This window comes from Populus trichocarpa, chromosome 7 (assembly GCF_000002775.5).
Source record: "Populus trichocarpa isolate Nisqually-1 chromosome 7, P.trichocarpa_v4.1, whole genome shotgun sequence".
NCBI lineage: Eukaryota > Viridiplantae > Streptophyta > Magnoliopsida > Malpighiales > Salicaceae > Populus > Populus trichocarpa.
In genome coordinates, this window is record NC_037291.2 from 3322942 (window position 1) to 3393896 (window position 70955).

The 70955-nt window shown below is 31.6% G+C and overlaps 5 protein-coding genes and 1 long non-coding RNA gene across 9 annotated transcripts; 4 read left to right on the plus strand and 2 right to left on the minus strand.

Annotated features, from left to right (window-relative positions):
* Nucleotides 1-1321: 1321 nt before the first annotated feature.
* LOC18101188 (patatin-like protein 2) lies at nt 1322-3826 on the minus strand. The gene is made up of 6 exons (XM_052454626.1): nt 3619-3826; nt 3362-3543; nt 3014-3191; nt 2752-2916; nt 2364-2663; nt 1322-2216 (listed from the first exon to the last, which is right to left on the minus strand). Exons 1-6 carry the CDS (start codon nt 3730-3732, stop codon nt 1992-1994), a joined length of 1164 nt encoding a protein of 387 aa, XP_052310586.1. The 5' UTR covers nt 3733-3826; the 3' UTR covers nt 1322-1991.
* Nucleotides 3827-18668: 14842 nt separating this feature from the next.
* Nucleotides 18669-20665, minus strand: LOC7477960 (patatin-like protein 2). Its single transcript, XM_002310121.4, has 6 exons — nt 20443-20665; nt 20186-20367; nt 19831-20008; nt 19570-19734; nt 19179-19481; nt 18669-19034 (listed from the first exon to the last, which is right to left on the minus strand). The coding sequence occupies exons 1-6, from the start codon at nt 20554-20556 to the stop codon at nt 18810-18812; spliced, it is 1167 nt and encodes a 388-aa protein (XP_002310157.1). The 5' UTR covers nt 20557-20665; the 3' UTR covers nt 18669-18809.
* Nucleotides 20666-26710: 6045 nt separating this feature from the next.
* On the plus strand, nt 26711-29731 carry LOC7477959 (phosphoglycerate mutase-like protein 4). The gene is made up of 7 exons (XM_002310701.4): nt 26711-26944; nt 27050-27134; nt 27392-27442; nt 27534-27644; nt 27905-28036; nt 28751-28826; nt 28981-29731. Exons 1-7 carry the CDS (start codon nt 26730-26732, stop codon nt 29202-29204), a joined length of 894 nt encoding a protein of 297 aa, XP_002310737.2. The 5' UTR covers nt 26711-26729; the 3' UTR covers nt 29205-29731.
* Nucleotides 29732-44777: 15046 nt separating this feature from the next.
* On the plus strand, nt 44778-50006 carry LOC7477958 (CDPK-related kinase 5). The gene is made up of 11 exons (XM_002310700.4): nt 44778-45592; nt 46105-46235; nt 46391-46432; nt 46560-46668; nt 47329-47407; nt 47507-47803; nt 47884-47996; nt 48571-48678; nt 48764-48826; nt 48932-49099; nt 49412-50006. Exons 1-11 carry the CDS (start codon nt 45023-45025, stop codon nt 49550-49552), a joined length of 1821 nt encoding a protein of 606 aa, XP_002310736.3. The 5' UTR covers nt 44778-45022; the 3' UTR covers nt 49553-50006.
* A 913-nt stretch (nt 50007-50919) lies between these two features.
* LOC127905559 (uncharacterized) lies at nt 50920-53263 on the plus strand. Of its 4 annotated transcripts, XR_008059707.1 has the most exons (6): nt 50923-51139; nt 51469-51592; nt 51715-51859; nt 52089-52186; nt 52280-52397; nt 52532-53263. It is a non-coding gene; the product is annotated as an uncharacterized LOC127905559 (long non-coding RNA). The 4 variants fall into 4 exon arrangements; XR_008059709.1 differs by having other exon boundaries at nt 50920-51592; nt 52089-52190; XR_008059708.1 differs by having other exon boundaries at nt 50921-51592; nt 52488-53263.
* Nucleotides 53264-63901: 10638 nt separating this feature from the next.
* Nucleotides 63902-66715, plus strand: LOC7477956 (uncharacterized). The gene is made up of 5 exons (XM_024605242.2): nt 63902-64345; nt 64817-65079; nt 65211-65304; nt 65426-65543; nt 66079-66715. The coding sequence occupies exons 1-5, from the start codon at nt 64210-64212 to the stop codon at nt 66272-66274; spliced, it is 807 nt and encodes a 268-aa protein (XP_024461010.1). The 5' UTR covers nt 63902-64209; the 3' UTR covers nt 66275-66715.
* Nucleotides 66716-70955: the final 4240 nt, after the last annotated feature.

A 70955-nucleotide genomic window follows, 5' to 3' on the forward strand; every position in this document is an offset into this window, starting at 1 on the left:
AGAATCTTCAACATTTTAGGGTTTTTTAAATAATTATTATTTAACATTGTTAATAATTTTAATGACCAAGTATTGATGGGATTTTCTCAATAACTTTAATGGGGTGAACATACTTAATTTTTTAAGTGTTTAGGAGTTTAGTAATTTATGTTTTTAGGCAAGTTTCATTTGAAATGCTTTCCAACATGGCTGAGTTGTGTTTTTATAAAAAATTGATTTTTTTAATTTTAAATTAATTTTTTCTAGTATTTTTGAATCGTTTTAATATATTAATTATAAAAATAAATTTTAAATGATATGAAAAAAATATAATTTTTTCAGTTTTTTATATTGATTTTAATGTGCTAAAATAAAAATTAAAAAATTATTTTAATATATTCTTAAATAAATAAATAAATAACTTTTAAGAATGAGGTGCACGGCGGTATCGAACACATTAAACACATGTAAATAGCTTCCTTTAAACGTTTGACGTGGCCTCAACAGCTGTGATCCCAAAGTCGATGGTTTTTTTAGATTGACTACAAAAGTCAATATCTACCGTGTCTTGGTTGTACACTATTCATGTATTCCTTTCGACGTGGTTGGTAATTATTATTATTTTTTTTTTATGATAAACTTATTCTCGGAATAATCTTTACATTAACTAAAATTAATTTTTTTGAATAATTTAAAAAGCACACCTTTCTCACATCTATCTAACACTTTTAAATAAATTTAATAAATATTCTCTTAAATGACTTTAAAATTTAAACAAGAAAAAAAATTAATCTTTAGGTAAATTTTTTTTTTATTAAAGTGTGTGTTCGGTCCAGTTTATACGTACCTTGACTAATCTCACAAGCCCTGAAATTTAGATTTGTGAAACTCGAATTGATAACCTTTAGAAAACAAACTTGATTAATTAAACTAAATTTTTTAATCTAATAATACATGTGATGTAACAATAATGAGCTAATGGCATGTCCATCTTTCACGATTGTTAGTCCCATGAAAAATGATTTTTTTTAATTGTTTTTGTTTTTAAGTATTATTCCATGATTAAATTTTTGGGAGTATATTCCAACTTACCCAGGAACTTTAAATTCTTATAACCTATTTTTTTGTATTTAAAAAATATTTTAAAAAAATATTGATTTTATTTTCATTTTTTTATTTTAAATTATTATTTTTATTTTTAAATCTTTTTAATATACTAATAAATTTTAAAAAATAAAAAAATATATAATTTTAATATAATTTCAAATAAAAATCATTTTAAAAAATAAAACTAACGTGCTATTAATTTGCTATCAGTTTAGGTAAACCTTTTCTCTAGTCATAAGAAGAAAACTTGTACCTTTATTGACACGGGACGAGTCGCTGTGATTCACTATGAAAATAGAAGCAGATGCACTAATGAATTCGAGCTAATTTACTCATCCCACCTCGAACTCTCATTTAGCGCATCGACTTTAGCACTACTTATATTATTCTAATCCAATTACAGAAAAGAAATCTACACCAGCGTATCCAGCATCAAAGGGCAATAGCTCGTGTTGATAGGACTATCTTCAAGTGTTTGACCAAGGTTGGAGTATCCAAGGTGAGCTGAAGGCGAACTGTTAGAGTAGATAAGCAGGTCTACCTCAGAGAAGATCATGGAATCATAACAGCACAGAAAGAGACGCTCCGAACTACGTACTTCCGCTTGAGGTTGGTCGTATCACTGTCGGTATTACAGAATAAAGAAGAGGAGCAATTCGCCATGGGGATGGGATCAATTGATCTACATGCAGAAATTTTGGCAGTTTAATTAGCTTATACAAGGGATCAAACCTTTGCATTACACATATTTTACACGTCCATAGGTTTCTCTTGCCATAAAGCAAGAGATATTTTGTTCCTTTATATATATATATATATATATATATATGAAAGCAAATTAAAACTCCCTTCTCTTATCACTTATAGATAATGCTTCTTGTACATTGCCATAGAAAAAAACACCATTAATTGGTTTGCCGGTGCTTTTTTTCATCTGAGAGAAACTGAGCAAACTTGGCAAGAGCCGCTTCGTTCGTACGTCCTCCTTCAATTTCTTCATACTTGCCAGTATCCAAATTCACTCTAGACTCTGTCTTCTTTAGGAGTGCAGCTCCAATCTCTTTAAGCCTTTGCAAGTTCTGGGGAGTTGCAATGTCAACAGATGCTGCATCCCCGCTCAATTTGTCATCCTGTTAATCCCACACCAGCAAACTCCATTTTAGTTACGATTGACTTGTCATATAATCATGTCACCCTGTCTTGTTGGAATTGTTTTGGACTAATTAATTCAAAAAAATATTATGGTCGCAAAAAAATAATCCCTTTTATATATATACCTGAATACGTAGGTACCATTCCTTTGAGTCCAGAGACTGGAAGAGGGTGGAGATATGATAGTCAACCATATCAGAGCTTGCACTACTAAACATGTCTATAATTGGTGTTTTGCCACTGTAAGAAACCCAATTGATCATGCTCCAATTAGCGGCTGTGGGTGCATCATATGTCACTCCAGACTTGGCTTCTCCAGTTCCTAGCGACAAGACTAGACCCTTTCTCTCAGTGGGTTTTACGCCAGCAAATTCACCGGTATTCATCCTGATCTGGTTGCGGATCTCAGATACGGCTAATAATGCCTGTGGATAATTGGATTGAATTGGTTTCTCTTAGCCATGCTATTGTAAACTGCAAGTACTTTTTCATGTAACCTAGCTAGATACTTACAGGATTATTTGCGGCAATCGCACCATCAATCAGGTCGAAATTGCGAGTGGACGTTCCATTGGGATCCTTGGTCGTGAAGAAGTGTGCTGGCAAGTACGTAGGAGCTGCAGAGGTGGCCACACAAATGTCTGCTAGCCTAGCATTTTTCAAAGCATTAGTCTTTCCCTGTAAAACAAAAGAAAAATTAAAGATCAGTTAACTTGTGACTTTCGAAGTACAGAAAGATTTTTTCTAACTGGCTTAATAGTTACTAGCATCATACTTCAGTGGTGGAGAAGATCACTGGTTGAAGGAGCTTCATGTCAAAAGTAGGCAAAATAACATTTGTGAGGGTCTGTGTGATAGTCAAGTCTCCTAGCAAGTTGTTCGTCAATGACCTCAGATACTTCCCATCATACTTTGGCCCCCCAAAGAAAATTGACAGCGGACCTAACAGGTTACTATTCAACGGATCGAAGTGAATATCCACGAAAAAAAAAACCAAATTAGTAACAGTCAAAATACTTCGAAACAATGCTTCATCATGCTAATATGGAACTTTTCTCTTACAAGTCCTGTACTGGCAGCTAAACCATGTGGAGAAAAGAATGGATCCAGTACTGGAATTCACCTTTTCTGAGGGAAAATCTTGGGGCTGTGCTCTAAATAGAAGTCAATGATGTCCTTTGCTGCATACATGGGTCTGTTTTCCTTATTAGGAGCTGCAAGCATGGTGGCTACCAGTCCACCAGTGCTCGTCCCAGCAATGATGTCAAAATAATCTGCAATCCTTGCCTGTGACCCGTCCAGCTCCTAACAAATAACCAAGCATAAGCATAAACGAAAAGATGAGATGGAAGGACATGGTTTGGTTAGTAAATTAACTACCTGAAGTTTGGATTCAAGAAAGGCAAGAAGGGAACCCGGAATTATGCCTCTAATGCCACCTCCATCAATGCTTAGCACTGTTGCCACCCTTCTCTTAACAAAACCAGTAGCCATATCGGTTTCAACTTTCAAGAGAGATGGGTGCTCAATTTAACAAAACAGTACTAGTTATGTTCCAGTACTGGTTGCTGGGTATGAATATGCATCTAAGCGATCGATTAGTCTTTATAAAGGAAAGACTCCAACGACCTCGCCATAAAGAGTCTACGGGCATGTTTATTTTTATATTTAAAAATTATTTAAAAACAAATTAATTTTTTTTATTTTTTTCCTTTAAATTATTTTTTTATTTTAAATCATGTAATAATGTTAAAAACCGTTCTTTAAAAAAAATTATTATTTTAATATATTTTCAAGTAAAAAAAACTTTGAGTAACTACTTTTTAAACATAAATTATTTAAATTATATTAATATAATATTTTTTAAATTTAGTTTTAGTATTAGTATAAGTATATTAAAATAATTTAAAATTTTAAAAATAATTAATTTAAAACATAAAAAAAATTAATTTTAATTTTTTTAAAAAAAAACTCTAAATTACTTTAAATTTCGATAAACAGCGGCCTTGGACAATGTATGTGTTGACCCGCCTATGGTAATTATTGAACTTCTTCTTCTTCTTTTTAGTTTAACGTGGGTGTCCGGGCCAGCTTGCGCGCACCTCGACTAATCCCACAGGCCCTGAAGTTAACGACCATGTAAGCCTCCAGTAGTCATTATATGAGTAACCACAGGGTTTGAACCTGAGACTATAGAGGAAGCAAACCTCTTGATTCCAAACTCTTACCACTAGGCCACCACCTAGATGGTTTTATTGAACTTCTTTATTTTCATGGCTGGAGTACCTTCCTTGATTGGACAAAGCTACGAATCATGCCAATATGCAAAACATATTGTCATCTTATTAGAATGAATGAAATCAATGAACAAATCATCTTACATAATCAAGTTCTTAAAATAAATTTTAATAGATGCACAGTTCTCTATCATAGACTGATTCATGAATTAATTTTTCTTGGATGTATATGAGATAAAGTAATCTATGTATGTGTGCTAGTGTGTCATGCGCTTTTATAAAAGTAGATTGAAATTCACTTTCAAATATTTTTTTAATATTGACAGTTGTCGTTCAACCAAATAATTTATTGTGGACTTATTATATATTTATGTATTGTGTACTAAGAAACAATTAACTATGAACTTGTACAATTGCTCTGCTATGTATTAAAACATATGAGGATTTTTTTATTGTACATGTATTGTGGATCAAGATACAATTCACTGTAAACGACATTGTAGCACCCCCGCATTTCTTTCCTATGATTTTAGTCAAGAATTGTGGCTGAGGGCGTGGCATCTCTGTTAAAAGCCGTTGGGTCTGGCTTTGGTAGTCGGACCCCACGCTGTTGGGTCTGGTTGACAAGTCAGACCCAAAACACTTCCCAAACACTATAGCGCCTATGGGGGGCGGAATGACAATCAATTAACGCATAAGGATTTCGACTATACATGAATGCACTGTGGACTAAGAGACAATTCACTGTGGACTTACTGTACATATATGAACTGTAGACCAAGAGACAATTATATGTGGACTTACACAGTTGCTTTGTTATGTATTAAAATGTATAGGGATTTTTTTACTGTGGATCAAGATACAATTCATTGTAGACGATATTGTAGCACCCTGAAAGGCGTTTCTTTCCTGTGATTTTAGTCAAGAATTGTGGTTGGGGGCATCTTTGCCAAAATCCGTTGGGTCTGGTTGACAAGCCAGACCCGAAACACTTCACAGACACTGTAGCGCTTGTGGGGGGGATTGCAATTGGTTAACGCACAACTAGGTAAGGGAATCTCATTTCTTTTTCGCGTGCAGCATGCTCCGGAGGAGATCACCCCTTCCTCGAGCCAGTCTAGTCAATAAAAGGGAAGGCCTGCTGATTGCATTTTAGGAGTTTGAACATCATCTCATTTCAACCAAAAATACAACCCCGTTAAAGGTATCAAATGGGTCCTGCACACGTCAGGACCCAACACCCAATTGGGTTTTGCACATGTCAGGACCCAAAGCAAATTGCATGTATTTAATAAACGTGATACTATTTCTCAAGCAAACCATAACAGCTCTCCCAATGTTATAGAGAGACCCAATGTGAGAGCAAATAGGTGTCATTATTGATGCTACAACCCCGCTTAGTTAATGTACAAATTGACAGCAAACAGCTCTCCCTATATTGTAGCTAACCTAAGAAAACAAATGAACAAAGACTAGCCAAGCCAAACCTTACGCAGGTTAATAAAAACAACAGAGAACCAAACAAATCCCCAACAAACTCAGCCAAAGTCTGCAATAGCCAACCCAATCGTGAGCCTAAACGAAAGCGAAAAAAAACTCAAGGGAATGTTACAATCCACAGTCCCATGAGTCTTAATGAACAATATTTTTACAACATAATTTAGATTCTGAGACAATTCACTGTGGACTTACTGTAAATATATGCACCGTGGACCAAGAGACAATTAACTATGGACTTACACAATTGCTTTGCTATGTATTAAAATGTATGGGGATTTTTTACTCTACATGCACTGTGGACCAAGATACAATTAACTGTAGACGACACTGTAACACCCTGGGGGGCGTTCCTTTCCTGTGTTTTTAGTCAAAAAAAAAATTTTTCCTTTACTTCAAATTAAGATTTTTATTACTTTTAATTTTGTTCTCTAATATTGTCATATTAAAGTTGATGTAGCTCTCAAAAAAAATTTGATTCGCATCATATACTTTATAAAATTTTGGTATTGTATAAGAGAATTTTTGAACACCACAATCCATTCAAAAATAATTTATAAATATTACAATATAATTTTATTTTGGGTAATAGAAGATATGTTAATTTTATAACATTAGTGTATGAGATTCAAAGTTTTATCAATGTTTTATTGTCTTTAGATTTTTTATGCAGTGGTTTTGAATTATATATATTATTAAATACATGTAATATTGGGTAAAATTGCTTTCGGTCCTTACATGTGCAGGATCCAATTGGGTGTTGGGTCCAGCGGGTGCAGGACCCCAAACAACTTTGGGTCTTGCTGGATTCAGGACCCAAATAGCTTTGGGTCCTGCGGGGTAATTTTAGGTCCTGCACCCATTGGACCCAAAGCTATTTTGGGTCCTACACCCGTTGGACCCAACACCCAAACGAGTCTTACATCCTGCAGGACACAACACCAAATTAGGTACTGCACATATTAGGATCCAATTTATCATTGTCCATTATACTAATTAGAATTAAATTTCACTTAAAACGCTCGTAGCATCGCGCGGGCATCATTAATATATTTGAAGGGTAAACTTCAAAAATTATTATTATATTTGAAAAAAAATATTATTACCATGGAAGAAAAACCATAATTGTTTTTTTGGTCCTACTGCCACCAAGACCAAATGGCTTTGGGTCCTGCTGCACGTATTAAAGTTGGGTTCTGTCCCCAGCAGGACCTAAGACTTTAATTTGTTTTTCATATGGTAAATAGAAAATAAATAGATTTGAATTCTTACACCTGATTTAAATTTATTTTCCAAAATAAATTGATGAGAGTTTTTTTTATATTGTATAAAAGTTGGGTGATGATAATTTTTTTTTTCGTTTCAAGTTGGGTTGAATTTTCCAATTAAATCATGATATTTTTTAATGTTTTTAAATTATTTTTTTTAAAAAAAAGATGTTGAGATTGTGTCCGACTGTGAAACTAAACCCAAGAAATTTTTAAATTTTAATTTTTTCCTTTACTTCAAATAATATTTTTTTTTTCATATCTATTAATTCTGATTAATAAAAGAGATACAATCTATTCATTTGATTCGCTATCACAACCCAATAGCAGATCTGTGGGCATTGGGACTGCTTTGCTCCTTCTCTATGCATATTTGTTGGGTCTGGCTTGGGTTTGCCAGGGCAGCTGGAACCAATATCCTATTTTTATATTCTAAAAAAATGAGGTGATGATAATGTTTTTTTTTGTTTTTCGACAATGCTTTGAAAAAAAATTGATAATTTTTTATTTCTTTCTTTACTTCAAATTATTATTTCATCCTTAGTTCATATTAAAATGTTTTTGTATTATTTTGATGTGATTATATAAAAAATAAATATTTTAATATATTTTTTAAAAATTATTTTAAGATATTTCCAATTTTTTTTCCTCTTGATATGTTTTTTTTCTTTTATTGATGATATTTGTTTTTTATTTCAGGTTGGGTTAAATTTCCTTATTAAAGCATGTTTGTTTTTGCATTTCAAAAATGCTTTGAAAAAATTTTGAAATTTTTTTATTGTTTTCTTTACTTCAAATTAATATTTTTGATGTTTTTGTATTTTTTTTAATATTGAGATTGGGTATGACTAGGCTGTCAGACCCAAGGAGAACATATTCAGTTGGGTCCTGCTAAGTAGAGCCAAGTCGAGCTGGGTCCTACCCCAGAAAGACCCAAAATCGCTTTGGGTGCTCCTGCGGCTGGACCCATCAGCCTTAACTCTTGGTATAAGTAGGACCCATCTGTGTGGGTCATGTCCGTAGTAGGACCCAATGCTTTCAAAGCAGTGGTGGGCTGTCCTCCAGGACCCATCGGTGTGGGTCATGTCCGTAGCAGGACCAAATGCTTTCAAAGCAGCTGTAACACCCCACCCCACTAGTAAGATATTGTCTGCTTTCGCCCACGGACCTCACGGATTTGTTCTTGACAGCCACGCATAGCCCCAAAATGTGTCTTACTAGTCAAGGTGAGCATGCTCATATAAGGCCTTCTCTCAAGTCCTCACCCGCCGATGTGGGATATTACAATCCACCCCCTTAAGGAGCCCGACGACCCCGTCGGCACCATCGAACAGCCAGTAAGTCGGGCTCTGATACCAAATGTCATAGTCCGGCCCAACCTGCCAGATATTGTCTGCTTTGGGCCTTAACACCCTCATGAAAATGTCATAACCCGGCCCAACCTGCAAGATATTGTCCGTTTTGGGCCTTACCGCGCTCACGGATTTGTTCTTGGCAGCCACGCATGGCCGCAAAACGCGTCTGACAAGTTAGCAATCAGCACTACTAATAAGGGCAGCAACCAACTCCTCACCCGCCGATGTGGGATATTACAATCCACTTCCCTTAAGGAGCCCGATAACCCCGTCGGCACCATCGGGCAGCTAGTGAGGTCGGCTCTGATACCAAATGTCACAGCCCGCCCCACTAGCAAGATATTGTTCGCTTTGGCCCATGGACCTCACGGATTTGTTCTTAGCAACCACACATGATCTCATAACGTGTCTTACTAGTCAAGGTGAGCATGCTCATATAAGACCTTCCCTCAAGTCTTCACCCGCCGATGTGAGATATTACAGTAATGGTGGGCTGTCCTTCAGGTCAGTGTGGGTCCTGTCCGTAGCAAAACCCAATGCTTTTAAAGCAGCGATGGGCCATCCTTCAGGACCCATCAGTGTTGGCTCCTGCGACAAGCAAGACCCATCAAAAAGCGTTGGGTCCTGCCCTAAGAAGAACCCAATACTGTAATGTGTTTTTTTTTTTTTTCACATGGTAAAGAGAAAATATTATTATATTATTGTTATTGTTATTGTTATCATTAATAAATTCAAAGAAAAAAAGGGAACCACCAAAAAGGGAATTTGTTTGAAGAGGAAAGGGCTGCAAAAAATTTAGGATTAAGAAACACTGCACCAGGCTGGTATATAAAAATTCATTGTAAGAAATTAAGCTACACAGCAGTAAAGCCATTTAAAGATAACAGGACAGACAGGAAATAAAGGAAATGTGAATTAGCATGAAATCCTATAACAGGAACAAGAGAATGCTCTGTTCTCTCTCCTCTTTCTCTAATTTAATTTAATCAAGGAATCTCTTTCAAAGAATGGGAAAACTGTCCCTGTTGTGACTGATTTTATCTTCTGTGCATTATTGATCAACCTTCATAAAGTGGCTCAGAGGATTGAACAGTTTGATGCACCTGAAGATGTTTTTCAAGCCATTGTCGGAAATGCAGTAAGGTTGAATGGCAATGGAAGCAATGCTGAAGATATTCTGCATGAGTTTAACACAATGAGGATTTAGCCAGTGTAAGTTTTATGAGACCTATCAGCTTTAGGTCCTGCGGCAAGCATGACCCATCAAAAAACATTGGTCCTATTTCAACAGGACCCAATATTGTAATGTGTGTTTTTTTTTCTAATTTTTTTTACAGGTAAAGAGGAAATATTATTATTATTATTATTATTATTATTATTATTATTATTATTTTATTGTTGTTGTTATTATTTTTATCATTAATAAATTCAAAGAGAAAAAATTATTACGATCGAAGAAAAACCATAAATTTTATTTCAAGAGATTAAAAAATATAAAAATTTGGGGCAGACAAATTTAATATTATTATTAATATTAAAAATATTATGAAGAAAAGAAAAAGGAGAAGCCGCTCTACGAGCGGTTATTAAGCAAAGCATCATCAAAAAAAATTTGATTTGCATCATATATTTTATAAATTTTTGGTATTATATAAGGGAATTTTTGAACACTACAATCAATTAAAAAATAATTTAAAAATTTTATAATATAATTTTATTTTGGATAATAGAAGATATGTTAATTTTATAACATTGATGTATGAGATTCAAAGTTTTATCAATATTTTATTGTCTTTAGGTTTTCTATTCAATGGTTTTGAATTATATATATTATTAAATACATGTAATATTGGATAAAATTGCTTTGGGTCCTAACGTATGCAAGATTCAATTGGGTATTTTTCTTTGCTATTTTGTTTTTGTCAGAACCCAATGCTTGCAAATTTTTTTCTTTGCTCTCATGAAAAAAAATTAAATGTTTTAACAACGTACGATCAAGTATCTCTAAAATTCAAAAATCATGTTTTTGCTTAAAAAATATAAAAATACTTGATGTGTTTTAGCATTTTTAAAAAATATATATTTGTATATATTTTATATTTAATAATTAGGAGGCGACTTCCTAACCCCTGACATCACGCATCCATGTGGTTACTGTTCTTTTCATGGAGGGAGCCAAAAAAACAGAGAAGTGAGACCATACAAGCGTGTGGAGGGACATGGTCTGAGACAGGCTACCGAATATGGAACATGCCTTGGCAGGAAAATATAGCAGAGGAAATGAAAGTAAAATTTAGATTCGGCTGTATGCAGGGTTGTTGGGTCCAGTGAGTGCAAGACCCAAAATAGCTTTGGATCTACTAGCTGCAGGATCTAATTGGGTGTTGGCATGTATAATAAAAAATCCCCACACGTTTGAATGTATAGGATGGCATCTTATTTCATCTTGTTGATTTTTTTTCGTACACTAGATTATCCAGAAAATCAATTAGACGCAAATTAATAAATTTGAATAAAGATTTCATGCACACACATGGTATCCTAGATTGCATTGTTTTGTTTTTTACAGTTACAACACATGTATAAAATGTAATAAAGATGCCATGCATTCATAGAATGTTGTTAAACTTTCAAACACACACACACACACACACACACACACACATATATATATATATATATATATTTAGTTTAACGTGGATGTCCGGGCCAGCTTGCGCACACCTCGACTAATTCTACAGGCCCTGAAGTTAACGACCATGTAAGTCTCCAGTGACCATCATATGAGCAACCACAGGGCTCGAACCTGAGACCACAGAGGGAGCAAACCTCTTGGTCCCAAGCTCTTACCACTAGGCCACTACCTAGATGGTTACTTTCAAACATATATTTGTTTGTCATGCATCCTGACCCAACACTCAATTACGTCCTACACATGTCAGGATCCAAAGTAATTTTACCCAATATTACATATATTTAATAATATATATAATTCAAAACTATTGCATGAAAAATCTAAAGATAATAAAACATTGATAAAACTTTGAATCTCATACACTATCATCTATTATCCAAAAAACAATTATATTATAAAATTATAAATTATTTTCTAATTGATTATAGTGTTAAAAAATTCTCTTATATAATACCAAAAATTTATAAAGTATATGATGCAAATCAAAAATATTTGGAGAGCTTCATCAACTTTAATATGACAATATTAGAAAATGAAATTAAAAATAATAAATATCTTAATTTGAAGTAAAAGATAAAAAATTATTTTTTAAAGCATTTTTTAAAGGTAAACACAAACATATTTAAATAAGAAAATCCAACCGAATCTCAAATGGGAAAAATTCTCATCTACCATTTTTATGCAAAAAAAGACAAAACAGGATTCGATTTCCACACATAAGGAAGGAAGGTTATATGCCTTTGACATGTATTTAAGCATTTTTTAAACGCCTTTTAATTTTATCAGCTTGGGATTCGATACTAAGCTGATGTTTTGCGTAATAACCGCTCGTCGAGCAACTTCTCCTTTTCCTTTTCTTCCACCAGACATTCATTGTAGCAGCTTGCTTGGGTCCTGCTGGGCACATGACCCAACTCTAATGGGTCCAACAGGATCTAACGCCATTGGGTCTTAGTGGAAGCTGGACCCAGAGCTGCCCCCAGCAAGACCTAAAATACCTTTGGGTCCGGCTGAGAGCAGGACCTATTTGAGTTGCGTGTTGTTGGAAGTGGACCCATCCATTTTGGGTCCTGCTGCAACAAGGACCCTTCAACGTTGGGTCTTGCCCACAACAGGATCTGTAAGCGTTGGATCTACTTAGGGCAGCACCATCAGCGATGGCAGGACCCATCAGCATTGGGTCCTGCCCCCCAACAGGACCCAATAGCGTTGGGTCCTACTAGGCAGCCGGAATTAGGACCCAACAGCTATGGGTCTTGCCTCCCACCTCACCATGACCCAACGCTCAATTGGGCCCTGTTGCCACTGGACCCAACAGCTTTGGGCCCTGCCTACCATCGTGACCCAACACCCAATTAGGCTTTTCTAGCACTAGGACCCAACAGGCAACATCTTTGGACCCTTTGTTAACCAGGACCCAACAGCTTGAGTCATGCCCAGAACAGAACCCAACGCTTTGGGTCCTGCTAAAAGGCCAGGCCTAACAGCATTGGGTGAGTTTCTTTTATTCAAAATTTGAGCCTATAATTGACCCGGAGTAAACCAGTCGACCTGTCGGGTCAACCCAAAACTCAAGTGATCTGGCAAAAACCTGGAAGGAACCCTTTTTTTTCAAATGTATTTTTTCTCCTACCCTAGACCTTTATTCTTTTATATTTTCTAGATGGTTTAAATACAAAATAAATTGACATGACGGGTTAAAAAACCAAAAACTAAAAAAAATAGACAAAACATCCTCCTTTTTTTTTAGGAGCTTTTTTAAATTTTTTTAATTATTTGACAACCACACATTGTCTAACCAAATCCAATTCTTTCTCAATCTGTTCCTCAAAAAATCTGATTCATGCAGATTATTCCCCCAACTAACGAAGAGGTCTTGGTGGAATTGCCACGTATGAAATTAAGCAACAATTTTGCAAAGAAATAGCCCATTTCTTCTCGAGAAGAGATGGGAAACATGCTCAATATCATTTAATTGAATAGAAATTAAAAATAATAATAATTATTATTATTATTAAAATTATCACCATTAATAAATTTGAAAAATAATATTATTACTATCAAAGAAAAATAATAAATTTTATTTGAAGGGGTTAAACACTTGGGCCAAAAAAATTTAATATTATTATTAATATTATAAATATTATTAAATTCATTAATATATTCAATTTTAAATATATTTTATTACTATTGAAAAAAAACATAGATTTGATTTGAAGGATAAAATCAATTATTATTATTATTATTAACTTGGGTTTGGCATCCCTACTATTTAGTAAATTTAAAATTGTTATGAATATGAAAAATATTATTATTTCTATTATAAATATTGTTATTTTTATTATAATTAATATTAAAAGTATTATTATTTGTACTATAAATATTCTTATTGTTATTATAATTAATATTATTAATATAGTAATTAACAAATTTGATAAACAAATTTGGTATTGAAAAACAACTATAGATTTAATTTAGAGGCTAAACTTAAAAATTATTATTATTATTATCATTAATAAAAGAATTTTTTTTCCATTTGAGATTTAGTTGGATTTCCTTATTTAACCATGTTTGTTTTTGCCTTTCAAAAATGTTTTTAAAAATAAATAAAAAATTCCTACACTTCAAATTAAGATTTTTATTATTTTTAATTTCTTTCTCTAATATTGTCATATTAAAGTTGATGGAGCTCTCAAAAACTTTTTGATTCGCATCATATACTTTATAAATTTTTGGTATTATATAAGAGAATTTTTGAACACTACAATCCATTAAAAAATAATTTATAAATATTATAATATAATTTTATTTTGGGTAATAGAAAATATGTTAATTTTATAACATTAGTATATGAGATTCAAAGTCTTATCAATGTTTTATTGTCTTTAGATTTTTAATGCAATGGTTTTAAATTATATATATTATTAAATACATACAATATTAGGTAAAATTACTTTAGGTCTTGACGTGTGCTGTACCAAAATAGCTTTGTGTCCTGCCGGATGCAAAACCCAACGCCCCTGGGTTTGGACCCAACATTCTTAGATCTGGTTGACATTTCAAGACCCAGAACACTTTTCAAAGGTGTCAATAGCATTGGGCCCTACCTACCAGCCAGACACAACAGAGTATTCTCAACACCTAATTGGGTCCTGCACCGGCTGGACCCAACACCCACATGGGTCCTACACCAACGAACTCAAAGTAATTGTAGGTCTTGCACATGACAGGCTCTAGAGGTAATAGCTTTGGCTCAAATCTATTCCTCATGAGTTATGCCACTCAACTTCTCTGCTGCGTCTAAATATTAACAGCTCTCCTAAACTACAATCAAGTGAACTCCCGTCTCTTTCTGAGAATAACGCATCTTTGCCCATGGCTTGGCTACGCAGCCTAACATCTTTACAAGAATGGAAATTGGGTCCTGCTAATCAGCAGGGCTGTTTCTGGACCTTATATCAGACCCAAAGCTATTAGGTTTGGCTTGCACCAAATTCAATACCTTTAAAAAATTCTATACTATTTGTTATTGATCCATTGCGAAGCGCGGGCCAATATGCTAGTCTTCTTTGAAATGGAGTGGAACTAATGTTGATACCATGTACCTTGTAGCTTCTAGTTCTATGAGTTTATGAATGCTTGTAATTTGTAAGCGTGGAGTAATTATTAATGGTAAATTACTTTGAGCATTTTATAGTTTGATTATTTTTTTTACTAACTCAATCTAAGTAAATTTTAAAAATATCACGGCCTTTATTTAAATTTAAGTTTATTGGATTATTATTATTTATTAGGTTTATCTATATCCATTAAAAATATCTTATTAGACTTAAGATTCTTTCTAGTATAAATATTTTTTGTAAAGATTTTTTTAGGTTAGACTATTTAAAAAAAAAATGGTATTCTTGCTATCTTCTATAGTTGATTGATTCTCCTACTAAGTTCTTGATTGAATTTGCAAAACTCTTTGAATGATTGATCAATTTTATTATGTTTTTATATTTACTCGTTCATGTTTTTTTATAGGCATAAAATGAAGGTGATCATTAAATATAATTTTGGTTATTTACGATAAGTTCTTGTTGAATCAAGTTGTAAATTATTTAAATCTAATTTTAACCTGTCTTGCAGGTGACTCATAAAATATTACAGAAGTCTAAGAAGAAAATAAATTATCACGAAAACAATATAATTAAAGTAAAAAAAAATATAAAAAAGAGAGAGAGAGAAAAAAGCACCTGGTAACTTTGTTTTCACCAATCATAGGACTAGCAGCCAGAGAAATTCCCAAGAGCAGCACCATGCATCCTTTCATCCAATAAAAACTAGAAAATCAATTACAAGAAACAAAATGAATTTAATTTAATAATTATTAAACGAATACCAAGCAGATGATACTGTTCGATGTTGTACAGTATCCAAATTCTTAACTCTCCGTACGTAGAACTGCAAAATCTTAAATAAATATTAAGTTTATTTTAAGAAAAAATCAGTGAAAATGGTAGTTACACGGTGAAAAGTAAAGGCTAAAAAATTAGAAGGATGGACAGAGGCGCGATGGCCTCTAAAGAGTCCAAGACAGCTACTGGATCTGGAGGTGGCCCTTTCGTCGCTCGTTCTTCGATTATTATCATTACAATGTGGATTCGCAATATACAATCCAATTATTATTTTTTGTTCGTGAAGCTTTTTCTATTTTAAATATCATTTTTTTAAATCCATCCATATAAATTATATTAATGAGATTTAGATATAATAATTAATCTCAATTAGCTTTATATATATATATATATATATATAGAAGTTCTTGATATAAAAAAAATCTTAATATTAAGTTAAATACTTAATTGGCAAAATAAAACTTAATTTTATTGCTTAAAACAAATTAAAACTATAAGGGTTCAAATCTGACACTAAAATAAAAAATTATATATATATATATTTATTGTTCATGAGGCATGGATCTTTAAATTTTGGCCCTGTATTTTTTATTTTTTTTATTAAAGTTTGATATTTCATTCCTACACTTTATTTATTTTGCGTTTCAGATCTTCAATTTAATGAGGAGAATATAAGTCTCTTGAAAATAGTTAAGTGGAAATAATGGTTAGTTGGCCAAATTTCAAAAAATAAAATTGAATTTGAAATTAATATGTTTCTTTTTATGAGAAAAGTGCAACCGATATGTTTTTAAGTTTTTATATCATTAAAAAGTAGATTAAGTTGAAAAATAATTTTTTCAGTTTAAGTTTGTGATTTTTGATTGATTTAGGAGTATTTTGAGTTAAAAATTAATTTATTGAGATTTAAAAAATTTTATTAGATATTTTTATATGAAAATAAATTAAAAGTTTTTTGAACCAAAAAGGGAATCGAATTTCCAACCACCTCTTATGTGGGCGCAAATTAGACCAGTAAACAACAAATAGTATGTTTTGTTATTTTGTTTTTTAAAAAAAAAAACAATGGTAGTCCACCAACTTAAAAAGTATAGGTGGCAAGGTGTCCCACTTGTCCTTCTTTGTTAAGCACCAGTCCACTTCTTTTTGTTGAAACCTTTAAGGTTATTTTTCTTTAATTTTTATTAAAATTAATTAATTAAAATTATATTAAGGATATTATTTTATTAAATATCATTCTATTTTTATTTAGTTTTCAAATAAAATTATAAAGTTCTTTTTATATATTAGTTATTGGTGTTATTGTACAACCATTTCATTAAATTTTATTTATTGGTTTATTTTAGCATGTATTTTTTTATTATCATATAATTAAATAAAAATAAACTCTAAAAAGTTCTCCACGACAACACATACGACAACACATGAGAAATTTATTATTTTTATATTTTTTAATACATCTACATCAAAACCATCAAAAACATCTTTTTAATAAAACTTGTTTTTATGATTTTGATAAGCTTTTCTTTATAAAAAAATAAATAATCTAGTGCAAACAATTCCAAGAAAAAAGAGAAACATATTAATAAGATAAAGATATTTTAACTAATAAAATACCTTTTTATCCTTATTTATGATCGTTCAATTTTTATATATATTTATTCTAATTTATTTTTATTTTATCAAATAAAGCACATAGTACAGAAAAAACTATATTTTTTTGTAAAAGAAAAAAATTAATAAGAAAAGAAAAAAATTAAACGATCATATTACTTTGTTTGCAATCAAATGATACAATTAAAACTCTTTATAATAAAATAATTAAAATTATATTTGAGATATTATTTCATTAGATACCGTTTATGATTATGAATATTTTATAAAAATAAAGTTCAAATCATTATAGATTTTGCAAATTCTTTCTTTAAAATGGATGCACATGTTTTTAATGTTTTATATGGGAAATTTGAATTTACTTTTTTTTACTCTTTAAGAATCTTCGAGATTTTAGGGTTTTATTAAAAAAATAATTATTATTTAACATTATTAATAAATCTAATGACCACTTAATGAGATTTTCTCAATAACTTTAATGGGTGAACATGCTTAATTTTTAAGTGTTTAGGAGTTTAATAGTTATGTTTTCATGTGAATTTCATTTGAAAAGGCATTATGTTTGGCAATGCAGTTGGGTTTTGTTTTTGTCAAAATTTAAATTTTTTTTATTTAAAATTAATTTTTTATGATATTTATGGATCAATTTGATGTACTAATATTAAAATTAAATTTTAAAAGATAAAAAAATATTTTTTCAGTTCTTTATATTAATTTTAATGTGCTAAAATAAAAAATAAAAAAATATTTTAATATATTTTTAAATTAAAAAACACTATTAAAAATGAGTTTCACGGCGGTATCTAACGCATTCAACACATGTAAATAGCTTCCTTTTCGCGTTTGACGTGGCCTCAACAGCTGTGATCCAATAGTCGATGGTTTTTTGAGATTGACTACAAAAGTCAATATCTACCGTGTCTAGGTTGTATACTCAATGATTCATGTATTCCTTTCGACGTGGTTGGTAATTTTTTTTTTCTTATGATAAACTTATTCTTGGAATAGTCTTTACATTATCTAAAATTAAGTTTTTTTTTGAATAATTTTAAAAACACACCTTTCTCACATCTATCCAACAATTTTAAATAAATTTAATAAATATTCTCTTAAATGACTTTAAAATTTAAACAAGAAAAAAAAATTAATCATTAGGTAAATTTCTTGAAGTTAACTGAGGTGGCTGCTATCAATAGTACATACGATATGACAATAATGAGTTAATGGCATGTCCATCTTTCATGGTCGTTGGCCCCATGAAAAATGATTTTTTTTATTAATTTATTTTTGTTTTTATGAATTATTCTATGATATATATATATATATATATATATATATATATATATATATATATATATGAAAGCAAATTAAAACTCCCTTCTCTTATTACTTATAGATAATGCTTCTTGTACATTGCCATAAAAAAAGAAAAAAAAAAACCCTGCGGTTTTTATTATTCCAAATACACAAATCCTGTATTCCAACTATGTAGGAAGTGAACACCATTAATTGGTTTGCCGGTGCTTTTTTTCATCTGAGAGAAGCTGAGCAAACTTGGCAAGAGCTGCTTCGTTCGTGCGTCCTCCTTCAATTTCTTCATACTTGCCAGTGTCCAAATTCACTCTTGACTCTGTCTTCTTTAGGAGTTCAGCTCCAATCTCTTTAAGCCTTTGCAAGTTCTGGGGAGTTGCAATGTCAACAGATGCTGCATCCCCGCTCAATTTGTCATCCTGTTAATCCCACACCAGCAAACTCCATTTTAGTTACGATTGCTTTTCATATAATCATGTCACCCTGTGTTGTTGGAATTGTTTTGGACTAATTAATTCAAAAAAATATTATGGTCGCAAAAAAATAATCCCTTTTATATATACCTGAATACGTAGGTAACATTCCTTTGAGTCCAGAGACTGGAAGAGGGTGGAGATATGATAGTCAACCATATCAGAGCTTGCACTACTAAACATGTCTATAATTGGTGTTTTGCCACCGTTATAAACCCAATTGATCATGCTCCAATTAGCGGCTGTGGATGCATTATATTTCTCTTCAAACTTGGCTTCTCCAGTTCCTAGCGATAAGACTAGCATACCCTTTTTCTCTGTGGGTTCCACGCCAGGAAATTCACCGGTATGCATCCTGATCTGGTTGCGGATCTCAGATATGGCCAATAATGCCTGTGGATGATTGGATTGAATTGGTTACTCTTAGCCATGCTATTGTAAACTGTATGTACTTTTTCATGTAACCTAGCTAGATACTTACAGGGTTATTTGCCGCAACCGCACCATCAACCAGGTCGAAATTGCGAGCGGACGTTCCATTGGGATCCTTGGTCGTGAAGAAGTGTGCTGGCAAGTACGTTGGAGCTGCAGAGGTGGCCACACAAATGTCTGCTAGCCTAGCATTTTTCAAAGCATTAGTCTTTCCCTGTAAAACAAAAGAAAAATTAAAGATCACTTAATTTGTGACTTTCGAAGTACAGAAAGATTTTTCTAACTGGCTTAATAGATACTAGCATCATACTTCAGTGGTGGAGAAGATCACTGGTTGAAGGAGCTTCATGTCAAAAGTAGGCAAAATAACATTTGCGAGGGTCTGTGCGATAGTCATGTCTCCTAGCAAGTTGTTCGTCAATGACCTCAGATACTTCCCATCATACTTTGGCCCACCAAAGAAAACTGACAGCGGACCTAACAGGTTACTATTCAACGGATCGAAGTGAACATCCACCACACAAAAAAAAAAAAAAACAAATTATTAACAGTCTGAATACTTCGAAACAATGCTTCATCATGCTAATATGGAACTTTTCTCTTAAAGTCCTGTAATGGCAGCTAAAGCATGTGGAGAAAAGAATCGATCCAGTACTGGAATTCACCTTTTCTGAGGGAAAATCTTGGGGGTGTGCTCTAAATAGAAGCCATTGATGTCCTTTGCTGCATACAGAGGTCTGTTTTCCTTATTAGGAGCTGCAAGCATGGTGGCTACCAGTCCACCAGTGCTCGTCCCAGCAATGATGTCAAAATAATCTGCAATCCTTGCCTGTGACCCGTCCAGCTCCTAACAAATAACAAAGCATAAGCATAAACGAAAAGATGAAAGGGAAGGACATGGTTTGGTTAGTAAATTAACTACCTGAAGTTTGGATTCAAGAAAGGCAAGAAGGGAACCCGGAATTATGCCTCTAATGCCACCTCCATCAATGCTTAGCACTGTTGCCACCCTTCTCTTATCAAAACCAGTAGCCATATCGGTTTCAACTTTCAAGAGAGATGGGCGCTCAATTAAAAAGAAACAGTACTAGTTATGTTCCACTACTGGTTGCTGGGTATGAATATGCATCTAAGCGATCGATTAGTCTTTATAAGGGAAAGACACCGACGACCTCGCCATAAAGAGTCCACGGCCATCTTTATTTTTATATTTTTTAAAAAAAATTAAATTTTGTTTTACTTTAAATAATATTTTTTTTATGTTTTAGGATTATTTTAAAATTTAATGTCAAAAATATTTTTTAAAAATAAAAAATATTATTTTAATATATTTTTAAATAAAATATATTTTAAAAAACAATTATTCTCACCTCAAACACTGTTATTACACGTGACTACTTTTAAAATAAAAAATAAACAAACTCTAAATTACTTTAAATTTCGTAAACGGAGGCCTTGGATCCGCCTTTGGTAATTATTGAACTCTTCTTCTTTATTTTCATGGCTGTAGTACAGACACCTTTGTTGAATTGCCAAACTTTCTAGCTATGTATCCTTCCTTCCTTCCTTGATCGGACACTGCCATTGGTCAATGCTGTTTAATGCAGATAATTAACTAGGCTAACTCTTAGCATGCAAATTCATGTTGTTATGATTATTATTAGAATAAATTAAATCAATGAACAAATCATCTTATATAATCAAGTTCTTAAAAGAAATTTTAACAGATGCACAGCTCTCTCTCTCTCTCTCTCTCTCTCTCTCTCTCTCTCTCTCTAGAATAGACAGATTAATCAAATATATATGGGACTACTTTTGAATTATTTTTTCTTGGAAGTATATGAGATAAAGTAATCCATGGCGGCTTTCTTAACTCTTAATAATTAATTTCTGTATGTATGTGTGCTAGCGTGGCAGGCGCGTTTATAAAATATCATTTCTTATAGATATGCTGTCCCTGTTGTTCTTGTTGTTGTTGAGGAAGATGAGATGGCTAGGATTTAACTTGTTATGCAGGGAAAAAATGTTACTGATATTTTTATTATTTTTATGATTTGGGTGTTTTCTAGTTATCATTTTAAATATGATGACAATCTTATAAAAATATCTTTTTATTGATTTTTTTGCACCAACTCGTGAGATATTAAAAAACTTGATTATAAAATATATATATATATATATATATATATATAAAAAACCAAATTATACTATACTCATACTAATTTACCCAGTTATTAATACTTAGGTTTCTAGTTATCTAGAATCTTTTAACTAAATTAGAAAGTATGGTTCCCCTGTCACGCATTGAAAAGGGATCATTCTATCTCTATGGCTGAACTAAATTAGAAGTATGGTTCTCCTAAAATGTATTTTGGAATTTTGGGCAGTATTCTTACAAGATTGAGGATAATAAATCTCATTCTGATAATTGATTTGTGTAATTTTTATTTTAGTCCCTCCATTTTGGAGATTTACAATTTAGTTCCTGAATTTTGAAAAAATTACAATTTGATCCCTAGAAAGTAAATTGGGATTCTGGATAGAAATGATGATGGGTTATGGGTGAAATTTTAGTATGGTTATGTATTTCTAACATTTACAATTTCGTCATTCAATTTTAGTAAAATCATGTTTTGGTCCCTAATTTTAAAAAATTATCGTTTCAGTCCCTAAACTTAGAAGACTAAACCTTGTTTTCTTTTATGCATTGGAGTTTTTTATTTGTGCTGTTTTAAGTTGTTTTTTAGTATATTTTTCATTGTAAGTACTTTTAATGATCCTCAATAGGATTTCCGGGTCTTTCATCTGATATTCTTTTTACTTCTACATTTTTCGGGTGAGAGATAATCTTTAATATATATATATATGTTAATTATATGATTAGTACAACTAGTTAATTTCTTGAATTTTATATATGTTGCTTTATTTTCCAAGTACTCATCTATTCTTGAATTTGCACTCGCATTTTGTTGAACTAAATTATATTCGATATGATATACATTACTTTGATAATTATGCGAATATCTATTATACCTTGATATGTGCACATAGTGTTTTGTATATATAGCTGGTGAGAGAAACACCAGTCTGTGGCAACTAATCCTCCCATGGTGGTCACTTTCGAGTATCATCTGGTCACCTTTGAATGTCATTTAGTCACCTTCGGGTGTTACATGGTCACTTTCATGTGTCATCTGGTCTCTGACATGTATTACACTACTTTATGATAATATGCTTAGTATGTATATGTATATCAAGATAAATCGACTTGCAAACTATTAATACCTAAAATGTATATTAAATGTTATTTCCTCTTTGAGTTGGTTGAAGTCACCCCTTATTTTTAATATTATTTCAGATTCTTAGTTTCTAGTAGGTGGACTTTGCTGAGTGTTCCTACTTCTTCAATTTTGATCGGTATGTCTTGTTTGTTTCGCGAGGCTTTTCTTTTAGTTTTGATTTGATCTCTTAGATGCTCCACTATTACTCTGTTTTAATTAAGTTTGAATTTTGACAATATAATGAGTATTATGGATTATTGTTTTTATTTTAATTACTGATGAGAAGTTTTGAACTATTATTTGTTTTCATTAGTTTTGAATAATATAATATTTTGAAAGATTATAAAATGCTGCATATTTTTAAATAACTTGTTCTTTTGATATGTCCTTTCTGAGGCTTAGCATATGTAAGGTGTCCTTATGACACCGATCTTGCATTACCGGTCATATACCTGAGATTCGGGTCATGACAACATCAACTCATAGGTAGGGGAAGTTTCTCTCCCTTGCAACACCACTCTCTCGTTCTCTCTCTCTCCCCTGGCATAACCCATACCCCCTTACCCTGCCACCATCATGAAAAAGAAAGGCGAGCCATGCCCCGGCCACCATACCCTGCGCTTGGGCAGGGCAGGGTGGCCATTTCCCCCAACCTCCTATAAATATAGGGGGAGAACCAGAAAACAAAGAGGGGGGAAGAAAGGAGAAGACAATGAGGATTTTTGGGGAAAAAACAAAAACAGAGAAGGGGAATTCTGAGAGCTGAAAAACAGGAGGGGACGAGACTGAAACAGGAAGAGAAAGATGAGGTGAAAAACAGAGACAAACAGATATGGAAAGAAGGAGAGGGAAAGGAGAAATATTGGAAAAAAGAAAGGAAAACAGAGAGGAAAAAACAGAAAATAGAAGAAGAAAACAGAGGGGAGAGAACAAAACAGAAATAAAGAGGAGGAGGGCATGAAAATGCAGAAGAGGAGGAACATAAGCAAAAAACAAAAGGAAAGAAAGGAAAAGAACAAATTTGTGCCTCTACACAGAAAGGAAAAACTATAGTGGCCATCGTTTTTCTTCTCACCACCGCGAACCACTGCCATTCTTCCTCTTCACTGCCACTAGCAGCATCATGAGTCACCGCCAGGTCTGCTCTCCCCGGCCTTTCTCCTCTTTCTCTACTTTTGCTGCCTCGCCATCTCCACTGTTCTGCAAAGTGAACAGTGGAGAGTGAATTACTTGAGTCCCTAGACTTGCAAATTCTTTTAATTAAGCTCATAATTTCATTAATTAAACTAATTTTAAGTTTAATTAAGCCCCTAAACTTATCTATTCTTCAATTAAACTCTCAATATCATTAATTAAACCGAATTAAAGCTTAATTGAAACCCTAAACTTGTTAATTCTTTCAATTTCTTTCAAAATTAACTTCCAAAGTCATAAATCCAACATGATTAAACCCTCAAAGCTTCCAATTTGTGTTGTCTTAACTCAAATTTCAATTTTCTTCATTTTTTTGGTGAATTTATGTTGTCAAAAATTGGGTTATGACAAAGAATATTATACCATGCATTTTTGTAATCTTGATATGAAAATGTTTGAGAAAATAGTTTTGAGAAAAATGTTTTTCTGTAAAAATTTTCTGATTTGACTCATAAAGAGTGAGAACTTCTAAAATCCTGCACTTTGAATAGACAATTATGTTTGGATCATTACGGTTTGGGGTATGAGTTACTTCAATAAAATCAATGTCTCTAGTAATAAACTCATAAAACTATCTGGTTTTATCAAGTTTTTTGGTAAGTAATGAAAGTTTACTGGGAATATTGTTTTGTATGTTTCTTTAGAAGTTTGTTTTAAGGATTCAAGTTCTAGTATTGTAATGGAAAGAGTTTGGTCTTTGGTCTGGTATTTTTATTTCCTATTATTAATATCAGGAAGATTGTATATGATCTGGTCTTAGGTTGGGTGGTAAGGTTGAATTAGTAGGGACTAGTGAAGTATTGACAACCAGAGAAAATGAATAAAGTCTTGGTGATGAAAGGACATATGGTTTTGGTATTTGGCCAAGAGATTGCTATATGATCTAGTTTGTCTTGATGGTGCTAAAAGATTTCTTGAACTTCCTTGATGAAAGTTCATTGCATAGGAAGATTTTGTTTCTTTGGAGAAGGTGTTGGTGGCCTTATAAGAGTGTCCATTATTGGCTTTTATTGTTGATAGTAGTCTCGATCAATTTTTTTTTCCATGTAAGAATTCTCTTGTCAAAAAAATTAGGAAGATAATTTAATTCTCCTTTGATATGTTCTATTTGAAAATCATAACAAGAAAGTATTGCTTGCCATCTAGAAAAAAAATATTTTAAGACAATATTTTTGACATCTTTTTGAAGAATTGTTTTTAAAGATTTACAATCAACTTGTATTAAAATATTGACAAGATTATTTTGGAATTTTGGAACACATAAAATAATAGATAGTTTTTTTTAATAGTAGAATAATTCTTTTGAGATCCAAGTCAAATACCTCAATGATATCTGCTCAATTGTTCTTTGTCTTTTATCTTTTGTTTTAATATTATTTTATATTTTGTTATTTGTCTTTTGTCTTTGTTAATATTACTTCATATCTTGTACAGAGACATTTGTCTCGATTATGTGAAATGTTTTAGGGTTTAATATTCCTAAATATGGAAGAGTTCGGACATGTATTTTAACTTGTTGGACTATTAAGGTGTGTTGAGACCTCATTGAAGGATTCTTTTCTAATCTTTGGTACAAGGATGCATAGATTTTTCTAAGGTTTTTGAAGAAATCCGTTATATAATTTAGACATAAAAAAACAACATTTGTAATTGATTCTTGTCCTTAATATGTTTAATGGTTCGTAACAATATTTTTGCATTATATAATATGTTTAAAAGGTCTTTTTATTGGGTATTAGATATCTAATTCATTTTAAAATTTTATTTAATGGTTCGTAATTAATTACTAATATTGGTATTCCTGGTTATATTTCTACTTGTTTATTGACATAAAAAAATCTAGTAATTCTTCTATTTCCTTTTTGCAATAGTCATGGAATTCATTATTTATTTGAATAGGTCTTGTGTTTCATCGAAATTGTTTAACAAGTTAATGTCATTGTATGCTTCTTCCTTTCCCAAAAAACAATACGTAAATTTAAAAAGATTTTCTTTTCAATTAATTCTTCTTGTTGTTTAAATTTCTCTTGGACTTCTTTTGTTTCTAATTGCTCTTTTATCCTCTTATAATTAATATCTTTTTAAAAGGTATTTGATATGATTTCTTGCGTTGTTGATTATATTGATTTTGCTTATGATGTTTTCTTTAATATAATTAATTTTCTTTTTTAATAGAAAATAAACAAATTCAAATATTACCTTTTGTCCTAATATTATTGGTTAATGGTTTTTTCTTCTTCTAAAACTATATTTTTGAGTTTTTGGTATAAATATTTCTTTAATTCTGGTTCCTCTATTTTTTTCTTTTAATTCTATTAAAAATTCTTTGTCTTTGGTACAAATGCTTCCACAAACTTTGTTGACTCTTCTTGGATTTCGTGTATTTGTTCTTGTGTGTGCGTGTGTATTATAGAAAAATATATATCTTTTTTTTTAATGTCTAGACATTGTTTTTTATGCCAAGAAAAATATGGATCCGTGCCCGTGGAGTAGCGCCGGCACATATCTATTGTCTTGGGGTTTTAAAAATTTAGACAGTCATTCTTTCCTAAATTAAAAAAAATTAAAAAAATTAAACAGCCAATTTTCTTTGGGACTTTCAATTTATGAAGGTTGGAGTCACCGTGAGCCATATAGGCTACTCGTAAAATGGGCCCAAGCCTAGAGACGAATTGTCCACAGCACAGGAATAAAAAGGCTGATTTAAATCGAAGCTTCAAAACTAGGTATTTTTATGAGTGCATTGTCCAGGGCAAGTGATACCACCACCTGCCTCAGCCTCCGCCTCCCTTCTTCACCTTTACATTCAAATTTAACTAACACCGTTCCTCTCTGCAGCTTCAAATTCCATATCAATCATAGGTGTAGGCATAGGCATAGCTTAATCTCACCTCACCTACTCAAAACACCCAACCCATTCCCATCCATGGCCCACTCTAATAATCCCAGGCAGGCGCATTCACCCATCCTCCCCCCTCCCCCTCTTTTCCTTTTTAATTTGAATTGTTTTTTAATTTGTAAATATTAAAAATTAAGATTTCTCTTATGGTACAGTTCTGATACTGTGGATCCTACTTGTGCTGAGATTATTGTAGTGCGTCACGGCGAGACGGTGTGGAATGTTGACGGAAGACTTCAGGTTTTTATTCCTCAAGTTTTGAATTTCTTTGCTTAAACCAGCTTAATTAGGTTTTATTGGTTAGTGATTCTGTTGTAGAAATCAAGTTGTGGTTGATTAATTCCAGTGAGACTGGATTGTGTGGAATCCAGCAATTATAGTTTAAACAAAAATAACAATAACTTTAATCTGTTATTAAATCATTTTTTTATGATATGATATGATTGCATTAGAATTCAGTGTTATGAGATTGCATGTTGGTTGCTATGTTTTGGCAGGGACATATTGATGTGGAATTGAATGAAGTTGGGAGAGAACAGGCAGCTGTGGTACGATACCAATTTGTATTTCATGTGGGGTTTATTAGCATTAGCGTTTCTTGTTCTCATGTAGGAAAATTTCTTTTTTAACTTCTTGCAGGTGGCTGATAGACTATCCAGGGAATTTAAAGTCTCTGCTGTATATTCTTCTGATTTGAAGAGAGCTTTTGAGACAGCAGAGAAAATCGCTGCTACTTGTGGTATTGCTGAGGTATATTACTGACGTGATGAGACTATGGTTTTGAGTTTTGGGTTTGATTTATATATAATTTTTGGTTAGTTATGTATTCATTAATATAACTTGTTTACCGGCCTGGTTTTTACCTACATGGCCAAGTTCAATTATGTTGTTTATGGTAGTTCTACCCTGGCAATCTTGAGCCATGATTTGGAAAGTATTAAACTTTGTGGAATGCATTTTAATTTTTAATTTTATTTTTTTCTACTTATTCAATTGAAATTCAATTACAGGTTATTAAGGATCCTGACCTACGGGAAAGACATTTAGGGGATCTTCAAGGCCTTGTCCTTCAAGAAGCTGCCAAAGTTAGTGCTGTGGCTTACCGGGCCTTTAAATCCCACAGAACCAATCAAGATATCCCAGTATGTCAGACTGATCTCTTCTTTCAAACATCCTGATTATTTGGTGCAGTATCTCTTTATTGGAAAGTCCTATTGGGTCCATTACCACATTTCAACCTTGGCTCTTTGTAGGCATCACATTGCTATGTTTAAAACCCTAAATTTTGTGAAACTTATTAGTTCAATGAGTTCCCGTAATTGTTTGTACTAATTGTCAGTCTATCTTGTCAATTCTCACAGCACAGCTGTTATGAATATTCCGCCATATGTGCAATCTTCTCGTCTTTCTTACCTATCATGCATATTTTTCATCCTAGCAAGATCGTCTCCTCTCGTCAAGTCTCTTCTTAACTCACCCGACCCTCTACTCAGACATTACTTGTGCATAACACTACCTCTTCATGCTCTATTACCTCACCATGCATACTTTCTCAAAAAATCTATGCAAGGCATGTGTCATGCTTGAGGAAAGCGACCAGCCAAAAAGCAAAGAAGTTTATAAATTAACATTAGGAAAATGAGCAAATGCAGAAACAAAATGCGTTGAAAAAATTTGAGCTCTTTTGAATCTCTTCGAGTCTTTATGATGAAACTCCTCTAAAAGCCCTGGAAAGTGTACTAAAAGAAGCCTCAAAGCTAGTTTATCCCAAAGCAGTTGCTTTGATGTAGGTTGATTATTTAAAATTCTTGAATTTGATTCCGAACTAGTAGTTACTCTGATTTACTACATGTCAGGGTGGTGGAGAAAGTCTTGATAAACTTTACGATCGCTGTACATCTTCATTGGAGAGAATTGCTGAGAAGCATACAGGTATAGTATCAGTAAAGAGTAACAACATCTCGTTTTTAGTTTTGGTGGAAATCATTTGATAGTATGACTTTCTTATTTTCTATTTCAAGTGTTTGGAAAACTTTGCATTTTAGGTGCAAGTTAAATATATAATGTTTCCTGTTTCGAATTGCAGGAGAGCGAGTTGTTGTGGTCACTCATGGGGGTGTCATCAGAGAACTGTACCAACGAGCTTGCCCAAATGGAAAGTCTGGAGGAAGGGTATTGAACACGTCTATCAACATCTTCCACATATCTGATGGGGATCGTTGGACCATTAAAACATGGGGTGATGTTAGCCATCTCAATGAAACAGGATACCTGAAGTCTGGTTTTGGTGGGGACAAAACATCTGGTTAGTTTCTTCATGGCGTGCTGGAGTTTTAGGATGAGAAAGAAATAACACCATAATGGAAGACACTGTTCTCATGATCTTTCATACACTCTAGGGCCCTAGGTATTTTTATGACCATGTCAAAACGTGCACAAATCAATTCTTCATGCTATGATAATTCTTTATCTGAAGCATAAAAGGGAGAATCGCACCTGGCAGGCCATCTTTTGATTTCTAGTTCTTTTATAACATGGCATTTTCCAATAGTTGCGACAAGGATCTGCATTGTGCTTTGTGAAACACGTTGGTAGAGGTTGCTTGAAACCGACTGTTTACCTGAACAGCATTGCACCCAATACCCATGGATGGAAAAATTACAGGGGGAAGACAGCTCATCGGATTGCATGCGTTTCTAATCATACAGGTTTTTCATTCCTTGATATGGAAAGATGTGTTTGGGACAAGGAGTGGCAATAATGGTGTACAGTAACCTTGTTACAGTGTATAATCATCACAGCTAAAATATAGTTTAACTAAAGTTATATCCTGGAAAGTGAAATTTTTTCATGTTTGTTTATAATTAAAAAAGGGTAGTTAATTAAAAACTTTCTTCAGCTAAAGATAAATTTAACTTGGTGTTTTAGAAAAATATTTTTTTTATTTTAATATACTTTCATAAAGTTATAAAAAACATTAAAAATATTTTTAATTTGTTGATTATATTAAATTTGATTCTTAAATTTTTTATTACTATATATTTTGTTTTGAATTTTTTTGTATTTTTTTTAATTTTAATTTTTATAATTTAATTTAATTTAATTTTTATATTAATTTTATTTTTTATTTTTGTGATTGCTATTTGTTTTTTCTTATCATTTTTTAATTAGAATATATATATATATATATATATATATATATATATATATATATATATATAGTCTTTATTATTTAAGTTTCTATTATTTTTATTGTTATCTATTTTATTGAAAATAATTTATAAAATTAGATTTTTTTTTAATTTCAACCCTTTCTTTTTTGTTAGATTTGAACTTTAATTTTTTGATTGTTTTTTATTTTATTTGAAATAATTTATAAAATTAATTATTTTTTTTAATTTTATCATCCTTCAACTTTTTTATTTTTCTGTGGTTTTTATTTTTTAATAAATTCAAAAAAAATATTAATAAGTTGTTCTTCAATTTATTTTTTATAGCATAGTTTAACATTGAAAAGTATTTTTCAATTTATTTTTTATGAAATTATCAAATATTTAAAAATAATCTATTTTTCAAAAATCTATTTTTTTATGAAATACTATTTTTCAAAAAAAAATTATTTTCTAGCAAATAAATTTAAATTGAATTCGGTTTATGTGGGATATTGCATAACCTCCTCCTACTATTATTATTTTATTATTATTATTATTATTATTGAGGAGGGAAATCATTATTTCCTAGATTACTTTTTAATTTTTTTTTAAAATTTTGATTTTTAACATTGAATTTATTGGGGATTAAGGTTTATAATTTATTTTGGTTTTTTTTTTAGGTTATCTCAATTTCATAACTCAAATCACTTGTTTTGTGAGTTAACTCAATTGAGTTGAGGTTTTTTTTTTGTTTTGTTTTGTAAATGATTTTTTTTATTTTATCTTTCAATATTTGAGTTGATAAAGAATTAAATTTTATAATTTGTTTCAGTTTTTTTCTATGAGGTTATTCTAGTCTCATGACTCAAGTTAAAGGTTTGCAGGGTTAGCCTGAGTTGACTCGAGTTTTTGTGTTTTATTTTTTTTTCAATTTCATCCTCGAATAATAAATTGATTAGTAATTGGGCTTTATAATTGTTTGATTTTAATCAAAATAATTGTTTTGATTTGCTTTTTATTGGACAATTTCATGATCCAAGTCTGATAGGTTAACCTGAGTTCACTCGAATTTTTTTTCATCTTTTATTAATTGATTTTTTTAATTTTATTTTTCAACATTGGGTTAATCAAGAATTGAGCTTCAATATTTTTTTTTCTTTTAATGAGGTTATTACGGTATTATGATCTGGATCATAAATTTGATATGTTACCTAGGTTGACTGGAGTCGTAGATTGTTCATATGAACTTGGGTTGACTCGAGTCGATCCAATATATTGTCATCTCAGTATTTAAAAAAATAAGATATTGTCTTGAGATTTTTTAGTTAAACTATATTTTTTTTTTGTTGTCTAGATTATCTTTGGACTTGCTATATTGATCGGATCATATTGAGTCGATCCCTATATAGTTTTAATTTTTTTTCTTTTTGAAAACACGTTACAATATTTAAATATGTTTTTTAATTTTTTAAAAAATTAATCTCGCGTCTAGTGAAACGTGGGTAAATGATATACTAATGTTGTAAGTGGCATAATAATTTCAATGTATTGGACAAATCTTCCCCTTACTATTATTTTCATCCATTCCTCCCCAAAAAGTAGAAGCAAACAAGGAAAAACCATCACAACCAGAGGGTTTATTTATTTATATTTTTTTTATGACTCGCCAAACATGTGGTGTGAATGCTAATAGTTAGTTGTAAATATTTACTGTTGGTGAGCAAAATATTCAAAAAATTGATAAAATCAAAAAAACTAAAAAAAAAATTAAAAAAAGTGAACAGAGAAAAAAAAATTAAATTAACTGATTAGAAAACCCAAGAAAAATTCCAGTTCAATTCGGTTTGGTTTTATTTTTAAATGTCTGAAATCAATTGAACCGGATTGAACCAATTCAACTAGCATTTTAATAAAATAAAAGAGAATATAAAATATAAATAATCTAATACTAACCTAGCCGCAGTCCCCAATCTTATCTTCTCCTCTCCATCACACTATCTTCTCTCTCTTAACCCTATAGACTTGCTTCTAGAGTAGCTGGTTGAGTAGATTTGTTTTTTTTTTTTTTTTATCTTGATCGATTTCAAGTTTTTATTTTTCTTGATATTTTATGGGGTTTTTTGTTTTTTTCATCATATTATAATTTGCAACTTTGATTTTGCTTGTATGTTAAATAGAATTCAATCATATCTTGGTCCATGTAAACTAAAACATGTTCTTGAATTTTGTTTTTCCTGCCATTTTTCTTCACTTCATGGTTGTATATATATTTTTTGCTTTTGTTCACGTGGATTGTAAAAATCATGAGGTTCCAAAAAGGAGTGAATAATTGTAAGTTTACCATATTGGTCTCGATCACATTTCTTGGAAAAATTAGATAAAGTATTGTTTTACACATCTTGAAATCGATGATTCAATCTATGAACTTTGGTTTAATTGATGAACTTCTCCTGGGCTTTCAAGTTTCTTCTCGGTTTTATCGTTTTTGAACAGTATAAACCGAACCAAAACTAGTTAGTTTGAACCGGTTTCAGTTTTGAATTTTAAAAAATAATAATTTTGGTTTAGTTAATTTTTTCATGTAAAAACCAAACCGAATAAAAAATGATCACCCTTAATATTTACTACCACTGTTACAGGCTTATAGCCGTCTGAAAAGGAGCACCACCATGTTAACCCCTGACTTTCCTTGGCCGGTTTTTCCCGAACAAAAGAAAAAAAAATCATTTCTTTAAGAACCCAAAGGATTTTTTTTTCTTTTAACCTTCAAAAGTCAATCTCTATACATGTATTACTTTTTTTTTTTTTTCTGATCACACTAAATTAAATTAGTACTTTAAAATTAAGATAACGTGAGATTCAACTCTTGAATCATGTTCAATTTTTTTAGGTAGTAGTTTTTCTATAAAAAGCTACTTTGTTTTTTATCGGATTATTGAATCTTTTATAATTAGGTGTAAAAATTATTGTTTGGGTCAATTTTATTATTTTTCTAGAATTCTTTCAATTTATTATTTTTATTTTGGACTATGTTTAAATTTTCTTAACATTGTTTCCTAGTAGAGGTAGGTTTTTCTAGTAGAGGTAGGTTTTAAAAAAAAACTTTTTTTTACATGTATTTCATGTTGATGTCCTCAAGACATTTTTTTTAAATGAGTTAGATCATAGTTACATGGTAAATGAGTTAGATCATAATTTTTTTCGTACGTTTTTTCCTTCTAAGGAAACAAGTGGACGTGGTTGAAAATATCTTAAATTCATTTATTTTTTCTACAATTCTCAAGGGTGATTCTTTCTGACATGAATTATGCTTGATATCATATCCTTGAGGGTATAGGCGAGGCCTGTCTAAGTTCTAATAGTGATAAGAAAACATTTCTGACCAAAGTGCTGTGTGTTTTGGTTGAAAGGTCTTGGAGAACAATACTGAACACATCTCTGATCTATCAACGTCTTTCTTGTATCTGATGACATACGCGTGAGATCTGTTTTTTTTCTCTTTTTGGGGTCTCTTTAGATGGCGTAGGAAAAAATTTCACATTTTGGAAGGAAGACACTTTTCTCATCATCTTTCATCCAATTTGGTGTGTAATAGGCTTTCTGTCACAAATCAATCAAATACTAGAAAATTAGAAAAAACAACAACGGCAACGCTGACAAAAAAAAAACTTTGTCGGGGTTTACAAAGAAAAAACTCAATGAACATATTCTGTTAGTAGTTTTTGATGAAAATGGCGAGGAAATAAGAAAATTATGTTGGTATTTCTGACATGTTAAATTACCGAAGGAGATTTCGTTTTCGTTGATAATTTTAAAAGAAATTAAAACTCAGTAATTCTATCTTCTTCCCATTTCTTGTTTTTATTTGATTTCAATTCAAACCCTTATTCCGATCTCTCTCCCACCCGCTTTAGATTTCTAACAACCACCCAACCCGCCATCAACATATGCAACGTCCCTCTCTTGATTCATTTTCATTTTTTTTTTATGATTTTTGTTTTTTAGTAATTTTTGTAGGCTTTGTCGAATCAACAAATTGTTGATTATATACAAACTTCAAGCTTGTGATTGTTGGTGATGGTGGTACAACTTGTAATTTGAAGTTTCTTGATTTGGGTTTATTTTTGGTGTTTGGGTTTGGTTTTTCAGCTTCTGGGTTTTCCTTCTGTTTAAAGGGGATTTTGATTTTTGATATTTTTTATTAAATAATATGAGCATTTAAAAAAGAAAAACAATGTTTATTTTATGGGAATGTATTTAGGGTTTTTTTTCCTGGTGGGTTTTTGGATTTAGGGTGTTAGATCTTTTTTTTTTAATTTTATGATAGGGGTTTCGATTTTTGGCTCCTGGGTGTTTGATTAATGCAGGTAGAACAACATTTATGAAAAGCATCTAACTAGCCTTTTGTTAATATAATGCTGAAAGGGTGTTTGCTTGTAGAATGCAGTGATGCAGACTCAAGATGAAGAGACTCCAAAGTTTTTCATGTATTCTTCGGTGAATTGTACCAGTTTTTGCGTTATGCAAGCAATAAGCTTAGCCTTTTCAAGCAGCAAACATGCTTCGTGTTCCACTTACTGTTCTGTAATTTTGTTCATCGATGACTAATTATTAAAGCTGTGATTGTTTTGATTCCTGGAACTAATTTTCAAGCAGCAGGCACGCAGATGATCATCTTCTTGAAATTTTGATACTGTGGTAGGATTTATCTTGCTTCTTTCGCTTTGTTGTTTTCTTACAAGTAAGTCGATAGGGACAGATGAACAGAAACATTATTGTTGATCTAGACTGAGCTTCCAGCTTTTGTTTATCATTCTTTTGTACCAAATATTGAACAGAAAGAGATTCTTTAAGTGTAAAATCTCTGTGCTTTTGTTTATATACAGTTTACAAGATTGGTTGTAACTTACTAATATGTGGGATTTGGAGAGAAAAGAGACTGTTTACCATCAAACAATTTAAAATTCTGTACAGAATATGGAATCTACCCAACCATTAGCTTTATTGCAAGTTTATTGTTTAGATATTATTTTCTTATGCTGATTTTATTTTATGCTAATTGTGTGATGTTAATCAATGAAAAATGAAAAAATGAAGAATTTTCCTTTGTGCTAATTGTGAAATACTAAAAAATTAGATTAAAAATTCCAACAAAATTTATTCCATCAATAATTTATTTAGCGCTATTCAATGCCAACAAATTGTCCAACAAAAATGGGTGGTAAAAACTAATTTGAATGATGAAATATTCTATCGATATTAGAAATCATCAATGAAATAAAATTATCAAAAATATTCTATCAATAATTTATAATACCGACAGAATTTTCCTCGTCGGTATTCTTCAATTTTTTTGGTAGTAAATATTGTTGTGACCATACTAAAATTTGCAAAAATAAATGCCTCGTGCCGTTTTATAATTTGAATAAAGAAGGGGAAATTACCAACGAGCTTGTAGCTCAATTCGTCACCCATGTCTGCCCTCCCTCGAGAGGTCTCAGGATTGCAAATCTTTTAGAGTTCAGTACAGTAATTAATTTTATGGTATGGTAAATAATCTGCTTTCAGCTGCATGAACATGGAGTTACAAATAAATTACACATCTGTAAACTGAAAACATATCATGTGAGCTAGCCCACTGGACTGATAAGGACCGATGTTACCTCTTGCGAAACACAGTAGGTGAAGTTGCATGACCCCGACATTTCACCTGCACCACATGACATTTAATTAACAAGATGGAAAATATTGCAAGCATAAGATCTAGCACAGCTCACAGTGATAATTAACATAATGCAGCACCTGCACTTGAAAACCCAAAAGAGAAAGAGAAGTCCTGTTAAGTTTTTAGGTTGAACTAGTTCTTTGATATGATATTAGAATCTTGGTAATCAAGTGATTAAGAGTTCAAATCTCATTACTTTTATTTATTTGATAAAAATTAAGTACAAGATAGTATCGGTCTGTATAAGTTTCAAGCGCAAATAACATTTTTTTAAGGAGGTGTATTAGTGAATGATATAAATCATATATTGAATCTATTTTTAAATTGAATTGATTTTTTAACTTGATATGACACAATTTACTTATATTATATCTTAAACATGCCATCAGTTTTAAATATATTCAGCAAATATATACATTGGTTTTATTTTGGTACAAGAAAAAAACACGTTGAATGCATTGTGTTTTGCTGGAATCTATGCGCTGCTATTGCATGCCATTCCGCATTTTCAAAATACCTTTATATGTTAGAAAATAATATAAATTATATTTTGAGATTTTATTTAATAATTTAAATTATTGGGTTGAATTGGTTGTTTAACATGGTATCAGAGCCTTAATAACCAAGCTATCATAAGTTCAAATCTCATCATCTCTGTTTATTTGATAAAAATAAAATACAAGACAGTATAGGTCTGTATAAGTTTTAAATCCAAAAAATTTTTATTTAAAGAAATATACTCCGGAAACATTGTCTTAGTCAGCATGATCTGCAAGCCCTCAGCTTGTCCCCAGAATCATACAGATTTAAACGTTGTGTGTGGCTAAATTTTGTGTGGAGCAGTCTCGTGGGGCTGAGGGGCATGCAGGATATCAATTATCAAATGCTTCGTTAATTCTAAGTAACTGTTAATTTCACCAGTTTCATTTGAAAGAAAGGACCACACTCAAATTCATGTTCAAGTAGGTGAGACGGCATGTGCAATGATAGGTCGGACTCTCTCTTTTACTGTATGCAGTGCAAGTTATCAAAGAAGGGGACACCTTCTCTCTTCTCTCTTCTTTCTTTAAGCTTATTTCTCCTGGTTCTTATCTTCGGACTTGAGAAAATAAAAATTATTTTTTTGATTATGCCCGCGATGATCATACTATATAATAAGGTGGTCAAATTTGATGCCTTGTAGTGGCTTTGAAAACAAATAAACATTTATACTTATTGGAAGAAAGAAACAGATTAATTTGTACTCGTTCCATGGTCGTAAAGATTCTTTTCCTAGCCGACAGATCCTTTTTTTTAAAAAAAGAAATAATAATTAAATTTCTGCTTGGTATTTTCAATCCAATTTTTACATGAATTCATCTTTCCTTATCAATGGCTGACCATCCATCCGCCATTAGGGGTTCAGCAAGAATTTTATTCTCATAGTCTATTCTAATATTTGAATTTTTTTATTAATGTGGGTGTTCGGGCTAACTTACGTGTACCTTGACTAATTTTACTGGCCCTGAAGTTAACGATCATGTATGCCTCCAGTGATCATTGTTAAATTAATTGAGATCAAATAGAGAAAAGGAGGCTAGAATTCTGAATAATCTGTATATTATGAATGCATAGTCTTAATCTAAATACAAATAAAGTATATATATATATAGGTCAAACTGAAAGTACTATTCTACCTTTAATAAATAAGACTACATAAATATTATTTAACAATCATCATATTAGCAACCATAAATCTCGAACCTGAGATCATAGGAGGAACAAATCTCTTAATCTCAAACTCTTACCACTTGGCTATCTAGATGATTAATATTTGAATTTTAGTGATTAAGGAATTAAAGGTATAATTAACCCAACCTTCTTAACTAGACGCAATTTCCTATGTATTTGGTTAAATGGAAAAATTATGTTTTAAAATTTAGTAAGTTTTTTTCTCCTCTACAGAAAGAAAATATTACTTGCAAAAAGGTTTGCTATATGTTGTCATCAAAGGGTCATTTTTAACAAAATAAAATTGCTTTTATGTTGACCAAACACGTCTTTGTTTATATAAATCATTGAGCTAAAGAACGTATATATATTTATTGGTGAAATAATTAAAATTTCAAATGCTCTTGGCAAGAAGCTTGCCGTAGTGTTTGTAATTATTATTATTATAGTTATTTTTTAAAGTATTTTTTGTTTAAAAATATATTAAAAAAATATTTTTAAAAATAATTATTTTTAAAATTAATAGAACAAAATATTACATAATTTAAAAATAAATAAATTTTGAACGAGAAAAACAAAACACTCTAATCATGCATCATCTATAGCTATAGTACCATCCTGTCATTCAGTAAAGTCAAATTAAATGCATTTTGTCATATTGAGGCTTTAGTTCAAATAAAGTGTCATTTCCTGAATCCACCAGGGGAGGTCTTGTGTTCTTTACAGTGATTTTATTTCCTTGGAGTTATCCGGCACCAACTTCCACTATGATTTGGCTCCAAAAGAGATGAGCATCATCATCATCGTCGCCATCATGCGCAGCCACAGCAGTCAAAACCTTATTCAACTGCTACCTTCGGCAGCTTTTCTGCAATGAATATGTTTCTCTACTTCTTCTTTCTCAGCTCAGCCACAGTATGAACAGTATGGCAGAACCTCATGACAAGATTGGCAAAGTGGAGTCACCACATGCTAGACAAAGTGCTGTGTATATAATCAAATATTTCCATTGACGTCGTAGTGGTTGGACACGATATCTAATTAAGCTGTTTTTACTAGTTTTCGTTATAATTTAACTATTAAATATCATATACAAATTATATATTTATCTAAAAGTTCTTCGATATGACTGAGAACAAAGTTGATGAGAGTTTATATCTTAATGATAAATTTTATCATATTGTAAATAGTATTGTTTTTTTTTTTATCGTAATACAATATAATGTTTTTATCATAATACTAGGACGAGTTGATTTTTTTTCTTAATGTTATTTTGATCTATATTATATATGCTATTTTTTATATATTTTACAATATTTAGAGTTGGAGTGTTACATAATAAAAAAAAATAATCTAATGTAATGAAAAAAAATGACAATCACAATATTTTTTTACTTTAGCAGTTGAAATAATAATAATAATAATAGTATTATAAGAAATGTCAATCAATCAAAACCATGTAGTGATTATAATTTAGTTGCTTGTACAATACTAGAAAATCACCAAACAGAAACAGATACACCAATATAAGTATTTCATCGGTAAATTACGATGAAAAAAATACAATGACATATTATTTTTACAAATAAAAATAACAATATCCATCGATAAATCTAATAATAAATTTATTTATAATATTTAATTTATGATCTAACGAGCAACTATCTTTTCTCTCTTTCTTTTCTTTTTTTCTCCAAAACAAACACCGCACTCCCTTTCAATTTTATTACAAGTCAACCTCCTGCTCTAAATTCAGCTACCCCCCAACATCCACAGTATTTAAGGCCTTTTGATTTAACAATGGAGGAAAGGATCGAATCCATAATAAGAAAATACTGGGTATCTTGTATTATTATCCAGCAATGCTCCGTATCGTAGTCAATCTCAGATCACTAGAAAGATATTGATGCCTTTGCCGGCACGCCTCAATTACACGTTCAGATTTGATCTCTTTTAATACTTGGGGTGGGAGATTTGAATCCCACCATTTCTTCAATTTATTAATCCAAGAATCTTTCATCTTTTTTAAACTTATTATGTGGGATTTCCTAATTAATTATTCCATGATTTTTTTTTTATTTTTGTCTTGCAACTTATCATCATCATCGTTCTGATTATTATTATTATTGGCCTTGCAATGTTCTTATTGATAAGGTTCAAATAAATTAATGTTACTAATTCTGAGAATGACGACATGTTTGGATAAGTTTGGTAGGGCAAGAAGGAGAAGGGAGAATGCGATGAGTTCAATGGCAGGTTGTAACTAGTGGGGAGCTGAATAATGAATTTATGATGATAGCATGTCAGTGGGCGGTTAGATAATGAATGTAGTTTCAGATTGAAATCAAGCTTTAGAATTATGTGCTAAGTCGTAAAATTGAGGTGTATTTGGAAGTGCGAGTCTAAAACTTTTGAAATATTTTTAGTTTTAAATTAATTTTTTATGTATTTTTTTATTATTTTGATGTACTAATATCAAAAATATATTTTAAAAAATAATATTTATTATACTGTTGTTGTTTCGCTATGTTCTCGGAACCGGTAATAATAAATTTGTTTGATAATTTTAAAGTTTCATTACAAGAATTTTGATAAAAAGTAATGTCTGAACTTTATTGGAATTGAAATCTGAATTATTACAACCAACCACTATAGACTTGATGAATTTAATTTCATGATTTCTTTTGCCCCCCACTATAATATGGAGTTTAAATTTAAAATTCCGATCACTGGTTCCTCACCAAAAAAATAAAAAGTAAATACTGATGTTTCCTTAGCTAAATGATTAAGGCACCATTGTATTTTAATGATTTTTAAAATGTTTTTTTATTTAAAAAACCTTAAAAATATTAAATATAAAAAATATTTTCAACCACATTACCCAATTATATAATTGATAAAACAAAAAAGAATTTGCGGATTCAACCGGAGTTTTGTATATTTTTTATTTTTTTATCTATAATTAATTTATTTTTTTGTGTTTTGAATCGTTTTGATATGTTAATATTAAAAATAAATTTTAAAATATAAAAAAATAATATTTTAATATATTTTTAAATAAAAATTACTTTAAAAAATATTTATAATAGTAACAAACACCACCGGAATCGGCAAAATAATGATCGGATTGAAATTGAAGGGTCTTCACCAAACTACATTGATATATTGATATGGTTTCTGCATTTCACACAACCATATCTGTTTACTTACACGACAGATCGTATGTCACATGGCCACCTTAGATTTGCTGTACCACCACTACAGTCTACATGCATTGTAATTGGTTGACTTTCTTTTATAATCATAAGCTGGGCCACGACTACAATAAGGCATCAAATCCAGTGCCTGGGCGTCTTCGTTCAAAGGTAACATACTTGTACTTTTATATATACATTATATTATATTTTAAAAAACTAGGAAAAATACGGGGCCTGTACCATGAACATAAATTTATTATTATAAGCAACACATTATAGATATATATAAAGTATTTATACTTTATATAGACGACACTGTAGCGTTATAGAAGTATTATTTTTGTTATTTTTTAGTTCAAAAAATTTTATTAGGGGCATCGTTTTTTTTTTTCTGTGCCAAAAGTTGTTGAGTCCCAACACAAATCTGGCTGGGCAGCTAGATCCAAGTCGCTTCCAACAAATGCTAGGTCTGGTTTAGTAGCCACATCCAACGCTATTCAGTCTGGCTTTCAGCCACATCCAAATATTTTCAATTTTCTTTTTCTTATCTTTCTAGGTTTTTTTTCTTTTCTTTTATTTAATTTTTTTCATACAGCAAAGAGAAAATAAATTGATAGGAATATTTTTTTATATTGTATAAAAGCTGGGTGATGATAAAAAATTTTCATTTGAGATTTTGTTGGATTGAATTACCTTTTTCTTAGCGTTGGGTCCTGTTGTCATCAAGACCCAACAACATTGGATCCGGCTGCCCAACTAGACTCAACAACTTTTGGATTTCTTAACCGCCCTATTGGGTCTGGTTTGACAATTTTAGATTTGGCTTTGTTGCTAGGTCCAATAACATTGGATTTAGTATTGCTGTCAGACTTAAGACATTTAATATAATTTTATACTCTTTATATTTTTTTATATTTAAAAAAATTATTATTAACCTGTTACGAAGATCGATCCAATATATTAGTATATATAAAAAGATATAATACAAATACCTGGTTATTGTAAAAAAACCAAACCCTTCCACATCAAGTTAATTTACCATGATGACTTAGTTAATGTTTAAAATTATGGTAAATATTTGTTTTTTAAAATATTTTTTGTTTTGAAATATATTAAAATAATATATTTTTTATTTTTTAAAATTTATTTTTGATATAAAAAACATTAAAAATATTAATTTAAAATAAAATTTAAATTTAATTTTTTTAAAAACAAAATTGTAGTATAAACACAACCACAACCTTAGTGTCATGTGAAAATCATCAATTTAACTGTCACTCGATTTTGAAAATATATCAGCAAATAATAATAATAACACCCGTGACAATGCTGAAATTTTCCTTCATTAATTGCTCTCAATTTCATGTGAATAAAGCCGCTCCAACTAATCATTTTTGATTGGTTACTGCACAAGCAAAAGTACATTGTCACAGCTTAATACATAATTTATATCCTCCTTGTAATATAATCATTTATATTTCAAATCTCCACATTAATTCAAAAAATTATTTTAAACGAGAGAAATAGAATATTATAATAAAGAGCTAAGTTGTTTCTATTTTATTTTATACTAAATCATAACGGTACAATTTAAATCTAATGAGTTAGATTAGCTAAAAATAGTCCAAACCTCTATTGAACCTCAAGCAATTTAAGAATAAGTCCTTCAACTCTTAATTTTCGAATTGGGCCTCCCTCCAACTATTTTTTATTTAAGATTGGATCCTTTTATTAGGTTTTCATAAATTCTAAAAGTAATAAATACAGTTGACTTGTATGTTATTGACTTTCTAACTTTCTCAATGGCTAAAAATACCCTAAAACTTGGGAGTATATATATATATATATATATATATGGGTATCCGGGTTAGCTTGTGTATACTTTAACTAATTCAACGAGTCTGAAATTAACTAACAATTAAAAAACATGTTAGGAGGAAAGAAACAAGTCTTGGAGGGAAAAGCCAAGCATCCATAAATTTGGTCACGTTTTAGCTATTGAAAAAGTGCACTTCATTGTTAGATGAAGAAAAAATTAATAAAAAACTTACTTTTAAATGAAAAATAGTTTGAGGGAATTTTAATCTAAAATTAGAAATTGCTTTGATTGATTTAAATTTTATAAAAGATTTTGAGCAATTATCCATTTAAATTTAATAAAAATAACTATAAGAAGATTCCACAAATTTAAATTTAACTCAAACTTTACTTATTTGATAATCTCAATTAAATTAATACTAGAGCATACACATCCGAAAATAAAAGTATTTTTGAAATAAATAAGAGATTTTTCAATTTATTTTCATTAAACAAATTTGATCACAAGTTGATTATAAATCTCGCATGATATCCATTTATCAAATTGTTTATAATAACAAGGGAAAGATTGTTTTGGTGAAATAAAATTAATGTATATAATTATCTTTTTATCAAGACATAGTTTTTATGGAAAAATTCGTAAAATTAGTAGAAATCTTATATATATATATATATATAGACACACACACACAAACAAAATCTATAATAGATGCACTTGAGGGTCTAGCTGCTGTGGTCAATCGTGTGACTTGTTCCGCCCCCGTTCCGGGTTCGACCCTCTATGTGCATGCCTGTCACCCCCCGCGGTGCCTTACCTGCTCCTGGGCTTGCAGGATGTCCAGTGGGCCGTGGGGAATAGTCGTGGTGCGCGTAAGCTGGCCCGGACACCTCACGTAAATCAAAAAAAAAAATCTATAATAGATTCTCCTATTTATTTTTTCGCAAGAAAAAACAAGGAAAGGATCAGGAAGCATTTGGTAAAAAGGAAAATGAATCATTTGACCTCCTTTTCTTTTTGTCGGAAGAACATTCTCCCAATTTTCATTTCCCTTTTTGGAACTTTAATTTAACGTTTTAAACACTTTAAATCACAAATTAAACTAAACAGAAAGATTAATTAAGGAGGTTGATGGCTGCCTAATAAGGGCGGGCAATTAAAACGGCAATGCTTTTGACTTTTTATGCCCCCTCGGCCTTTTTGAAGGCAAAAGAAAATTAATTTATCAATAAAATAATTCAATTTATCCAAATTAAGATAAAATCTAGGAACCTTCCCTCTTTCTCGTTAATTCAGGCAAAAAGAACCCACAACAAAAGCAACAAGCACCAGTCAAAATTCAGGTAATAAAATAAAGTTATATTTAGAAATGTTGTTTTTTAAAATATTTTTATTTTAAAAATTTATTTAAATAATATATTTTTTTATTTTTTAAATTTATATTTATATGAGTACATTAACAAGATGTAATAATAATAAAAATAATTTTAAATTAATTTTTTTTCAAAAATACGGTTGTACCTTAACTATAACAATAAACGGGCTCTAAACAACCCTTCCAAAATTGTGACACGTGTACTTACTCTGCTCGTTGGGACCACCACCACCTCTAAAGCAGAAAGCTGATAGAAATTGTTGGGAAAACCTCAAATTAATCCCCTAACTATCAAGTTATTCTCAGTTTCGCTCTTAGAGTTATCTTTTCTCAATTAGATCTTCCAATATTCACAAAGTACCCGAGTTAATTGCAACAGACATAATTACAGTTTTCTTTTCTAATATTTTATTTTGTTTATTTGTTTTTAATGTGATGAGAAAATGAAAATCTCAAATAAACTTATTTACTCATTTATTAATCAAGTAAATCTAAATAAGTCAAAGCAAAAATTAAGCATGAATTTAATAAGATTTAAATAAGCTAAATTTCAGTTTATAATGTTAGACTCGTTACAAAATACAAATAGAAATCAAGATTATAAGTTTAATCATATCGTGTTTGAAATTGTGGTGTAATGTATATTTTTTTTCTGAAAATATATTAAAATAATATATTTTTATTTTTAACATTGAAATGATTAAAAAAATACTAAAAATATATTAATTGAAAACTTAAAAAAAAACAAAATTCAAGAATTAATTTAGAGAAGTGTGGTCGAACCGCATTCTTGATAGTTGGAGGGCTAATGTGAGGTTTGTCCAAACTTATTTATCTGTTAACATCACAAAACTAATAAAAATCGAAACCATGCTTAACAAAAAGCACAACAAAACACACCGTCCTTGCTTCCTTTCTATCTAACCATATTACATTACAGTTACAGTTACAGACCCCTCCCTATCCTCTCTCTCTCTCTCTCCTCTAATCACCATAGACAGGCAGACTTCAGTTTCCTTTACGTTTCTTTATTTTTTCAAATTCCAAAATCCTTTGGAAGAAAACTCACTTCCAATTCAAATGCTTTAAGTAATTCATTTCCAATTCTGTTTTTTTTCCAACAATCTCTCTGTTTGGGGAGAGGCTTAACACAATGGGTATCTGCACCTCTAAACCCTCCCCAAACTCCACTCTCTCTTCTCCCATCGCTATCCAAGCTAATGACAACTCTATTCCTACCAAGGACACACCTCGACCGGATCCCAGAACCCCAAATGTTAACGATCAGAACAACAGTACCGGCTTAGAATCCGTTAAGAAATCGCCCTTCAATTTTTTCAGCCCGAGTCCGGCTCACTACTTCTTTTCTAAGAAGTCTTCGCCAGCGAGATCTCCGGCGAGGAATGCGGCCAGTGCGAACTCGACGCCGAAGAGGCTTTTTAAAAGGCCGTTCCCGCCGCCGTCTCCGGCGAAGCATATACGGGCAGTGCTTGCGAGGCGGCATGGATCGGTGAAGCCGAACGAGGCGACGATACCGGAAGGAGGCGAGGCGGAGGCGGCAGGGTTAGTTAAGAGCTTTGGATTCTCTAAGCATTTTGGAAATAAGTATGAGCTTGGAGATGAAGTAGGGCGAGGACATTTTGGGTATACTTGTCAAGCCAAGTTTAAAAAAGGTGAACTCAAAGGACAACAAGTTGCTGTTAAAGTAATCCCTAAAGCAAAGGTATTTTTATTATTTTAGTTAATTTGTTGGTGATTTTATGTAATTGAGTGATTTTAGGGTTCAAGTTTAGTGTTTTTGGTGTGTTTGATCTGTGGGGATACGTGTGCTGTTACTTTCTTAATTTGTTTCTTTGATACATGTGGTGTTAGTTTTTTTTTTTTTAAAAAAAAAAACGTTAATGATATATTTGAATTGTGCATTCGCGGTAGATCTTTAGCGCGTGCTGTAATCTTATTGTTGGTTTCTGATTTCTGTTTTTGTATTTAGCATTATGATGAAATGTAGTGTCTTGGGAAGCTAAATTGTTGGGGAGAAATTACTTTGATCAAGATAAACCTGTTGTTAAGTTTCAACTACATGGAGAATAGTCTGTCTCTGTGTTAATTTCTAGACCAGCTGGATCGGTCTTAGTTGGTTTATTTTATTTGCTGCTTGATGGTGTTAGACATTTGGCTCTTGCATTTCGCCAATTTGTTTCATTTGCTTATTTTGGTTTTTGTTTTTGTTGTTAGATGACTACAGCAATTGCCATTGAGGATGTGAGAAGGGAGGTTAACATACTGAGAGCATTGAACGGGCATAACAATTTAGTACAGTTTTATGATGCCTATGAAGATCATGATAATGTCTATATAGTAATGGAGTAAGTGCTGATTGTTCTGTGTTTTCTTTTTTCGTATGTTAGATCCTTATTATGGTTATGTTGTGAAATAGATTGTAATCTTTTGAGTTTCATTTTTGTTGATGGTATTCTGCATCTATTTTAATGGGTTGTTGTGATTATCATGCATTTTTCAGGTTATGTGAAGGAGGAGAACTCTTGGATAGAATTCTTGCAAGGTATAAAATAGTAGCTATACCAGTATTTAGTTCATTTTGATCTACTTGATGGACTAAAGAACTGGAATTTAATGGAGTTAGTTGGTCAGCTGCTCACAGCTAATCAAGTGATGCTCTTTTCATGTAGAGGCGGAAAATATACAGAAGACGATGCAAAGGCTGTCATGATACAGATATTAAATGTTGTAGCATTTTGCCATCTTCAGGGTGTGGTGCACCGTGATCTTAAACCTGAGGTGAGATACAGTGTTACTAACATGCATAGCCAGTTGCATTCTGTCCTGCAGCTTCAGTTGAGAGTCATATTCTCAGAGTCTCATGCCTGGGCATTTTGAAAGATTATTCCTTTCCAATTCTTCAAATTGTTCATTCATTAGCTTTTAGTTAGGATCAATTGTGCTATTTGAGGCAGAGTATGAAACTGGAGCACCTGAATCTGCTTGCATAATAAAGACCAGTGCGACTTCTAAGGAGTCCTTGTTGTTTTCCCTTTTTGAGCTATGAGTGGAATATAAGTGTGTGCCCCTTGCGAGATATTTTTTTGTAATTTTATAGGCGTCAAAAAGTTCTTCCTGTTTGGTATCACGTGCATCAAGGTTTTTTTTGACCTGAATGCAACTTGATGAAAATGATCAGGAAGAGGGAAGAACATGTGATAACATGTACTCTCTTTTGCTAGGATTTTCGATTTTAGAGATTTTACTGGAATTAAAAGTGAAAAAACTGAGACAAAAAGAAGAAGAAGACAACAACGACCTAAGTTTGGCTGTCTTTTTTGCTAATTTATTGGTCATCAATTGTTGGTTGAAAACTGACTACTTATTTGCTTACTGCGTGCATAGTTGCATTTTGTTATTCATGCATTCTTATCTAAGTGTAGCTGATTGCTGGATCAGAATTTCTTGTTCACATCAAAGGATGAGGACTCCCAGTTGAAGGCCATAGATTTTGGTTTGTCAGATTTTGTAAAGCCAGGTTTGCACTTGCTCTTTATTCTGAGATGTAGCTGGCTGCTTTGTTTTCAATAGCTCCATGAATTCACTAGTGGTTTCTAAAATATATCTCTTTTTACAGATGAAAGGTTGAATGACATTGTTGGTAGTGCATACTATGTAGCACCTGAAGTTCTACATAGATCTTATGGTACAGAGGCTGATGTCTGGAGTATTGGTGTGATTGCATATATTTTGTTGTGTGGAAGCCGTCCATTTTGGGCCAGAACTGAATCTGGGATCTTTCGTGCTGTTCTAAAAGCCGATCCAAGTTTTGATGAGACCCCTTGGCCTTCACTTTCTCCAGAGGCAAAAGACTTTGTCAAGCGCCTATTGAATAAAGACCCACGAAAAAGATTGACTGCTGCCCAGGCACTAAGTAAATGCCTTGACCACTGTTCAAACGCTACCTGCTGGCTTTCTTGAATCTGAATTGATATTTGCTATTATTTGTTGCAGGCCATCCTTGGATTAAAAGTTCTAATGAGGTTAAAGTGCCTCTGGATATACTCATACTCAAACTCATGAAGGCTTATATGCGCTCATCATCTCTTCGGAAAGCTGCTTTATGGGTTTGTAATGCAATTTACCAATGAGATTGTTTTGTAATGTGCTTTGATGCTGCCTACTTGAGTGTGAAGTGCAACTTTTCATTTAAAGCTCCTTTCAACTTATGTCATTATTTTTCCTATGTTGCTTCCATGTGCTTATGTTGAGTGGTTGTGAAGGTGTCACTATGGGTTAATACAGACAATATGCATAGATGTTTAGATCATATTTTATTTTGAAAATGTATACATGGCTAGAGCCAGAAATGCTAGCCAGAACTTGTTTGGTACACCTCAATTTTGCTATTCTCTAGCTTTTAATGTTGATTGTAGTTTATGGATTACAAGTAACTGTAACTCCAAATATATGCCCAGCTTAGCACTGGCTGATTAATGATTCTAATGGGCTCCAGAAATGCAGTTTATGGATTACAAGGTTGTCATTGAACAGCCATGTAATAATTCTTACAAGTGGTTATTATCAAGCAATTTGGGGCTATCATTAAGCAAATTACTTGGGAGTTTTTTGTGTAGCCTCGACCTTTGATGATTACGCTCTTACGATTTTGTACTGAACTTTTTGTTGGCATTTTGGCAGGCTCTATCTAAAACGTTGACTGTGGATGAGCTATTTTATCTGAAGGAGCAGTTTGTGCTCTTAGAACCAAACAAAAATGGCACTATAAGCTTAGAAAATATTAAAACGGTTGGTTGCTTTTTGAGTGCTTTAATTTTTATTACTTGTTAGCTCATTTGTCGTTAGTTATGCTAATACTTTTTTTAATGGTCAGACCTTGATGAAAAATTCTACAGACGCCATGAAGGAGTCACGGATTCCTGATTTTCTAGCATCTGTAGGTGTTTCAATTGTGGTAGCTATTTAGATTGTCATTTGTGGTTTTGCAGTTTCTACTTTCTAATCTTCAATTCCAACTGGTGCTTGTTTTTGTTGGTTACAGCTTAATGCACTTCAATACAGAAGGATGAATTTTGAGGAATTTTCCGCAGCTGCATTAAGTGTCCATCAGCTAGAGGCCCTTGATAGATGGGAGCAACATGCCCGTTGTGCCTATGAACTGTTTGAGAAGGCTGGGAACAGGGCCATTGTCATTGAGGAGCTGGCATCAGTATGTTTCTCTCTTATCTCTGACCCCACAAAGAATTCTTTGCACATAGGCTTCTTGTCAGTTATTTACTTTACCTGCACAAATTCTGCATCGTAGATGTGGTTTTAACTGTTCCAGTGGTCCATACATCTTAGAAACAACTTTTCAGTTCTTTAAATGAATTATTGGCAAACTGATTGTGGTTGACTTTTTGGTCTAATCATAATGCATGTTATGCCACTGTTTGTGTGTGTGTTAAACTTGTATTGCTGAAGCATTAAAGCATGAATATGGTAAGTCAAAAGGCAGAGACTAATCAATCTCATTTTTCAGGAACTCGGCCTTGGCCCTTCTGTTCCTGTTCATGCTGTTCTACATGATTGGATTCGGCACACTGATGGAAAGTTGAGTTTCCTTGGATTTGTCAAATTGTTGCATGGTGCATCTAGCAGGACTCTTGCGAAACCTCAATAGAAGTTTTGAAGCTGATTTTAGACGCTCCAAGATGTGGCTGCTGCCAATAAAAGAAAATGGGTGAGAGGCACCGAAATCCCAACCCCAGGTCTGATACACAGGTATATTTGCCTCCAATTTATGGGAGAAGAAAAGAAGTTTAGACCAATTTAATTTTTGTGGCGCAACCTTGTATAATACTTTTACAATTGTGATGCTTGTGATACTTTAGGCAAACGTAGCATGGGCATTCACAGTTTCCACTGTAAAGCTGTAGTTAAGTAAGTGTTTAGTTGCAGGTGAGAATATTTATTAAACTGGTTAGGAGAAATTGATTTTCTGACATATTGGACTGGTCTTTGGGTCCATGATTGAAATGTATCATTTCTACGTTTATGCTTTCTAGTCAAAAGTTAATTCTGCAAAGCATTGCTTTGCCAACATCAATGTTTAATGGAAAGTTTCTGTTCTGTTCTGTTTTTTTTGTTCTCTCTCCTGAGATATAATGGTAAATGTGTTAAGAATCTGCTAATCACATTATAGTTCAACTAACACTAATCCATAAAAATTGTATTAAGAATCCATTGCGACTCCATTCTTGTCAAATGTATGTTGCTTCATTCTTCTCAAATGTCTAGATGTCATTCCTTTTTTCTCCTTGTTTTTTTGTTAGTAAGATTTGTTAATTCATGTCAAGGGTGTAACATTCAGTATTATTAAACTTGCCCAGCAGGTTAACCCGATTAACTCGGGACCTCATTAATATAAGCCTGGTTTCATGTTAAATTTGGTAGAAATTAACTTGGTTAAACTGGTTGATTCAATAAGTCAATTCTTTGCGACTTTATTGATTTAGTTAAAATTTGTGTAACACATTATTTGACTTAATTGTTTTTTAAACGCATCATTTTAACTTTTTTTTTTAAAATAAAAAATCTTAAATTGATGTGATTTTGGATTATTTGGATCAGTTTCCATGACCCCAGAAATTTTTCTTCGTTTTCAATCATTGTATTGTGATCCCATTTAATTACTCGTATGAATGATTAATTTCTTATCTCCCATTCCTTTATATATATATAAAAAAACCTTCTTGTTCAAGAAAGTTTATAACTTTCTTATACATAATGATTTTCGGTACGTAAAATTTTCATATATAATTCGAAGTACAGTTATCCATGATGCTCCTCTTATCTTCTTTTACAAGGGCCATGGTTTAAATGAAAAAATAAACAAAAAGAAAAGGAAATTAATAAAAAATATTTAAAAAAAGAGTGAAAAATCTGATGTAAAACACAAGGCTTTGAATCAATCTATAAGCGATGATATCACAGCAGTGTCGTAAATTTTTATTTATGTTCTTTAAACAATGAAAAAAAAAACAAGAAAAAGAAATCACAGATGATATCTTATAGGAGAAGAAAAAAAAATCAGCGTGCTCGCCTGCTCGGCCGGCCGTTCATTGGAGCAACGTGTTGTTTAATTATGTAACTGTCATTCTTTTCTTTAAAAAAAAGCTTATAACTCCCACAATTCAAACGTCATTGCAGCGAGGAATCTTTCTTAGACATGGCGCCTGGAAGCGACAGGAAGCGCAAACGCCATGTGGTTTGCCCCTATCCTTCAGAAGACAGTAGCGACGATAGTGAAGTTGAAGAAACTAGGCCTTATTTTCACAATAAATTAGCATCTATTAATATTTAGCTTCATTTTTAATTTATTTGTTTTCCTGTGTCTCTTATCAATTACAATGGAGACGAAAGCAATCATAGCGATGAAGAAGACTCGAGGAGTAGGAGGATGGCGGCAGCGATGGAGATAGTGAAAACACAGGGACATGTATTCTTGTTCTTACTATTTTAAGAGGATAGAAATTCATTCTCAATGTTGGTGTATTTTATTATTTTCAGGTTAAGGGATGGAAAATGGAGAAGAAGTTTGTCGAAGTTCATCGTTTATTATAAATTGTAGAGGCATATATATTGTTTCTTTGATTGATCGATTGTGTTTGTGCTTGTAGCTGCCATGGAGGGTAATTTGAAGTCTTGATAATTGAATCAGGTGATGTTAATGCAGAAAGGTTATTCAAAGTACCCTTTTGTCTCATTTCTGGTTGTGCTATATTATCTTCCTTTATGATCTTTAAGTTTGGATTGTGATTTTTCTATTGCTTTGTTGATCAGGGTTCTGGTATTAATTAGATTTAAGAAAGGGACAAGGCACTGGAAGATTCTCGGGAGGAGAGCTGTAGCTGGAAGGCTAGTTAAGGAAAGCTATGGTTCTGCCTAACAGCAACATACATTTATAGTACTAAGACTCTGTTTTCAGGTGAAAATCTTAAGTTGATTTGGGTTCTGAATGACCTCTATCTGGGCGCCCTAGGGTTCTATATCTCCAGTAATAATCAAATATTTTTTAACTGAAGAGATTATCAAATATCGGTCTACCTTTATGGGCACATGATAGTATCCTTCTTGGCTATATTTATTGGTTTTCATTGTGAAGTTTAGCTTAGTTTATGGTGATTTACCTTTTTTGATTGGTTATTGTGTACTAGGTTGAAGTACTGTGGAGCAAGGGGGTTAAGAAATTGCCTCCGCTTCCTCCTCTGCCTGTGAAAGGCCGGAATCTCTCAAAAGGAGAACTATCAGACAAGTCGGTGGGCATATGATAAAACAAGAAGTTTCTCTAGTATTGACTTTCTAATATGTTGTTTTCTTATCTATTTCTTGTCCACTTCATGTATAGTGTTGGAATGGTGTAGCAGAAAGACATGAAGTGCTTGCTGAAAAGCACAAACGAGGTGCAGCAACAAGACGTCCGAGAACAAAGAAGAAATCTAAGATGACATGGTCTAAAAATGGAGGTATGCGTAGGGTTTGTGTTTGGGGTTTTCTTTTTCTAAAGCATTAACCTACCGTGTCACATTTCATCCACGATGTTGACATATGCATAGTGTCGTAATCCTTCCCATCAACTGTGATGCCTGCACAATATCAGGGGCTTATTCAAAACAGTGGAACCAGTTATGGCCATGCAAATCCTAGCTACAACTTCGAAGGGAGTAATTCGAGCCACATACCAGAAATGATTAACATTGACAGACCATTACACCGAATTCCTCAAAGAATGGAGACATAGGGACCATCATCGTTGAGATGTCATATCTGGGATATGAAAGATGGGTTATTTCCTGTCATCCAAACGACGCTGATAAAGAGTAGCAAGATGCCTTGCAACCAATTGATGCGCTAATTTGGTTGTAAGTAATCCAGTTATTACTCCAGTTGGTGATTTTCTCTCTTGGTTGATCCACGTTAATCATTTATGAGATGCTTCAATCATATTCATCCGTCAAAGGCTCACCGGGTCAGGAGAAGGACATGATAGCAGTAGCCTCTCAAATTGGATTTTATTGATCATGTATCAATGATTGCGATGCGACATTGATGGTGAGAAGCAAACAGCCACAATTGTATTGATAGTTTGACCAATTCTCATGCAAAAACAAATAGCATAGTCCTTTCCCGCAAATTGCAAGACCTATCTACAAGATTGCTTCCATCTTGCATTCATGTTCTCTCTGAATTCCAGGTCTGGAAATTGGTGCCAGCAATGCTTGCTAACCATGACCCTTCTGCATAAACATTTTGTTCTCATGTTGGTAACATCATCTTGTTAAATGAACACATTTCCTTTCTATATGCTTTATTATTGAAGACATTAACCGCATTTACAAGAATTACTAGATAATAAATTCCATTTCATCTTAATGGGACTGGGCATTCTAGAGCTTCCAAATCTTTTTGGTTGGACTTGGAAGTTGTGGACTAGTAAATGTTTGGTCAACCTGTTTAGCCCAAGAATTCGCCAAGGAAATTCTTACATTTTAAGCTTTATCGAATGTTTATTCATCTAGAGTCATGGTTATCCTCGCTGGCTGGAATTGATGCCCTATAGTGTGCTTGATAGAGATTATTGAGAGAATTCAACCAGTTTATCTAGATCTTCATTCTTGGTTTTGCAATTGCTGTTGACGGACATTATGGTTGTGAACGTTTTATACAGGACAAGAAAAAGACTCTCGTTTAAGAATTAAACTAGGTCCGGGTAGCGATACGCTGCCGGTAGGATCCAAACCCATTTACCGCATAAAAAAAATTGTTAGCATTACTAATTTTTTTTATTTTTTGCATGTGATAAAATATTTGAAATGAGGATTAAAAACTTCACAAATATATTAGATAAAATTAAGTGACTATCATATGCGTTAAAAAAAAGTTGGTGTGACATTCAATGTAATGGGTCACAAGCAAACTGGTCATCTTATTTAAATTGTGATCTAGTTAAAAAAAAATTAACCCTCACCTAACCTTAGCTCAAATATAAAACAATGGACTATCAAATGATTAAATTATAAAAAAATAAAAATAAATAATCTATGAAGTAAAATGAAAAGATGGTGACACATTGTATTAACTCATGCTAACTTGCAAGATCGACGACCCAAGCAATGGACACGGCTACAATGAGTTAACCAAGTTTGAAAATCTGTCTCTTTCCTTTTCCTTCTCTAATTATTCTCGCAGTTAAGTCTTGACTGGGTCTCAACTGACCTCGTGTTCAATTAAAGAATGAAGATGAAATTTAAAAAATAAATAAATGTTGAAAAATAAAACTTAAATGCTGAAGGATAAAATAAAAAAAGTAGCTTAAAAAAATAAAAAAGAAAACGTGAGCGAATCACCTAGACCAAGATTAGTCATCCAAACTTTCAACCCTTTCAAGATCCAAGTTCAATAAAGAAACTAAATTCCTAACCAATTTAATGTTGGAGGATAAAATCGTAAAAAAGATCACAATTAAAAAAATTGCCAAAACAAAAAGAATTGCAACAAAAAAAGGACCAAAGCACATTGGAGAAAAATTAAAGAAGGATGACATTGTAAAAAAACTTTAATTCTCAAAATCATCTAAAACAAAACTAATAGCAATTAAAAAAATGATGATAAAATATGACAGATAAAAAATTGAAGGATAAAACTGAAAAATAAATAAATGCTGAAGGATAAAATGAGAAAATTTAACTTAAAAAAACCAAGCAAACATGTATGAATATCCTAAACTTGGGTTACTCCTCCAAACTCGTAACCTGCAAAATCCTAGATCTTGATTCAATCATGAAGCTTAATTTTCAACAAATTTAACGTTTGAGGACGAAATCATAAAAAAAGATCAAGTTAAAAAAAATGTTCCAAAGAAAAAAGAAATTGCAAGGAAAAAAAAAAGAATGAGGATTAAATCACTTAGAAAAGAAAATTGAAATAGGATGAAATCATAAAAAACCTTCAATTCAAAAAATTATTTAAAAAAAAATTGAGACCAAATCTGATAAATAAAAAATTAAAGAGGATGAAACTGTAAAAAATAATAATTATATAATCCATTTAAAAAAACTAGTAATTAATAGAACATGGATCAAATATGAAGAAAAAACAAATTGAAATGATAGTTTGAAATTTTAGAGTGCCACACATAGAAATTAAGGTGGAGAGAGACAGACAGAGAGAGAAGCCCACCGGTTCCAAACTGGAACTTAGAACGCCACACGCACCACCTGGGAAAGAAGGGGTCGCCAAGATAAACCTAACCATATTAAGGAAGCTTGTTAGTGATCATTGGACATGGTTGGATGCGTCGCTCAAAAGCAGAATCCTCCGTAATGTGCTAACACGTGTTATCCACGCATCAAAACCTTTTTCTTGTTTTTTTTTTATTTTATATTTATTAAAAGATAAAATTTCACATAAGCAAACATAGATATAAAACAAAAATCAGAATGAAAAGACAAATTAGCCCATGTCTGACAATTTATCATTTTATGCTTCATCTCTTCACCAAATTTAAAAAAACTTGCACGAAAATGATCACCTAACATCTGACTACACCTTTGTATAGTTCGTTCTGGCCGATTGACACCACATTGGAAGTGGCACCAGCCCAAAGAGGCCAACTCAAGCAACCTTTAACTACTAAAATTAACAGTTCATGATACATACTTTGAGCCAACAGTTGGGATCCGTCGAGGCTGAATCAAAGGCTAAGATTTTGTATCATTAAAGACAAAATATCCCTCTTCCACCCCCTATAAATAGAGGTGAATTTCATGGCCTGAGCATGGAGAAAATCGGGTGCAAAGTTGACAAAAAACCAGCATTCCTCCCTAATTTTCTTCTTTTCTGCCGTTAGTTCTCTCTCTTCTCTCTTTCTCCACCGTGATCTCATCCATTCCAACCTCACCCATGTCATGACCAAAAGTGGCCCAACCTTTTCCACCAATCCATACTCTCACCAGCAAGAAGGATAATTGTCATGAACTTCTCCCTTTCCACCATAAACTTCTTTTCCTTCTTGCATCAGCCACCACCTCCACCAACGTTGCCACTAACCTCACCTCAACCTCCTAGCCAGACCATCAGCAACACTCCCCACGCCAAGTAACCGTCCCCCCTCCCCCTCCCCCTCCTCCTTCTTTTCCCCTGCCATCATCGATCTTGTATGCAGAACAAGAATTTGTTCTGATTGAGAGAGGAGAAAGAAAGGTCGTTAGATTCAATTTTGGTAAAACAAAGTTCCAGTACCTCAATATTTTCCAATTCAATTTTGGTATAAAAGTTAATTTTTGTTATTTTTTAGTCCTTAGTTGAGAGAGGAGAAAGAGAGGTTGTTAGATTTCGGCGATAGAGAGAGAAAAGCATCATTGACACCAATTTAGGCCACCAAAACAGACTATAATTGTGTCAAATAATTCTATTTGATGAGAGGAGTTTATATTAGGTGTTTTTGTACCTTTAAAGTTCATGAAAAAATAGATCTGAGCTCAGGTTGATTTTTAGATTTTGGTTTTGAGGCCATAAATAGGTTTATCACGGTTCCTACGATATTTTATATGTGATTTGGGTCAAAATGTCAACCCCAATCACGCAGACGACATGTCATCCGCCTCAGTTGTAAACAAAAAAAAAACATTTAGGGCTCCGACATGTGATTTGTAGGCCCTAACAAAATGGGCCAGACAGATTGGCTGAGCTTAACGTGTCAGGCTCAACATTGCCCTAACCTTTGCTTTTTTCTAATTTTTTTTAAATTAATGATTTTTTTATGGTTTTCTCTCTAATTTTTTTTAATTTATATTTAAATTAATACCCCTTCTGTCTTTTATTTTGTTTGGAGAGCTTATTTTAAATAACGATTATTTTTTTAGTTATGTATTTAAATTTCAATAGTTTTTCTAATTCATTTATAATTTTTTTTTTATCTTTTGTATGAATGAACTTTATTTTTTAAAATAAAAAAATTATTTTCAGATGATATTTCTAATATGTGTAGCCTTGCATGTTGCTTTTTTCTCCTTTTATTTTATTCGATCAATTTAATTTGTGTCTCTATTTCTATTATTGTTTGCTTAAATAAAAACTTATTTTAATAAAAAAATTTAGCAAACACAATCGAGTAAATGTCTCATCTTTCGAGATTAAATATCTTGATCTACACATGTCTCTAAATTTTTCAAGTTTTATTTATAAGTATCGTTAATGATTTTTTATTTATTTATTCACACACATAATTCTTGATTTATTTCATTACATGTATGCATAAAATGTATGATTTGAACTTAGATTTTTTTAACAACAGAAATGCATTGAAAAAAACCTGCATATACAATTTGTTATAAGAAATAAAAATATCCAACTTACAGCGGGGCGCGAGATTGTTATAGCATGCTTGATTCAACTCTTTTTTCTTTTTATTCTTAAACAATTATTTGGTTTCTATCACTAATTTTTTTTCTTTCAATTTCATTATTCACATTTTGATCACACTGTGTTAAGCCAAATAATTGGTTTTTGTTTGTGTGTTACATCATATTCATGATATAAAAAAAAGTCTAGGCATTAATTGATACTCAATTTTGTTAAATAAGATTTAATTTTATCAATTTAAAAAAATTAAAATAGTAGGGATCAAATTTAACACGAAAATAAAAACAACCCTTTTTTCTTCTTTATTGTTCATGAGGCACATTAAACTATATTTTGGTTCCTGAAGTTTCTACTTTTTCATTTTTTATCCTGGTGTTTTAAGAGTCTCACATTTCAATCTTATACTTTATTTATTTTATATTTCAATCTTTAAAATTTAAAAGGAGAAAGAGTTGCTAGAAAGTGAAAGATGATAGAGAAAATGGTTGGTCCGTTATATTTCAGCCATTAAAAAGATATCTTAGTGCTCATGGGTTCGACTTGGAGAGCGGGGTTCAACTAAAATGTTGTTTTTTCTTTGAACATATTGTAAAAATTAGATCGGGCAGTAAAGTTTTTTTTTATTCGGTTAGATTTTGTTTTCAATGAGTGATTATAGGTCTTTTTGGAGGGTAGAAATGAATAGTTTCTAAGATATTTTAAATGTATTTTTTTAAATGAAAACAAGTTGAAAATTAAGTTTTTAGAGTAAAAAAACTGGACACTAACTTTTTGATCATCATAAGTGAGCTAGAAAGTTGACTAGGAGACCTCATCAACTATTTTAAAAAACCTTGAGCGAACATCATGTGGTTGGCTCGTTGGCCTTTTTTTAGATGTCCATTATTTTTTTTTTAAGTTTTTGACAAAAAAATCTCTTAAATGATTTTTAAAAATAATATTATAGTGATTGTCCAAGTATACCATTATTTTTAAAAGATTATGAATTTTTTATAATGATATTATAGATTGCTTTATGAATAATTATGTATGAGCGTAATATGTAGAGTTTTTAAAATAATTTGCTCATTAATATTTAATGGCAATAAATATCTTTTTTTATATTATTTTCTTTAACTTATTGTTCTTAATATTTTTCATATAAGTGTGCAAAAATAATCAATTCAAGATTTTTTTATCTTTTTAATTGAAATTTAATTTTATTATTATATAATAAGTTTTTACTTAAAAAACAATACTTTTCATTAAAAAAATATTTTTCAATCAAAATAAAAAAGAAATTCATGAATAAAAAATTAATTTTTATTAAAAATATATGATCTTTCCTTTTTAGCTGTAATTATTATAGTTTTTGCGAATATCTTTTTTAATTACTATTGTTTTTATTCAATGAGCTCTATTGCTAATAAAAAAAATTATTCGGTTCTTAAGAAAATAAATGAATCAGAAAAAAAACAATTTGAAAAAAAATTATCCCCTATGATTTTATTAATTGTATTTTTATAATTAGATAATTAAATAAAAAATATATTCTAAAAAATTCCTAGAATAGCACGCAACCAATATCACTTGTTTCCATCTCAAAGGAAGAGCATAGAAGACTAGAGAAGAATAGTTTCTAAATACGGATAATGCCATAATGGGACCACGTAATTAACAACATTCTAAAAGGCGTGGGAAAGTACCGTAGCTTTCCCACGCTCCCATTTTTAATATACTATATTATTATAATTATTATATTATAATTATAACATATACTAAAAAGCATCAGTGTTTGCAGTCCACAGTGAAACACAGAACTATTTTTTTCTTTTTTTTTGTATTTTATGTCTTTATGGGTTTTTTTCTTTTTTCTTTATGTTTTTTCTTTTAATGAATTTTTTTTTGTTTAATTTAGTTTATTAATGTTAAATTTTATTTTTATTTAGTTATCAGACTTTCATGACACGGATCCCGGGTTTGACGGGTTAACCTGATTTGACGAGTTAACCCAAAATTTTTTTTTAATTAATTTTTTTCATTTAGTTTAGTTTGTTAATGTTAAATTTCTTTCTATTTAATTATCAGACTTTCATAACACGTATCCCGGGCTTGACGGGTTAACTTGGTTTAACGGGTTAATCCAGTTAATTATGGGTTAACCTGTCAATTCTTTTTTTCTATTTAGTTATCAAACTTTTATGACGCGAATCTCAAGTTTGACGGGTTTAACCTGGTTTGAATGGTTAACTCAGTTAATTCAGATTTTTTTCTTTTTCTTCATTAGTTTTTTCTTCTTATTGGTTTTTTTTTTGTTTTTTTTCTTTTTAATTAATCTATTTAATTACCACACTTTTATGACATGACCTTATAGCCAGACCCACATCCAATGCTCTTGAGTCTGGTGTTGCAGCTAGACTCACTTAAACGCAAGTCATGTAAGTTTAATATTATTATTAATATTATAAATATTACTTTTAGGTCAAGCGTTGCAGCTAGACCCAAGACTTTTGGGTATATTTTTGCAGAAAGACCTAACACTCTTAGATCTTAGCTATTTTTGATAATTTTTATGCAAGAAAAAAAATTAACTCGTGGAGTATGTCTTTGTTTTTTTTCCTTTTCCTTTTTAAGCCTTTTACTATGGACTGCACGGTGCAGTCCACAGTGAAAAAGCTTATACCTTTAGTTTATTTTTTTGTCTATAGTTTCTCAATATTAAATTTTTTCTGTTTAATTATCAGATTTTCATGACACGGATCCCAGATTTGATGAGTTAACCTAGTTGATTCAGATTTTTTTTTCTTTTTCTTGATTACTTTTTTTCTTCTTGTTACAAATACTCTAAAAGGCGAGAGGAAAGTGTCGTAGCTTTCCCCACGCCTTTTAGACTTTCCCTATTATTATTATATTATAATTATTATAACATATACTAAAAAGCATGAGCTGTCTCTTTTTTTTATAATTTTTTTTCCATCTTTATTTTTTTTATGCCTTTATGAGTTTTTTTTTTTTTTGCTTTTTTCTTTGTGTTTTTTTCTTTTAATGAAATGTTTTTGTTTAATTTAGTTTGTTAAAGTTAATTTTTTTATTTAATTATCAGACTTTCATGATACAGATCTCGGGTTTGATGGGTTAATGTGATTTGACGAGTTAACCTGGAATTTTTTTTCTTTTTAATTAATTTTTTTCGTTTAGTTTAGTTTGTTAATATTAAATTTCTTTCTATTTAATTATCAGACTTTCATGACACGTATCCCAAGCTTGACGAGTTAACTTGATTTGACGGGTAACCCAGTTAATTCTGTGTTAGCCCGTCAATTGTTTTCTATTTAATTATCAAACTTTCATGGCGTGAATCCCAAGTTTTGATGGGTTAATTCAGATTTTTTTTCTTTTTCGTCATTAGTTTTTTTCTTCCTATTGGTTTTTTTTCTTTGCCCACAGTGAAAAAGCTCATGCCTTTAGTTTATTTTTTTGTCTAAAGTTTCTTAATATTAAATTTTTTTCTGTTTAATTATCAAACTTTCATGACATGAATCCCAGATTTGACGGGTTAATCCCGTTGATTCAGATTTTTTTTCTTTTTCTTCATTAGTTTTTTTTCTTCCTGTAGGTTTTTTTCTCTTTGCTTTTTCCTTTTTAATTAATCTTTTTTTTTTAATTTAGTTCATTAATATTAAATCTTTTTTCTATTTATTTATCACATTTTCGTGACATGAATCCTACGTTTGACGGGTTAACCTGATTTGGCGGGTTAACCCAATTGATTCAGATTTTTTTTCTTTTTTCTCATTAGTTTTTTTCTTCCAATTTCATCTTTTAATATTATATGCAGTCCACAGTGAAAAGACTGATGACTTTAGTTTTTGTTTTTCGTTTTATGCCTTTCACGGTGGACTGCACAGTGCAGTCCACGATGAAAAGGCTGATGCCTTCTCTTTTTTTTAATTAATTTTTTTTATTTAGTTTGTTGATATTAAAGTTTTTTCTATTTAGTTATCAAACTTTCATGATATGGATCTTAGGTTTGACGAGTTAAGCCAGTTAATTTAGATTTCTTTTTCTTTTTCTTCATTAGTTTTTTTCTTCTTATAAGTTTTTTTTCTTTTTAATTAATATTTTTTTATTTAATTTAGTTCATTAATATTAAATTTTTTATATTTAGTTATCGGCTGATGCCTTTAGTTTTTTTTTTATCGTTTTTATATCATTGACTGTGGATTGCACTGTGCAGTCCACAGTGAAAAGGTTGATGTCTTTTGTTTGTTTTTATTTTTTTTATTTTTTAATTAATTTTTTTCATTTAATTTAGTTTGTTAATGTTCAATGTTTTTCTATTTAGTTATCAAACTTTCATGACACGGATCCCGGGTTTGACGGGTTAACCTGGTTTGACGGGTTAACCCAATTAATTCTGGGTAACCCGTCAATTTTTTTTTCTATTTAGTTATCAAACTTTCACGACAAGAATCCAACGTTAGATTTTTTTTTCTTTTTCTGTGGTTCACGCAAGTTTAATGTTATTATTAATATTATAAATATTACTCTTAGGTCAGGTGTTGCAGCCGAACCCAAAACTCTTGGTTATAGCTTTTTAGAAATACCTAATATTTTTAGATCTTATTTTTTAATATTTTTTATGTAAAAAAAATTAACCCACGGCATCGCGCGGGTCATGTAACTAGTAAGAATTAAAATGCGTGATTTTTCATTTGTTTTTTTTTTAATATAGAGTTGGATATAATTTAACTTTATAATAAAGCTTAATAATGTGGGGAAAGCACTGTAGCTTTCCTCACAAAACATTGTGGATTGCTACAATGTCTCTCCATATAGTTTTTTTTTTCTTATAATTTTTTCCAAATTATCTTTGCCAATTTTTTTTTTAATATTGAGTTGTTTGAGAATTACAATTACAAGTCATTACAAATAAAACTAAATCATGTGGGGAAGCACTGTAGTTTTCATCACAAAATACTGTGAATTGCTACAATGTTTCCAACATGATTTTTTTTCCTTTTTTTTGGTGTTTTTTTTGTTATTTGTTTTTCTAAAATTGTATCTGTCGATTTAATTTTTAATATTGAGCTGATTAAGAATTTAGCTTTGTAAATTTGTTTTCTTTAAAATACTATGAATTGTTGCAGTGTTTTTCCATATGATTTTTTATGATTTTTTCCAAAATTATCTTTGTCGATTTTTTTTTTAATATTAAGTTGGTTAAGAATTATAGTTACAATAAAGCTAAATCATATGAGGAAAGCGTTGTAGTTTTTCTTACAAAATACTGTGGATTGCTACACTATTTCTCTAAATGGTTTTTTTATTTTATTTAATTGTGGAAAACACTGTAGTTTTCCACACAAAACATTGTCAATTGCTACAACATTTTTCTTCATTGGTTTTTTTCCTTTCAAAATTATCTTTGTTGGTTTTTTTTAATATTAAGTTGGTAGAGAATTTAGCTTTGTAATTTTTTTTCTTTTTATTAACAGAAAAGTTAAATCATGTGGCGAAAGCACTGTATCTTTCCTCACAAAACACTATAGATTGCTACAAATCTTTTTATTCAGTCTCTAAGTTTTTTTTATCACCAACACAATTTTTTTTCAGTCATGAAATTTTTGCTCCATCATACCTTTAGTTTCTATTACTTATCTAGCGCTGGTTTACAATTATAATACTATCAAGTGCATTTGTTTGATAAGCCCGCGGCAGCGCGCGAGCATGTCATCTCGTAACATATTATATACTTTGTGAATTAATGCACGTTGTTTTTTACGATTATGTTTGTTTTTATGTTTTAATTTTTTTAAAATAATTAATTTTTTATTATTTTAATATACTGATGTCAAAAATAAATTTTAAAAAATAAAAAAATATATTATTTTGATGTATTTTTATTAAATGAAAAACACTTTGATAAATAACTATTATCACAGTACTAAACATAAAAAAATCCTAAGAATTAGTTCAAAACAACATTTTTTTTAAGAAAATAATATTACAAAAAAGAAATATAATTGTGTATTTACTTGATGTTATCTAGCTTGGTAATTCTTTTTGTATATAGTAATATGATCTCTCTGCAACTCTCACCTTCAATGAAGAAGGGGGGACAAAAAGAGAGGACAAGATCAGATAATAATATGACCTTGCATTAGAACAACTTAACTTATGTCGGCATTGATGTTTTTAATTTCCCCTCTACCTCTCTCGTAAAATAAAAGGGAAAATGAGGGCCCTAACCTACTTCTAAGTTCAATGCATGGCTCTCTACTTCTATATATCAATTTCCCAAATCATTGGTACAAGAGAAATTTCAACTTCAATTTTTTTCTTGAGTCATTAACATATAATTTAATTTTATCATTAATTTTTCCTTTTTGATGATCAAGTAATTTATCAATTAAACTAGATACTTAGTTTATATGTGACAAATTTAGTCTAGGAATCAAGACAGATAATTAATCAGCACCCCAGTTGCATCCTATTAATTTTTCCTTCCTTTGATTATAAAAAATATATTCAAACTTGAGATGCCTTACACAATAAGTTTCACACAGGAGAAAAAAAAAAAAACCCTACACATGAGAAATTCTAGCTTTCCTCGGGAAGCGAATATTATGATGACAATTAACAGTGAAAGAGGGGCTATATCTTCAACATAAAAGGGTAGAGAGGCAGCACTCAAAGTTTGAGAGTTCATATTTCACAAGGCAAGAAAGTGCTTCTCAGTGAGGAGACAAAGACAGAAACAGCTGACGAAGGAAATTGTATCGCCCATCTTATCATATATATATATATCAGATTCTTCCTTCTAAAACCTCTAGCAAGTTGCTTGTTCAATTCTTGGTGAAATTTATTAACGGCCCGGGGGCTCAAATTCTCACTTCCCAAAACAAGAAGAAAAATCCTCGAAGTTCGGCAAAGATGCGGAGCATGACAAGCTCCACCTCCAATAAAGGGATCGCAGCCATTGTAGGCGTTGGACCGAAGCTCGGCCGATCCATTGCCCGCAAGTTTGCCCATGAAGGTTACACTGTTGCCATCCTTGCCCGGGACTTAGGTACTTTATCTAGCTCTCTAATTCTCTATCCTTCACTTGTTTTTGCTCCCAAGAAAAAGATAAAGGAAACAGGATTATCAACGCTATTTCATAGAAAAAAATCATATATCTCTTGCTAGTAATCAATGATTTTGCTGGATGCTTTTGAAAGTGCAGCAGAATTTCACACTACATATTCCTGCAGTTTAATTAGCTTCCCTGGACGAGAAGAGAAGAATTTACATTTTTTCGAAAACTAATATGTTTTGCTTTTGCTAACAATTAGTTTACTTGTATAGAGATTAGTAAATGAAGAAAACCATATACGTTCTACTCTCAATCAATTCATATCTTTTACCCGTATATAATAAATTGTTTGACATTTGATACATGTAAAAGAAGAATCAAACTTGAAGATGTTGTAAATTAAAACTTGTCGGGGACTGAGAGAGATTTTTGAGCTAATTAGATAATAGAGTGAGATATTTGTAGGGAGGTTATCAAGATTTGCAGATGAGATAGCAAGGGAGGAGAAAGCTCAAGTTTTTGCCATCAGGATAGACTGCTCGGATTCAAGAAGTGTGAGAGAGGCATTTGAGGGTGTTCTTTCACTTGGCTTTGTAGAAGTACTCGTCTACAATGCCTATCAACCAGCAGTCTCTCCACAACCTACCAACTTCACCGATATTTGCATCGACTCTTTCGTGAAGTCCCTCGCAATCTCCTCCGTCGGTGCGTTCCTTTGCGCCCAACAGGTATTCCTTTAATTCCCTCAAATTTGCCAAAACCAAAAGCCTATTACCATGAACGTGTTCCATTTTCAAGAATCTTAAGGCTTCTTGTTTTTTCAGTATGTTATGTGGCTTCTGTTAATGGAAATACACAGGTTCTTCCAGGCATGGTAGAAAGACGGAGAGGGACAATTCTTTTCACCGGCTGTTCAGCTTCTTTAAATGGCATTGCTTGTTTATCTGAACTGTGTAAGAACTCTCTCTTAAGATATCCCGAATTCAATTCTGAAAAGGATTCCACTTTATTCTCATATATATACATTTTATCTGCTAAGTATGCAGTACTTATTTATTTGCCCCCAAAATACAGGTTGTGGAAAGTTTGCCTTGAGAGCTCTATCACAATGTTTAGCCAGGGAGTTTCAGTCTCAAGGTGTGCACGTTGCACATGTTATCATCGATGGTGTGATTGGCCCACCTACACCTAGGTAGGTTTTATCTTCATCCATACCTTCCTTCCTTTTCCTTTATAAGTATCTATTTTATCTTTCATATTCTCAACAATATAACAGAAGACAGCAAGATTCTAAATTCCTTACTCTACTTTTGTCTCCAAAACACTTTACTTTCATCGATTATTGATTCATTACCATCCATAAAAAGAGAGAGATGAGTTTGATATCTGAATTCCTCCTAGATACTTTTTGACCGAAGCAAAATACCATTACACAGTCGAATTACACCTCAATGACAAAATGAGCATGATGGTTGTCCATGCAAAGTGTGAGACAGTCCTATTACTAGTTCATTATACACAGTAACCACCAAAACTATACATGGGTGGATATCCATTCTATGTGGGAGCGATAGTTCAAAGTGGTATTCTCCAAATGAACAAACAAAAGCAAAGAGATTTTCATAAAAAAACTTGATTCAATTATGAAAAGGGGTGATAAATAGCTGTCAATGAAAAGGGATAATGATGAGCAATTAATGAAAGAGAAGGAAAATTGGCAATCGTAGGGGACCACCAAGCTCTCAGAGAACGTCAGCTGGGGAACAACAGCAACATGGTATGGCCGGTGGAGGTGGAGAGATGATGATGGACCCAGACTCGCTGGCTCAAACCTACTGGCATTTGCATGTTCAAGGCCGGACTGCTTGGACCCAGGAGATCGACCTCCGTCCCTCTAACTCCATCAACCCCAGATCCTGTTAGTCCCAAGCTACGTGAACTCGTCTTTCCCTTCCATCATTCACTCACCTTATCATCACTATCACAATCATGATCTATTTCTATGACAAGCAACACTTAATTTCTCTCATTACATATGGTTATCATTGTTATTTTGGGTTATTGTAGCTCTTATACCCCAGGCTACACTGTTTTATTCCTTTTCCATAGAGGCTCATGGTCTCTTTTGAATCCACTTGAAGGATGCATCCACGTTGAGAGCCCCACAGTCTCTCCAAGTGGTCAGAAAAGGAAGGACTGGTGCTCTTAAGTTTCAAAGTTTCCGTTTTCTTTTGGGTTTGCAAGAACTTTCATATTAGCACCGTTGGGAATTGAATTGTATCTACATAATTTTCTCTACAAGTGTGATTAAAGGATTGGTTTTGGTGGTTATCAAGCTATATTGATCTATTTATTTGGTGCTAATATTTTGTTTTTTAGCGTGCAACTAGTTTTAAGACCCCACCTCAAGTTGGGCATGAGAGAAGCAGGAGGGGTACGAAGGTTGCATGGATACCTGAATGCCCTCGTGTTCTAATTTAGGACACACAAACCTTCATATACTCGATTACGAGCTTCTTTTCTTTTTCCTTTTAGTTCTTTCTCATTTATCCTTATCCATCTTTTTTTGTTTTTTTTTCAAATAAAGATATCTTTAATTTAAAATGTATATCAAGAGACTAAGTTTGTTTTTTAAAACGATTTTAAAAATATAACTTCCAATACCCATCTGGGTTTTTTTTACTATAATATTATTTTAAAATATTATCTTTAAAATTTGAATTAAAAAATTTTATTTATCACAAGATCAACCTCTTACCGCCTATTTAGAACCCTTGAAATTAAATTTAATTTCAAAAGTTAAATTAATTTTTGTATTTGAAATCCTTTTAAGAAGATGTAATATTTTATTTATAAACAAGCTATTCATTGAGGAGATGTACTTGCAATTCTGCATTAAAGCAAAATAATCAAGATTGTTATTTCAATTCAATTCCATGAATATTTCAAATGGTATAATTGAATTCAATTATGTAATTTAATATTTTATTTTAGATATAAAAATTATAAAAAATTATGAATGGAATACAAATCAAATTTCAATTACAGATATAACAATTTGGTTCAAAAAAGACTGATAGAGTTTAATTCTCATTTACTGACAACATTATAGATAGGCTACAAGGGTCAGGAACCACATAAAAAATGCAGTGGTGTCATTTCTGACGAATTTCACAAAAAAGAAAAGTGGAGGGCAGTGGGGCTTTCAGTCAAAATGTTCATGCATGTATAGGGTGCCCAGTTATGATATATTTCTTTGAAGAACCGTCGTTTGGGGCCCTTATTGTCTCTGGGTGTGCCATGCATGGCAACAATACTACGCAGACATGGCTCCCACTCCAATCATTCGATGTCACTGGAAGTTTCAATAGTGCAGCATCTAAATTATGACTCAGCTGCATGACGACTTCATGGTTTGATTCCGATACACTCCTTTTTCATATATAATGGTTGATCAGGAATCTATCTTTTCTCATTAACAGATTTGATTGTAAGAGCCTAATTCCAACTTGCAAGGTGGCTATGTGGGCATCATTAATCTTCAAAGAGTTTACAACATCGGCGTACGTCAGCAACGAGTTCATGAAATTGTTAACATCGATCATAGCCTCGCTACTCTAAATATTACAATTACATTCCAATTTGTTTTTAAAAAAACCATTTTTATTGTAGGTTATTTCACAAAACAGTTATAAAAGCATTTCTGTACAAACAAAAGATCGTAATAGAAAGAGAAGGAAGGCAACAGCAAGAGGCAAAAGATACACCTTATCTTCAGAACATATTAGACCAGCTAAGCAAACTTCGAGAACCTCTAATCAAATCCAAGCACGTGTAAGTGAAGCTATCAACTTTTTTCAACCATAAAGCTAGACAATGAAGTATTAACTCAAAGACCGATTTTTAATCCGGTATTTCATCTTGAAATATCAAAAGATTTCTGGCCAACTAAATATCCCCACAATATATATTCCGAAGGCCAAAGTGAAGATATATATAGCTTCACGTTGAAACTTCCCTCTAATTAGGACACTCCTTTGAATCATGAGTGATTCTAAGGAACTTGGCATATATACACCATTTGATCCAGACTTACTCCTTTCATAGAGCAACTCCTTATCTTCTAGGTTTCATATAGCACTGAAGGAAAAGATGCTCAATGGTTTCTCTATATATAAAAAAAAAAACCCACAAGATCATTGTCTATTAAATTTCTTTTATCAAGGAAGTCCCTAGTGCATATCTTGTCATGAAGTACTAACCATATGAAAACTTCAATTTTTAGGGAGCCACATATTTTTCCATGGAAGAGGGGGGAAAGGACATACCGGGATAAGCAATTCTGTCAACTAAGATGCTACGGGATTTGACAATGTATTTCCCATTTCTTTCAATACTCTGGTATTTGGACTCTTCATGAGATTGATTTAAACTAGCTCCATTTAGCTTTGTGAGAAGAAGATTAAGTTGATCAAGTTCCTAAGATCTTAGAGGTCTTTTCCAAGATAGATTCTAAGACCAACAATCTGGCTTAGTAGAGAGAGCATATAAATGGGGGGAAAGATAATTAAGAATGCCAATTTCTAACCACCAGTCTGTTAAAAAATAAATAGCCTTCCTATTTCCCATTTTAAAGCGAATGTTGTCTTTGAAAGCTGCTGAAATTCGACCAGCAGTGCTGAAATTTGAGTAAACTTGATGTTTGCATCTATGTCTTATAATTCATTTTTATTGTCATTCTATTACATGTGCAAAATCTCTTGGAATGTTTTGTTTCTGAATTAATCATCAATTTTATGAAAAAATATTTTAATTTGTTGATGGAAAATAAATTAGAAGAACAAGAAAAATAATAATAAAAAAAATTTCCACTTTTGATGTTCAAAATCATAGCTTGATACTTGAATTTTCAAATGTTTACATATTTTATCCTTCTTACCTAAGGATTTCATGTTTAAATCCTAAACCTTTTTTTTTTTATCCATGTGTGTTAAGGGAGGAGAGATAAAATCATAAAAAAAAAAGAAATGAAAGAACTATTAATTTGATCGGCTATATTCTTGCAACAAAAATGATGATCTTAGTGTTAATGAGTTCGTTTTAATAACAACCAAATATTAAATGATAAAATTAAAAAAAAATAAGCCAGAAAAAAATACAGTTGTAATGGATAAAAAAAGAAGCTCAGTCTCTCGGGCTAGGAAGATCCAAAGCTCCTAGACCTCCAGAAAAAAGGCCGAGGTGTGCGGGTTTGGAACAACCCACGCATTTGGGTCTTATTTTTATTTAATTTTTTAAGAGGCAAATGATAGATTGTCTATCCCTTAATACTTTGAAAAAAATAACAATCGACGCGTTGTCTACATTGCCCAGATTTCGGTGATAGGTTGTTGGAATTCAGGTTCATTTGTTTCAAAGTAAGAAAAGTTCATTTTCAACAATATTTTGACCCGACCTCCAAGGTTTCGCTTGTTTTTTTATTGGAAAATGTTTTTGTGAAAATTTGAAATATATTTATTTTTGTTTCAAATTATTTTTTTGTATTTTTATATTGTTTTGTTATGTTAATATTAAAAATATATTTTTAAATAAAAAATACTTAAAATAACTATGTAAAATATTAAACCGGCTCCAAAGCTTAAAAGATTGGGTGTTTCTTTTTCTATTTTACTAGTTTTATATATTTTTAATTTGTCCTTCCCTCCTCCTAGATTTCGCGCCAGGGTTTAACATCCATATTACTTCTACGACAACCCCACAAATTCAAAGCTAAGAATTCAAAAAATCAACATGGCCTTACTCACTAAGATTCAAGAAAGATATAATGCAATTCAATATGTTTCAGAAACATAAGACTCGATTTTCGATGCTTTGGTTCCTTTCCAGCTCAATCAGATATCTCACCAGTAATGATGAAGAAGAAGATGAAGAGAATGGGCCGGGGAACATCAAAAAATCCAAATTGGTTTTGAGGGAGAATTGACATTGAGGATTCAAGAATCATATTTTGTAAATGGTTCATGATGCTGCAAGAGAATCAAGGAAGACGCTAAACAGAAAGAGAGGTCTTGCAATGATGATCAAATATAGCGTTGAGAACCCAAAATTCTTTTAATTGATATTGTGGTACAAAAATATAGTATTTAATATATAAAATATTATGGTTTTTAATTGTAATAATAATTAAAAAAATTTAATTGATATTGTGGTTTAAAATTTTGATATTGTGGCTTCATTTGTTCAAAAAAAATTCAAAAATCTAATAAAAAATTTCACTATTATAATATATAAAAAAGAATGAATACTGTTTTGTGAACAATAAAAAACATTACATGTTTTAGCATTATGTATCATGTATAATAATTGTCCCTTCATCTATTTTGACTATTGATATTGACCATAAACCCCTTAAAAAAATTGATACTTAGGTATTTTTAATTAATTTTTTTTATATATGCGAATAAAAATTCAATCCACTTTATCAATAGAATTTGTACTTTTTAAAAAGTTAAGAAGTAGTTTATTTTTTGAATAATATAAACTTGAAATTTTTTGAAAAATAAAAAATGAAACTCGAATTATCTTAATTTTTTTTTGGAAGGCT

Coding starts and splice junctions, on each gene's coding strand:
- LOC18101188 (XM_052454626.1), bottom strand. CDS start 3,732: ATGGCTACTGGTTTTGTTAAGAGAAGGGTGGCAACAGTGCTAAGCATT. Junction 3,544..3,618: donor TTCTTGAATCCAAACTTCAG/GTAGTTAATTTA, acceptor GTTATTTGTTAG/GAGCTGGACGGGTCACAGGC. Junction 2,664..2,751: donor CGATTGCCGCAAATAATCCT/GTAAGTATCTAG, acceptor AATTATCCACAG/GCATTATTAGCCGTATCTGA.
- LOC7477960 (XM_002310121.4), bottom strand. CDS start 20,556: ATGGCTACTGGTTTTGATAAGAGAAGGGTGGCAACAGTGCTAAGCATT. Junction 19,735..19,830: donor TGATCTTCTCCACCACTGAA/GTATGATGCTAG, acceptor TTTGTTTTACAG/GGAAAGACTAATGCTTTGAA. Junction 19,035..19,178: donor AATGTTACCTACGTATTCAG/GTATATATAAAA, acceptor TGGGATTAACAG/GATGACAAATTGAGCGGGGA.
- LOC7477959 (XM_002310701.4), top strand. CDS start 26,730: ATGAGTGCATTGTCCAGGGCAAGTGATACCACCACCTGCCTCAGCCTC. Junction 27,443..27,533: donor GGAGAGAACAGGCAGCTGTG/GTACGATACCAA, acceptor AACTTCTTGCAG/GTGGCTGATAGACTATCCAG. Junction 28,827..28,980: donor AATTGCTGAGAAGCATACAG/GTATAGTATCAG, acceptor TTCGAATTGCAG/GAGAGCGAGTTGTTGTGGTC.
- LOC7477958 (XM_002310700.4), top strand. CDS start 45,023: ATGGGTATCTGCACCTCTAAACCCTCCCCAAACTCCACTCTCTCTTCT. Junction 45,593..46,104: donor AAGTAATCCCTAAAGCAAAG/GTATTTTTATTA, acceptor TTTTGTTGTTAG/ATGACTACAGCAATTGCCAT. Junction 46,669..47,328: donor ACCGTGATCTTAAACCTGAG/GTGAGATACAGT, acceptor TTGCTGGATCAG/AATTTCTTGTTCACATCAAA.
- LOC7477956 (XM_024605242.2), top strand. CDS start 64,210: ATGCGGAGCATGACAAGCTCCACCTCCAATAAAGGGATCGCAGCCATT. Junction 65,305..65,425: donor TGCTTGTTTATCTGAACTGT/GTAAGAACTCTC, acceptor CCCAAAATACAG/GTTGTGGAAAGTTTGCCTTG. Junction 65,544..66,078: donor ATTGGCCCACCTACACCTAG/GTAGGTTTTATC, acceptor TGGCAATCGTAG/GGGACCACCAAGCTCTCAGA.